The sequence below is a fragment of the Oncorhynchus gorbuscha genome, linkage group LG18 (genome assembly GCF_021184085.1).
Source record: "Oncorhynchus gorbuscha isolate QuinsamMale2020 ecotype Even-year linkage group LG18, OgorEven_v1.0, whole genome shotgun sequence".
NCBI lineage: Eukaryota > Metazoa > Chordata > Actinopteri > Salmoniformes > Salmonidae > Oncorhynchus > Oncorhynchus gorbuscha.
This window is the reverse complement of record NC_060190.1, coordinates 79800040-79871726: the sequence shown is the minus strand read 5'-3', so window position 1 is coordinate 79871726 and position 71687 is coordinate 79800040. Positions and strand designations below refer to the sequence as shown.

General features: G+C 45.2%; 2 protein-coding genes across 3 annotated transcripts in view; both read left to right on the top strand.

The window, feature by feature from the left end:
• LOC124003496 (inositol hexakisphosphate kinase 1-like) overlaps positions 1–18907 on the top strand; it is a 65517-nt gene extending 46610 nt beyond the window's left edge. Inside the window, 5 exon segments of the mRNA XM_046311783.1 lie at positions 386–567; positions 9125–9300; positions 18049–18412; positions 18517–18586; positions 18588–18907. Of these exon segments, the coding sequence (XP_046167739.1) occupies positions 386–567; positions 9125–9300; positions 18049–18412; positions 18517–18586; positions 18588–18738 (943 nt within the window). The 3' untranslated portion in view covers positions 18739–18907.
• A 20790-nt stretch (positions 18908–39697) lies between these two features.
• On the top strand, positions 39698–69563 carry LOC124003643 (LIM and cysteine-rich domains protein 1-like). 2 transcript variants are annotated; one of them, XM_046312131.1, is made up of 9 exons: positions 39698–39855; positions 47773–47858; positions 53211–53331; positions 53788–53913; positions 59693–59842; positions 60160–60322; positions 60359–60483; positions 66897–67112; positions 68931–69563. In XM_046312131.1, exons 1-9 carry the CDS (start codon positions 39829–39831, stop codon positions 69066–69068), a joined length of 1152 nt encoding a protein of 383 aa, XP_046168087.1. In that variant the 5' UTR covers positions 39698–39828; the 3' UTR covers positions 69069–69563. The 2 variants fall into 2 exon arrangements, with proteins under 2 accessions (XP_046168087.1, XP_046168086.1); XM_046312130.1 differs by having other exon boundaries at positions 60160–60483.
• The last annotated feature ends 2124 nt before the right edge of the window (positions 69564–71687 follow it).

Sequence of the window (71687 nt, the reverse complement as noted above, 5' to 3'; positions counted from 1 at the left end):
ATAGAATGTTTAGGCTGTTACAAATGTACTGATACAAGTGGATGCACGTGGCATTCCGTCGTCTTACTTCTGCCTTTTGTTCACACGCGTGTCTGCACTCTCATTGGCTAGAATGGTCCTACCTGATCTCGCCTTTTCCCGCCTGCCTTTCATCTTTGAGGACATATATTTCCATTGTTAGAGCGGTCTCTCGACTATCTTGTCAATATATTGTCCTCCCCGTCCAGTCTTCTGAAGAGTCCTCGTCCAGATCCACAGTGACTTGTTGTGGTGCTCTAGTTAACTTTTTAGTCAACCTGTTAGTTAACCTGTTAGTTAACCTGTTTGTTAACCTGTGCCCTCTCTCCGCTGTTAACCCTGTTGTCCCTGTGTCCTCTCCCTCTAGTCTCCAGGAGCTGAAGAGTCCTCGTCTAGAGCTCCAGATCTACAGTGATATTCCCTTCCAGATGCTGGATAACAACAGCGACCTGGGCTCAGAGAAGATCAGCCACAACCCCTGGAGCCTCCGCTGTCACAGGCAACAGCTCAGCCGCATGAGATCAGAGTCCAAGGACAGGAAGCTCTACAGTATCCCTTTTCTCAGGTTGTTTTACCAACACGATAAGACAGGAGTCAGGAGTACTGCTGGAAGCTCGGTAGAATCACATACAGTCCTAATGGGTGAATGTGGATACAGGATACACTATCATTCTAGGGATCACCATCGAACTTCATGATGAGGAGTCTTGAAACTGACTGACCGAGTCAACCAATGAGGGAAAACATCAGTCTTCCGTGTACACAACCAGATAAATCGAAAAGGCCAAAAGGTATATTAACAGAGGGGAAAGGTCAATCACCACCTTCCGGAGACACCTGAAACCCCACCTCTTTAAGGAATACCTAGGATAGGATAAGTAATCCTTCTCACCCCCCCCCCCCTTTAAGATTTAGATGCACTATTGTAAAGTGACTGTGGATGTCATAAGGTGAATGCACCAATTTGTAAGTCGCTGTGGATAAGAGCGTCTGCTAAATGACTTAAATGAAAATGTTAAATGGGAAAGAGTTGACCACGTTAAGTTATGAAACACTATCCGTGATGAGGGACTGTTTCCCCTCATTGATTTAGTTATTTCAGTTCTCCAGTCACACGTAACCTAACCCGATGTAGAGGGAAGGTGACCGGAGCAACATAAACACCATTACCCTCAGATAGACATCGGTCAAGGTTAGTGTCACAACACTGCCATCATAACATGCACAACATGAACAACAGAGACCCCCCGAATGCTCTGAGGCTCTGACCTGTGGGGGGAAAAAGAGGCAACGCTCCCGTCCCAAACGGAACCCTCCCTGTCTAGTGCACGACTTCAGATCTCTGGTCAAAAAAAAGTAGTGCCCTATATATATATATATATATTTATTTTTTTAACCTTTATTTAACTAGGCAAGTCAGTTAAGAACAAATTCTTATTTTCAATGACGGCCTGGGAACAGTGGGTTAACTGCCTGGTCAGGGGCAGAACGACAGATTTTGTACCTTGTCAGCTCAGGGATTTGAACTTGCAACCTTTCGGTTACGAGTCCAACGCTCTAACCACTAGGCTACGCTGCCGCTGTGTCGCCGACTCGTTTCAGGAGCCAAGGCGTATGTCGCACGTCATTACTTCCCTGGAAAGGCATTTCAACGTTAACATTTATCATCAAAATGTGTTTTTTGTCAGAAATGTCTTCTAGAACATGTTAAGTTTCATGTGCCTTAATAATGAACTCGTATTCCATCTGTAAAAAGTCAGCAACCTTCCCCGCTAGCCATGATTGGCTGAGATAATGAGTGGGCTGGACATGCAGAGAGATGAGTTTGGATTGGTCTGCCATGTATCATTGCTTCTGTCTATAACGTGAGCTGTTCAGTATGTGTTGACAGTCCTTGTCTAACCGCGCCATTTCTAAAAGATATAACGTTAGCCATCGAGAACTACATACGTTTTGCTACTTTTATCAACAACATTTACGCCCCGAATGTAGCAGGCGCTATCGACAAAAGATCAGTTGGAAAAACAGGTCCTGTCCTTTACTGTCAACGTAGTGCCAGGTTCTCCCCTTTACTGTCAAAGTAGTGCCAGGTTCTCCCCTTTACTGTCAAAGTAGTGCCAGGTTCTCCCCTTTACTGTCAAAGTAGTGCCATGTTCTCCCCTTTACTGTCAAAGTAGTGCCATGTTCTCCCCTTTACTGTCAAAGTAGTGCCATGTTCTCCCCTTTACTGTCAGTGCCATGTTCTCCCTTTACTGTCAAAGTAGTGCCATGTTCTCCCCTTTACTGTCAAAGTAGTGTCAGGTTCTGTCCTTTACTGTCAAAGTGTCAGGTTCTGTCCTTTACTGTCAACGTAGTGCCAGGTTCTCCCCCGACCGTATCAAGACAGACCACAGGAACCAAATATTATCAGAAGAAATGTTGTACTGCACATTCTCAGTGTTGGGAATGGAATGTGATGTCCTCGACTTGTGTCTGGTCTAAAGTAGTGCACAGTAGGGAATAGGGTGCCATTTTGGCCACAACCTTAGTCTCTGTCTCCAGTGGCCTAGGAGTGGGTGGTTGAGGCGTTTAGATCAAGTTCACTGTGTACCTGACAGTCTATCTCTACTGCATCCCAAATGGGACCCAATTTCCCAATGGTTCCTGGTCAAAAGTAGTGCACCCTATTCTCTATTGGTCCTGGTCTAAAGTAGTGCACCCTATTCCCTATTGGCCTTGGTCTAAAGTAGTGCACCCTATTCCCTATTGGCCCTGGTCAAAAGTAGTGCACCCTATTCCCTATTGGCCCTGGTCTAAAGTAGTGCACCCTATTCCCTATTGGCCCTGGTCTAAAGTAGTGTACCCTATTCCCTATTGGCCCTGGTCTAAAGTAGTGTACCCTATTCCCTATTGGCCCTGGTCTAATGTAGTGCACCCTATTCCCTATTGGCCCTGGTCTAAAGTAGTGTACTCTATTCCCTATTGGCCCTGGTCTAAAGTAGTGTACCCTATTCCCTATTGGCCCTGGTCTAAAGTAGTGCACCCTATTCCCTATTGGCCCTGGTCTAAAGTAGTGCACCCTATTCCCTATTGGCCCTGGTCTAAAGTAGTGTACCCTATTCCCTATTGGCCCTGGTCTAAAGTAGTGCACCCTATTCCCTATTGGCCCTGGTCTAAAGTAGTGTACCCTATTCCCTATTGGCCCTGGTCTAAAGTAGTGCACCCTATTCCCTATTGGCCCTGGTCTAAAGTAGTGCACTATGAGAGAGGGTGCCATTGCTGACTGTCTTTTTACTTTGTTTAAAGAAAGAAGAGGAGTGCACCGGATACATTCAGTAAACCTTTTTCTAATTTGTTTGAAATGCTTAATAGACATGAGCCCTCCCATGTTAAAGGAAAGTGCGTCCCTCAGTCTGACACCAGCTGCAACGGTAGAAACTACAGGGCAAGTAGCAACTACAGGGCAAGTAGAAACTACAGGGCAAGTAGCAACTACAGGGCAAGTAGAAACTACAGGGCAAGTAGAAACTATGGGGCAAGTAGAAACTACCCTAAGGGCAGATTGGCCACTGTGCTCACACATTCCTGCTCAGTGTTCTGCCCAGTGAGAGGAAAATTGGACATTTTACTGTGACTTGACTCCCACTTGGTTCAAAGCTAAGATTCTCAACTAATAATAATTAAATCTTCAATTGACATAATATAACTTAAAAGTATGCATTAATATACTTGGAAAAAAATAGAATGTAGACAAACAGTGCACTTCTCTAGCTTTCAAAATAATTACATTAAAATGGCTGCATTGTGTCTTCAAAACAGTGCCCCCTGTCAGTCATCTAGGGTTCATACACTCAATTAGTCTCACCATACCATCTGTTTTGTAGATCCAGCTGCATGGGCCAATCATAATGACCTATAGAATTACCCCTAAAGATATGACTGTTGTTCAAAGAATGCTGGAAGGTTCTGGACCAGTACAAATTGGATTGAACTAGCAGATCCGAAACCTTTTTTATAATTTGTTTGCACAGCTGTGATATAAGAGAAAATAAACAGCAGCTGGGAGGTGTTATAATGACTGTGTAGCATTACGACCGGGTGTTATAATGACTGTATAGCATTAAGATGGCTGGGTGTTATAATGACTGTATAGCATTAGATGGCTGGGTGTTATAATGACATAGCATTAAGATGGCTGGGTGTTATAATGACTGTATAGCATTAAGATGGCTGCATCGACTGTGGTTGTTTCTCAACCACACTGCACAGCCCTAAACCACCTGGACAAGAGGAATACCTATGTGAGAATGCTGTTCATCGACTACAGCTCGGCATTCAACACCATAGTACCCTCCAAGCTCGTCATCAAGCTCGAGACCCTGGGTCTCGACCCCGCCCTGTGCAACTGGGTACTGGACTTCCTGACGGGCCGCCCCAGGTGGTGAGGGTAGGCAACAACATCTCCTCCCGCTGATCCTCAACACGGGGCCCCACAAGGGTGCGTTCTGAGCCCTCTCCTGTACTCCCTGTTCATTCCACGACTGCGTGGCCACGCACGCTCCAACTCAATCATCAAGTTTGGACACACAACAGTGGTAGGCTTGATTACCAACAACACGAGGGTTCAGGGAGGAAGGGCTGGAGATTGTCAGGAAAATAATACACTTAAATCTTCAAAACTAAGGAGATGAATATAACTTCAGGAAACAGCAGAGGGCTATCCACATCGATGGAACAGTAGTGGAGAAAAAATACACATCACAGACAAACTGAATTGGTCCACTCACACTGACAGCTTTCAAAATAAGTACATTCAACCTCAGGAGGCTGAAAAAATTGGCTTGTCTTCAAAAGCACTCACAAACTTCTACAGATGCACAATCGAGAGCATCCTGGCGGGCTGTATCACCGCCTGGTACGGCAACTGCTCCGCCCTCAACCGTAAGGCTCTCCAGAGTTTAGTGAGGACTGCACAACGCATCACCGGGGGCAAACTACCTGCCCTCCAGGACACCTACACCACCCGTTGTTACAGGAAGGCCATAAAGATCATCAAGGACATCAACCACCCGAACCACTGCCTGTTCACCCCGCTATCATCCAGAATGCGAGGTGGACAGGTTCTGGGACCAGAGACAAAACAGCTTCTATCTCAAGGCCATCAGACTGTTAAATAGCCAGTTAACATTGAGTGGTTGCTGCAACACACTGTCATTGACAATGAAACTCCAGCCATTTTAATAATGGGAATTGATGGAAATGATTAAATATATCACTAGCCACTTTAAACAATGCTACCTTATATAATGTTACTTACCCTACATTATTCATCTCATATGCATATGTATATAATGACTCTACAACATCGATGCATCCTTATGTAACACATGTATCACTAGCCACTTTAACTATGCCACTTTGTTTACTTTGTCTACACACTCATCTCATATGTATATACTGTATACCATCTACTGATGCTGCTCTGTACCATCACTCATTCATATATCCTTATGTACATGTTGGTATCCCCTTACACTGTGTATAAGACAGTAGTTTTTTTTTGGAATTGTTAGTTAGATTACTTGTTGGTTATCACTGCATTGTTATAATGACATTTCGCTACACTCGCATTAACATCTGCTAACCATGTGTATGTGACAAATAAAATTTGATTTGATTTGGTATTAAGATGGCTGGGTGTTATAATGACTGTATAGCATTACGATGGCTGGGTGTTATAATGACTGTATAGCATTACGATGGCTGGGTGTTATAATGACTGTATAGCATTACGATGGCTGGGTGTTATAATGACTGTATAGCATTATGATGGCTGGGTGTTATCCACTGTGGCATTACGATGGCTAGGTGTTATAATGACTGTGTAGCATTACGATGGCTGGGTGTTATAATGACTGTATAGCATTACGATGGCTGGGTGTTATAATGACTGTATAGCATTACGATGGCTGGGTGTTATAATGACTGTATAGCATTAAGATGGCTGGGTGTTATAATGACTGTATAGCATTAAGATGGCTGGGTGTTATAATGACTGTATAGCATTAAGATGGCTGGGTGTTATAATGACTATATAGCATTAAGATGGCTGGGTGTTATAATGACTGTATAGCATTACGATGGCTGGGTGTTATAATGACTGTGTAGCATTACGATGGCTGGGTGTTATAATGACTGTATAGCATTACGATGGCTGGGTGTTATAATGACTGTATAGCATTACGATGGCTGGGTGTTATCCACTGTGGCATTAAGATGGCTGGGTGTTATAATGACTGTATAGCATTAAGATGGCTGGGTGTTATAATGACTGTATAGCATTACGATGGCTGGGTGTTATAAAGACTGTATAGCATTACGATGGCTGGGTGTTATAAAGACTGTATAGCATTACGATGGCTGGGTGTTATAATGACTGTATAGCATTACAATGGCTGGGTGTTATAATCACTGTGGTATTAAACAGGCTGGGTGTTATAATGACTGTATAGCATTACGATGGCTGGGTGTTACCCACTGTGGTATTAAACAGGCTGGGTGTTATAAAGACTGTATAGCATTACGATGGCCGGGTGTTATAATGACTGTATAGCATTACGATGGCTGGGTGTTATAATGACTGTATAGCATTACGATGGCTGGGTGTTATAATGACTGTATAGCATTACGATGGCTGGGTGTTATCCACTGTGGGATTACGATCCTCTACACATCTACAGTTTACGGACTTAGTTATTGGTCTTCAAAATCCGTTTTCAAAGTTCCAAGCAACTTGACACTCAGTGGGGCAGTGCTTGAGTTAGTTGTGTATAGATAGTCTGTAGATTTTTTAATTTTTTAATTTTACCTTTATTTAACTAGGCAAGTCAGTTAAGAACAAATTCTTATTTTCAATGACGGCCTAGGAACAGTGGGTTAACTGCCTGTTCAGGGACAGAACTACCCATCCCGGATCCGGGAGCGTTGTCATCAACTACAGTAATTATCATAACGCAACGGACAAAAAAACGGACAAAAAATATTTTCTAGAAAATATTCATATTCATGAAATCTAGTGAAACACAGTTTAGCTTTTTGTTAATCACCCTGTCATCTCAGATTTTTAAATTATGCTTTACAGCCAAAGCAAGACAAGCATTTGTGTAAGTTTATCGATAGCCTAGCATAGCATTATGCCTAGCTAACAGCAGGCAACCTGGTCACGAAAATCAGAAAAGCAATCAAATTAAACCGTTTACCTTTGATGAGCTTCGGATGTTTTCACTCACGAGACTACCAGTTAGATAGCAAATGTTCCTTTTTTCCCAAAATATTATTTTTGTAGGCGAAATAGCTCCGTTTGTTCTTCACTTTTGGCTGAGAAATCGACTGGAAATTGCGGTCATGAAAACGCCCAAAAATATTCCAAATTAGCTCCATAATATCGACAGAAACATGGCAAACGTTGTTTATAATCAATCCTCAAGGTGTTTTTCAAATATCTATTCGATAATATATCCACCGGGACAATTGGTTTTTCAGTAGGAGCGAAAGGAAAAATGGCTACCTCTGTCTATTACGCAATAATTACTCTGAGAGCCCTCAGCCGGAGACTTACGCAATGTAGGCGCTTACACTCATTCTTCAACATAAAGGTGTGAAACTACGTCAAAATGCTGTAGACACCTTAGGGAATACGTAGAAAAAGGAATCTGGTTGATAGTCCATTCACTACTCAATAGGGATGCATCGGAACGCAGGGTCACTTCCTGATTGGATTTTTCTCAGGCTTTCGCCTGTAATATCAGTTATGTTATACTCACAGACAATATTTTTACAGTTTTGGAAACTTTAGAGTGTTTTCTATCCTAAGCTGTCATTTATATGCATATTGTAGCATCTGGTCCTGACAAAATTGCCCGTTTTACTTTGGGAATGTTCTTTTTCCAAAAATGAAAATAGTGCCCCCTAGATTCAACAGGTTATTAAGAACAAATTCTTATTTTCAATGACAGCCGAGAAACAGTGGGTTTAATTGCCTGTTCAGGGGCAGAACGACAGATTTGTACCTTGCCAGCTCAGGGATTTGAACTTGCAACCTTCGGGTTACTAGTCCAACGCTCTAACCACTAGGCTACCTTGCTCGCCCCTACACTCTAACCACTAGGCTACCCTGCCTCCTCTACACTCTAACCACTAGGCTACCCTGCCTCCTCTACACTCTAACCACTAGGCTACCCTGCCTCCTCTACACTCTAACCACAGGCTAGCCTCTCTCTAACCCTGTCTACCCCTCCTCTACACTCTAACCACTAGGCTACCCTGCCGCCTCTACACTCTAACCACTTGTCTACCCTGCCTCCTCTACACTCTAACCACTAGGCTACCCTGCCGCCTCTACACTCTAACCACTAGTCTACCCTGCCTCCTCTACACTCTAACCACTTGTCTACCCTGCCTCCTCTACACTCTAACCACTAGGCTACCCTGCCGCCTCTACACTCTAACCACTAGTCTACCCTGCCTCCTCTACACTCTAACCACTAGGCTACCCTGCCGCCTCTGCCTAACCACTTGTCTACCCTGCCTACTCTAACCACTAGGCTACCCTGCCGCCTCTAACCACTAGGCTACCTGCCGCCTCTCTAACCACTAGGCTACCCTGCCGCCCTCTCTAACCACTAGGCTACCCTGCCGCCTCTACACTCTTAACCACTAGGCTACCCTGCCGCCTCTACACTCTTAACCACTAGGCTACCCTGCCGCCTCTACACTCTTAACCACTAGGCTACCCTGCCGCCTCTACACTCTTAACCACTAGGCTAGGCTGCCGCCCGGACTTACACTATTTCTACAAAGTGTTTGAGTCGGTAAGCTCTGAACCCAGGAAGATATACGCTCTAATAGACACACCGTCAGAACAAGAGGAAATGCCCTCTTGGACCGAGGGTGACACGGATTTGAAGTAGCAGTCAGAACTATCTCATAACGTTAGTCCAACTGAACCTCCACCACAGTCTTAGGACCTCTCCCCTGAATGAACGTTACTTTGACTGTTTAGCTAATTCCTTGTTCAGGAAGAGAGAGAGCGAGAGCGTTGTTCTCCTTGACCTCTGACCCCTCCTAGAGTTCCTGCTCCTGGAGAACGTGGTCCATCACTTCAGCTACCCGTGCATCCTGGACCTGAAGATGGGCACGCGGCAGCACGGGGATGATGCCTCGGAGGAGAAGGCAGCCAGGCAGATGAAGAAGTGTGAACAGAGCACCTCCGCCACGCTGGGGGTGCGAGTCTGTGGAATGCAGGTGAGGGCTGTCCTACTTCTTGTTTGTTTACCATTTCTTAATATTGATGTTTTTCCACTAAAGGCTTTTTAGACAGCTGACGCAAACACCCACATTTTCTTCAGGAAATTGTGACCTTCTGTTAAACTTTATTTCACATGGAAGTCTCATTGAGGTTAGGTCTTATGCAAGGGATACCAAGCCAAGAAGACATGTCAACGAACTCTCATGCTCCCTAATATTCAATGGATGCATTATGCTTAACATATGTACCATCAATTATATACATTAGGGCAAAAAAGTATTTAGTCAGCCACCAATTGTGCAAGTTCTCCCACTTAAAAAGATGAGGCCTGTAATTTTCATCATAGGTACACTTCAACTATGACTGACAAAATTAGAATAAAAATCCAGAAAATCACATTGTAGGATTTTTAATGAATTTTTTTGCAAATTAAGGTGGAAAATAAGTATTTGGTCAATAACAAAAGTTTATCTCAATACTTTGTTATATACCCATTGTTGGCAATGACAGAGGTCAAAAGGTCTTCACAAGGTTTTCACACACTGTTGCTGGTATTTTGGCCCATTCCTCCATGCAGATCTCCTCTAGAGAAGTGATGTTTTGGGGCTGTTGCTGGGCAACACGGACTTTCAACTCCCTCCAAAAATGTTCTATGGGGTTGAGACCTGGAGACTGGCTAGGCCACTCCAGGACCTTGAAATAATGCGAGTTGAGTTTTTACCAAAATGTTCGATTTTGTTTTCATCTGACCATATGACATTCTCCCAATCTTCTTCTGAATCATCCAAATGCTCTCTAGCAAACTTCAGACGGGCCTGGACATGTACTGGCTTAAGCAGGGGGACACGTCTGGCACTGCAGGATTTGATTCCCTGGTGGCGTAGTGTGTTACTGATGGTAGGCTTTGTTACTTTGGTCCCAGCTCTGTGCAGGTCATTCACTAGGTCCCCCCGTGTGGTTCTGGGATTTTTGCTCACCGTTCTTATGATCATTTTGAACCCACGGGGTGAGATCTTGCGTGGAGCCCCAGATCGAGGGAGATTATCAGTGGTTCCTACTAAGCCATAGATTCTGAGGTTCTCTCTAGACACAGTAGCTCCTACTACGCCATAGATTCTTTACTTGCGTCTCTATATTTCTCCTAACACCTAGGCTCAGACAAAAAACCCACGGCAGTAACCAGAGCCGGACAGAAGGGAGAATGGTGAATGTCCTATCAACTGGAATGGAATAGATGCTTTATTGTCCATTCGATTGGAATTGAAATGAATCTTTCACCTTTATTCCAACACTCCCAGACACACGTTTAGAAGCAACACATTAATTACAGAGGGACTGACTGTCTGTTTGCAATGTAGAGCCTAGAACAGCAGCATAGACAGGACAATGGCCACAGCATTTATCCTCCATCAAGCTTCAAAAGGCCTTCTCTCCTCCTCCATTTATACTGTGATAAATCAGATTGATGATTCACCAGTGTTCTCATGTCTTTGATGTCCTCTCTGTCTGTCTGTTTTAATGGTAGAGGTCGAACCTCTCTGTCTGTCTGTTTTAATGGTAGAGGTCTAACCTCTCTGTCTGTCTGTTTTAATGGTAGAGGTCTAACCTCTCTGTCTGTCTGTTTTAATGGTAGAGGTCGAACCTCTCTGTCTGTCTGTTTTAATGGTAGAGGTCTAACCTCTCTGTCTGTCTGTTTTAATGGTAGAGGTCTAACCTCTCTGTCTGTCTGTTTTAATGGTAGAGGTCTAACTCTCTGTCTGTCTGTTTTAATGGTAGAGGTCTAACCTCTCTGTCTGTCTGTTTTAATGGTAGAGGTCTAACCTCTCTGTCTGTCTGTTTTAATGGTAGAGGTCGAACCTCTCTGTCTGTCTGTTTTAATGGTAGAGGTCGAACCTCTCTGTCTGTCTGTTTTAATGGTAGAGGTCGAACCTCTCTGTCTGTCTGTTTTAATGGTAGAGGTCGAACCTCTCTGTCTGTCTGTTTTAATGGTAGAGGTCGAACCTCTCTGTCTGTCTGTTTTAATGGTAGAGGTCTAACCTCTCTGTCTGTCTGTTTTAATGGTAGAGGTCTAACCTCTCTGTCTGTCTGTTTTAATGGTAGAGGTCTAACCTCTCTGTCTGTCTGTTTTAATGGTAGAGGTCTAACCTCTCTGTCTGTCTGTTTTAATGGTAGAGGTCTAACCTCTCTGTCTGTTTTAATGGTTGAGGTCTAACCTCTCTGTCTGTCTGTTTTAATGGTAGAGGTCGAACCTCTCTGTCTGTCTGTTTTAATGGTAGAGGTCGAACCTCTCTGTCTGTCTGTTTTAATGGTAGAGGTCGAACCTCTCTGTCTGTCTGTTTTAATGGTAGAGGTCGAACCTCTCTGTCTGTCTGTTTTAATGGTAGAGGTCGAACCTCTCTGTCTGTCTGTTTTAATGGTAGAGGTCTAACCTCTCTGTCTGTCTGTTTTAATGGTAGAGGTCGAACCTCTCTGTCTGTCTGTTTTAATGGTAGAGGTCTAACCTCTGTCTGTCTGTTTTAATGGTAGAGTCTAACCTCTCTCTGTCTGTCTGTTTTAATGGTAGAGGTCTGTCTGTCTGTCTGTCTGTTTTAATGGTTTTATGGAGGTCTAACCTCTCTGTCTGTTTTAATGGTAGAGGTCTAACCTCTCTGTCTGTCTGTTTTAATGGTAGAGGTCGAACCTGTCTGTCTGTTTTAATGGTAGAGGTCTAACCTCTCTGTCTGTCTGTTTTAATGGTAGAGGTCTAACTCTCTGTCTGTCTGTTTTAATGGTTGAGGTCTGTTTTAATGGCAACTAATCTCTCTGTCTGTCTGTTTTAATGGTAGAGGTCTAACCTCTCTGTCTGTCTGTTTTAATGGTAGAGGTCTAACTCTCTGTCTGTCTGTTTTAATGGTAGAGGTCTAACTCTCTGTCTGTCTGTCTGTTTTAATGGTAGAGGTCTAACCTCTCTGTCTCTCTGTCTGTCTGTTTTAATGGTAGAGGTCTAACTCTCTGTCTGTTTTAATGGTAGAGGTCTGTCTGTTTTAATGTTTTAATGTCTAACCTCTCTGTCTGTCTGTTTTAAGAGGTCTAACCTCTCTGTCTGTCTGTTTTAATGGTAGAGGTCTAACCTCTCTGTCTGTCTGTTTTAATGGTAGAGGTCTAACCTCTCTGTCTGTCTGTTTTAATGGTAGAGGTCTAACCTCTCTGTCTGTCTGTTTTAATGGTAGAGGTCTAACCTCTCTGTCTGTCTGTTTTAATGGTAGAGGTCTAACTCTCTGTCTGTCTGTTTTAATGGTAGAGGTCTAACCTCTCTGTCTGTCTGTTTTAATGGTAGAGGTCTAACCTCTCTGTCTGTCTGTTTTAATGGTAGAGGTCTAACTCTGTCTGTCTGTCTGTCTGTTTTAATGGTAGAGGTCTAACCTCTCTGTCTGTCTGTTTTAATGGTAGAGGTCTAACTCTCTGTCTGTCTGTTTTAATGGTAGAGGTCTAACCTCTCTGTCTGTCTGTTTTAATGTATTTTATTTGTTTTTTTTGACCAGGTACCTCTCTGTCTAGTTTTAATGGAGAACACTCTGTTATTTAACCAGGTAACCTCTCTGGCCTGTTTTAAGTTGAGAACTCTGTCTGTTGTTTTAACCAGGTAGGTCTCTGTTTTAATGAGAACACTGTCTGTCTGTTTTAACCAGGTACCTCTGTCTGTCTGTTTTAATGGTTGAGAACTCTGTCTGTTGTTTTAACCAGGTAGAACCTCTGTCTGCTAAGTTGAGAACTCTGTCTGTTTTATTTAACCTGTCTGTAGGTTTTAAGTTGAGAACTCTGTCTTTGTTTTAACCAGGTAGGTCTGTAGTTTTAATGAGAACACCTGTTATTTAACCAGGTCAAACCTCTGGTCTGTTTTAATGGTTGAGAACACTCTGTCTGTCTGTTTTAACCAGGTAGGCTAGTTGAGAACACCTTTATTTAACCAGGTAGGCTAGTTGAGAACACCTTTATTTAACCAGGTAGGCTACCTCTGTTGAGAACACCTCTCTGTCTGTCTTTATAATTAAGCAGGTAGGTCTGTTGTTTTAAGAACACCTTTGTTTAACCAGGTAGGCTAACCTCTCTGTCTGTCTGTTTTAAGAACACTGTCTTTATTTAACCAGGTAGGTCTGTCTGTTTTAAGAACACTGTCTGTCTGTTTTAACCAGGTAGGAACCTCTCTGTCTGTTGAGAACACCTTTATGTTTTAACCAGGTAGGACCTCTCTGTCTGTTGTTTTAAGAACACCTTTGTTTTAACCAGGTAGGTCTGTTTTAAGTTGAGAACACTGTCTGTTGTTTTAATGGTAGGCTAGTTGAGAACACCTCTCTGTCTGTTATTTAACCAGGTAGGTCTAGTTGAGAACACCTTTGTTTTAACCAGGTAGGCTGTTTTAATGGTTGAGAACACTGTCTGTTATTTAACCAGGTACCTCTCTGTCTGTCTGTTTTTGAGAACACTGTCTTTATTTAACCTGTTTTAATGGTAGGCTAAGTTGAGAACACCTTTATTTAACCAGGTCGAAGGCTAGTTGTTTTAAGAACACCTGTTATTTAACCAGGTAGGTCTAGTTGAGAACACCTTTATTTAACCAGGTAGGTCTAGTCTGAGAACACCTTTTTTTTAACCAGGTAGGCTACCTCTCTGTCTGAGAACACTCTGTCTGTTTTAACCAGGTAGGCTGTCTGTTGAGAACACCTTTATTTAACCAGGTTAGGCTGTCTGTTTTAATGAGAACACTCTGTTGTCTGTTTTAACCAGGTAGGCCAGTTGAGAACACCTTTATTTAACCAGGTAGGGTCTGTCTGTTTTGAGAACACTCTGTTATTTAACCAGGTAGGCTACCTCTCTGTTGAGAACACTGTCTGTTTTAATGGTTTTAACTGTCAGGTAGAACCTCTCTGTCTGTTTCAATGGTTGAGAACACTCTGTTATTTAACCAGGTACCTCTCTGGTCTGTTTTAGTTGAGAACACCTGTTATTTAACCAGGTAGGTTTTAATGTATTTGAGAACACCTTTATTTAACCAGGTAGGCTAGTTGAGAACACCTTTATTTAACCAGGTAGGCTAGTTGAGAACACCTTTATTTAACCAGGTAGGCTAGTTGAGAACACCTTTATTTAACCAGGTAGGCCAGTTGAGAACACCTTTATTTAACCAGGTAGGCCAGTTGAGAACACCTTTATTTAACCAGGTAGGCCAGTTGAGAACACCTTTATTTAACCAGGTAGGACAGTTGAGAACACCTTTATTTAACCAGGTAGGCTAGTTGAGAACACCTTTATTTAACCAGGTAGGCTAGTTGAGAACACCTTTATTTAACCAGGTAGGCTAGTTGAGAACACCTTTATTTAACCAGGTAGGCTAGTTGAGAACACCTTTATTTAACCAGGTAGGCTAGTTGAGAACACCTTTATTTAACCAGGTAGGCTAGTTGAGAACACCTTTATTTAACCAGGTAGGCTAGTTGAGAACACCTTTATTTAACCAGGTAGGCTAGTTGAGAACACCTTTATTTAACCAGGTAGGCTAGTTGAGAACACCTTTATTTAACCAGGTAGGCCAGTTGAGAACACCTTTATTTAACCAGGTAGGCCAGTTGAGAACACCTTTATTTAACCAGGTAGGCCAGTTGAGAACACTTTTATTTAACCAGGTAGGCTAGTTGAGAACACCTTTATTTAACCAGGTAGGCTAGTTGAGAACAGCTTTATTTAACCAGGTAGGCTAGTTGAGAACACCTTTATTTAACCAGGTAGGCCAGTTGAGAACACCTTTATTTAACCAGGTAGGCTAGTTGAGAACACCTTTATTTAACCAGGTAGGCTAGTTGAGAACACCTTTATTTAACCAGGTAGGCTAGTTGAGAACACCTTTATTTAACCAGGTAGGCTAGTTGAGAACACCTTTATTTAACCAGGTAGGCTAGTTGAGAACACCTTTATTTAACCAGGTAGGCTAGTTGAGAACACCTTTATTTAACCAGGTAGGCTAGTTGAGAACACCTTTATTTAACCAGGTAGGCTAGTTGAGAACACCTTTATTTAACCAGGTAGGCTAGTTGAGAACACCTTTATTTAACCAGGTAGGCTAGTTGAGAACACCTTTATTTAACCAGGTAGACTAGTTGAGAACAAGTTCTCATTTACAAATGTGACCTGGCCAAGATAAAGCCAAGATAAAGCAAAGCAGTTTGACACAAACAACATCACAGAGTTGCACATGGAAACAAACAAAACATAGTCAATAATATAGTAGGAAAGAAAGTCTATGTACAGTGACATGCAAATTAGGTAAGATAAGGCAATAAATAGGCCATGGCGGAGAAGTAAATTACAAAATAGCAATTAAACACTGGAATGTTAGATGTGCAGAAGATGAATTTGCAAGTAGAGATACTGGCATGCAAAGGAGCAAGATGCATATTAAATACAGTATGGGGTTGAGGTAGTTGGATAGGCTGTTTACAGATGGGCTATGTACAGGTGCAGTGATCTGTGAGCTGCTCTGACAGCTGGTGCTTAAAGTTAGTGAGGGAGATATGAGTCTCCAGCTTCAGTCATTTATTTTTTTGCAGTTCGTTCCAGTCATTGGCAGAGAACTGGAAGGAAAGGTGGCCAAAGGAGGAATTGGCTATGGGTGTGACCAGTGAAATATACCTGCTGGAGTTCGTGCTACGGGTGGGTGTTGCTATGGTGACCAGTGAGCTGAGCTGAGGCGGGCTTTACCCAGCAGAAACTTGTAGATGACCTGGAGCCGGTGGGTTTGACGACGATTATGAAGCGAGGGCCAACCAACGAGAGCGTACAGGTCTCAGTGGTGGGTAGTATATGGGGCTTTGGTGACAAAATGGATGGCACTGTGATAGACTGCTTCCAATTTGTTGAGTACAGTGTTGGGGGCTATTTTGTAAATGACATCGATGAAGTCGAGGATCGGTAGGATGGTCAGTTTTACGAGGGTATGTTTGGCAGCGTGAGTGAAGGATGCTTTGTTGCGATATAGGAAGCCGATTCTAGATTTAATTTTGGATTGGAGATGCTTAATGTGAGTCTGGAAGTAGAGTTTACAGTCTAACCAGACACCGAGGTATTTGTAGTTGTCCACGTATTCTATGTCAGAACCGTCCAGAGTAGCAATGCTGGACAGGCGAGCAGGTGCAGGCAGTGATCGATTGAGTAGCATGCATTTAGTTTTACTAGCATTTAAGAGCAGTTGGAGGCCACGGAAGGAGAGTTGTATGGCATTGAAGCTCGTTTGGAGGTTGGTTAACACAGTGTCCAAAGAAGGGCCAGAAGTATACTGAATGGTGTCGTCTGCGTAAAGGTGGATCAGAGAATCACCAGCAGCGAGAGCGACATCATTGATGTATACAGAGAAGAGAGCCGGCCCGAGAATTGAACCCTGTGGCACACCCTATAGAGACTGCCAGAGGTCCGGACAACCTGCCCTCCGATTTGACACACCAAACTCTATCGGAGAAGTAGTTGGTGAACCAGGCGAGGCAGTATTTTGAGAAACCAAGGCTGTTGTGTCTGCTGATAAGAATGTGGTGATTGACAGAGTCGAAAGCCTTGGCCAGGTCGATGAATACGGCTGCACAGTAATGTCTCTTATCGATGGCGGTTATGATGTCGTTTAGAACCTTGAGCGTGGCTGAGGTACACCCATGACCAGCTCTGAAACCAGATTGCATAGTGGAGAAGGTAGGGTGGGTTTCGAAATGGTCAGTAATCTGTTTGTTAACTAGGCTTTCAAAGACCTTAGAAAGACAGGGTAGGATAGATATAGGTCTGTAGCAGTTTGGGTCTAGAGTGTCACCCCCTTTGAAGAGGGGGATGACCGCGGCAGCATTCCAATCTTTGGGAATCTCAGACGATACGAACGAGAGGTTGAACAGGCTAGTAATGGGGGTTGCAACAATTTCGGCAGATCATTTTAGAAAGAGAGGGTCCAGATTGTCTAGCCCGGCTGAATTGTAGGGGTCCAGATTTTGCAGCTCTTTCAGAACATCAGCTATCTGGATTTGGGTGAAGGAGAAATGGGGTTTGTCTTGGGCGAGTTGCTGTGGGGAGTGCAGGGCTGTTGACTGGGGTAGGAGTAGCCAGGTGGAAAGCATGGCCAGCTGTAGAAAAATGCTTATTGAAATTCTCAATTATAGTGAATTAACATGCAGGGCTTGACATTAACCTGTTTGTCCTTCAGACAAGGTGATTGAAAATGTTGTACAAAATAAAATGCATTTTTCCCATTCCATTATTACAGAGAATTAGACACATGATGCTACCCTCTGCCTATTAGCTACTTAGGTTATTCAATCCTGTCTCAAAATAAAACACGGTCTTTACCTGACTCGCTTTTCAATTAAACGTTTTGTGCTCTTGTAGGAGGCAATCACTCCCATTGCTGATTAGATTATCTATAACTGGGCTAGTAACTCACTAACTAGCAACGGATATGAACAAAATGTGCACACATGGCTACATGCAGCTCTTTGATCTCAAAACAAGTACAACTACTCATCTGATCACGACCACTCATGCTGTAAACACAGTCCAGTGCATCTACTCACGACCACTCATGCTGTAAACACGGTCCAGTTCAAAGTAAATGGCACAGATCCATTTTGACAATGGTCAATTTGCATATAGGCCTACTGCAGCTCTGATTGGTTAGCTACACTGTGTAGTGTATATGGGCCACATGTAATCTCTGTTCTTTCTGTGGTTCTATGGTCCAGGTGTACCAGATGGATACGGGCCACTATCTGTGCAGGAACAAGTACTACGGCCGCAGCCTGTCCATCGAGGGATTCCGCCACGCTCTCCACCAATACCTGCACAACGGGGCGTCGCTCAGGAAGGACCTGTTTGAACCCATGCTGTGTAAACTACGCAGCCTGAAGGCCGTTCTGGAGAAACAGACCACCTACCGCTTCTATTCCTCCTCCCTGCTCATCATCTATGAGGGGAAGGAGCCTGAGCTGGCCCACGTCTGGCAGAAAGCACCACGGCTTGTACCACAGCCAGCCGCTGAGATGCCCTCAGAGAAGGAGGAGGTGGTGCTGGTCAACCCAGGAGTAGGAACTGCTGTCCAGGGACCGGGTTTGGTATTGGGTCTCCAAACGGTCCAGAGACCGACCGAAGAACCCCTCCAGCTCCCCCAGGCTCTCCTACCACCACCACACTGCCCCCCCACCCCTCCACAGCCACAGCAGCCTCCCTCGGACCCTCACGGCCCCCATCGTCTTCCACCCCGCCCCTCCAGCCCCAGCATCAGTGTGGACGTCCGCATGATAGACTTTGCCCACAGCACCTTCAAAGGTTTCCGTGACGACCAGACGGTGCACGACGGGCCGGACCGAGGCTACGTGTTTGGATTGGAGAGCCTCATCAAGATCCTGGAGGGCATAAGGGAGGAGAACCTGTAGCGGTAGCACCTGGGACTGACACATAGGATGTGTCTCAAATGGTATCCCCCATTCCCTTTATAGTGCACTACTTTAGACCAGGGCCCACAGGTCTCTTTGGCCAGGACCCACAGGGCTCTTTGACCAGGGCCCACAGGGCTCTTTGACCAGGGCCCACTTGGCTCTTTGACCAGGGCCCACTTGGCTCTTTGACCAGGGCCCACTTGGCTCTTTGACCAGGGCCCACAGGGCTCTTTGACCAGGGCCCACAGCGCTCTTTGACCAGGGCCCACAGGGCTCTTTGACCAGGGCCCACAGGGCTCTTTGACCAGGGCCCACAGGGCTCTTTGACCAGGGCCCACAGGGCTCTTTGACCAGGGCCCACAGGGCTCTTTGACCAGGGCCCACAGTAGTGCACTATGTAGGGAATATGGTACCATTTGGGACGTATCGATGGCCATCTTTCAGGAGAAGAGAACCTGTAGCTGTAACCTGACACATCTTCAGATCTCTCCACCCTCCTCATCCTCCTCCTCTCCCTAAGTGCTACTACCCTGTCCTTCATGATTATATCTGGAGAAAGAAAGAAAAGCTCAAAATTAATATGAAACGAGAAGAACCTGAGTGATGGAGTGGAAGGCTACTGTCTTGACTGTAAAGGTTAAAGGTCATGACCGTAAAGGTTAAAGGTCATGACATTAGGCTGTTAAGGTCACTCTGACTGTTGTGCTCCTTCTAGGGTTGACTCATGAGAAACGTACAGGGAGCATCTACAGTCCTGTTATATCCTCTCTGCTAGGGTTGACTCGTGAGAAACGTACAGGGAGCATCTACAGTCCTGTTATATCCTCTCTGCTAGGGTTGACTCATGAGAAACATACAGGGAGCATCTACAGTCCTGTTATATCCTCTCTGCTAGGGTTGACTCATGAGAAACATACAGGGAGCATCTACAGTCCTGTTATATCCTCTCTGCTAGGGTTGACTCATGAGAAACGTACAGGGAGCATCTACAGTCCTGTTATATCCTCTCTGCTAGGGTTGACTCATGAGAAACATACAGGGAGCATCTACAGTCCTGTTATATCCTCTCTGCTAGGGTTGACTCATGAGAAACATACAGGGAGCATCTACAGTCCTGTTATGTCCTCTCCTCCCGGACAGAGATGGCTGCCATTCCTCTGAAGGAAAACAGAGGGGCAATGTCTGTTTGCCTTGTGGGTTTGTCGCCGCTATGTGGCCAGCTGAAGTATTGCAGGGTTTGGTTTGAAAGTAAAGCTGCCACTGCTCAGGGCAAGTCCAGGTCTTTGTCTTTGTCTCAAATGTCAACCTATTCTCTTTATAGTGCACTACTTTGGACCAGGGCCCATAGGGAAACCCATAAGGCTTTGGTCTAAAGTAGTGCACTATATATTGTGAATATTGCCATTTTAGCCTGTCTGCGGTGTGGGACTGGTACATGGAAGAGGGATCCGTCTATCTGTGTGTGTTGAGGGTTGGTGGGGACAGTGTGTGGGTGGGTTGGGTTAGGGTGAGGTCTTGGGGACTTAGGAATACTGCTATAAGGGACTTAGCTATCAGGGCTTCAAAAGAAGAGCAGCTTTCTTCCAGGCTGCTGTGAGTGATGAGGGTTGGTGGGGACAGTGTGTGGGTGGGTTGGTTAGGGTGAGGTCTTTCTTCCAGACTGCTGTGAGTGATGAGGGTTGGTGGGGACAGTGTGTGGGTGGGTTGGTTAGGGTGAGGTCTTTCTTCCAGACTGCTGTGAGTGATGAGGGTTGGTGGGGACAGTGTGTGGGTGGGTTGGGGATGAGGTCTTTCTTCCAGACTGCTGTGAGTGATGAGGGTTGGTGGGGACAGTGTGTGGGTGGGTTGGTTGTGAGTCTTTCTTCCAGACTGCTGTGAGTGATGAGGGTTGGTGGGGACAGTGTGTGGGTGGGTTGGTTAGGATGAGGTCTTTCTTCCAGACTGCTGTGAGTGATGAGGGTTGGTGGGGACAGGGTGTGAGTGATGAGGGTTGGTGGGGACAGTGTGTGAGTGATGAGGGTTGGTGGGGACAGTGTGTGAGTGATGAGAGCTTTACTGTAAAAACAAAGAGGTGAGCTAAACGGGAAATACTCTGCCTCTTGATTACAATAAGTAGAAAAATAAATACAACCCACGTGTGTGGCTGAAATAGCACCCTATTCCCTATCTAGTGCACTACTTTTCACCAGAGCCCTATGGAACCTGCTAATAAGTAGTGACCTACATGGGGAATAGTGTGCTATTAAGGGACGCGACCTTCAGGCTGAAATACCACACATCTCTCTGTCTGTCTGTCCGTCCGTCCGTCCGTCCGTCCGACTCTGTTTGTCTGTCTGTCTGTCCGTCCGTCCGTCTGTCTATCTGTCCGTCCGTCTGTCATCTAATTTGGAAACCGATCCGTTATATATTGTTGCTTTTTATACTCCTCTCTTATTCAGTTCCAAAAACCGACCGTTTCATTTAAAGTTGTAGAGTGTTATTATTTAAATATATTTAGTTCCTGATCTTGGTCAGTCCCTCCCTCTACCAGTGTCTGGTATTTAGGCCGGTCCCAGCCCAGGTATGTCTGGGCCATGTCTCATTCGGACTCCCGTCAGTCATCCTTACAACTTTCTCTGATTTTATGATCTTGAAAATATCAAATATCGCTTTCCTTTAAAAAAAAAAAATGCACTGTAGAAGGTGAATTGAAAGCATCAAAGCATGATTATTATTATTATTATTTTTTTTTTGTTACTTATTTTCTTCTGGCGGCGTTTAAGTCACGTTAAGGGGCGAACAACTCGCCAGACCTGGATTCAAACCATTTCAGATACTTTAAGCAGGGCTTGATTGAGCTTGCATGGCAAAATGAAACAAATAGAATAGTCACAAAACTGCAAATCCTCCTGCCCGTGATCTGGAACAACAGGCACACTGAAGTCAACACTCAAAGCATTTAAAAGATTTTGAGAAACGTACAGGGAGCATCTACAGTCCTGTTATATCCTCTCTGCTAGGGTTGACTCATGAGAAACGTACAGGGAGCATCTACAGTCCTGTTATATCCTCTCTGCTAGGGTTGACTCATGGGAAACGTACAGGGAGCATCTACAGTCCTGTTATATCCTCTCTGCTAGGGTTGACTCATGAGAAACGTACAGGGAGCATCTACAGTCCTGTTATATCCTCTCTGCTAGGGTTGACTCATGAGAAACATACAGGGACCATCTACAGTCTTGTTATATATTTGAACCCCGGTCTCCTACTCTCTCACCACCGATACACAGTGAACCCTTGGTCCTCCATTTTAACACATGTAGCAGAAAGTTAGTAAGAGATTGTCCACTCTTCCTCCACCACTCTCTTCCTCTTCTGTGTCCTCCCTTTGTCCCCTAGCCTACTCACCGTGGAGTGAGAGGCAGTCATTTGGGTTAGGATGTTTCTCTGTGTAGATTGGTTGTAGAATGTTGCACTGTAGCCATAAATCATAACGGTTCATGTGGATAATTTTATCCCCCCTCCTCTGCTGTTAGAGATGAGAGCTTTTACTGTAAAACAAAAGAAGAGCAGCTTGCTCTGGCAGGATGCAGGTCTGGTTTTTTTTCTTCAGTTGAATATCACTGATAGGTGCGTGTACACTTTCTGGTAGTGTTCCCCTGTAAAGAACAGGAAGGACCTCACACTGTTGATTCTCCACACGTTTCAATCCGACTCAGCCCAGCAACGACGTTTTTAAGGACGTGCGTATGACCACACAACCTTTCTAACGAATACAAATAAATGTTCCCAAAATTCCCAGGTTTTTCTCGAGAAACCCCAGTTGGAAGGTTCCCAGAATCATGGATGGCGTAAAGCAGGAAATCCGGAATCCTTCTATCAATAGTTCTGGAAAAACCTATGGGTTTTGGGGGGGGGAAGTTACCAGAACTTTGCGACCCTACTCTGACTAAAAGCACTACTGTGCTATAATATTTTATCTTTAAGTATATCTATGCTCTAATTCTACACAAGCACATGAACTGACTTTTTAGATGTGGCCAGAATTATAAAACCACTTATTACTACTGCAGTCAGATTAGCTCAACATAGCAAAACTGTTGAATGACTGACTTAAGGTTTAGAGATGTATCTACTACATTATATTCGGTTCTAGAACCAATTCTATTCGGTTCTAGAACCAATTCTATTCGGTTCTATTTGTGTTTCCATTTGTGCTCCCTTGTTTCTGGATATTGGCATTTATGGAGAAAATAGTTTCCAGTATCACTCTCCTCCACAACTATTTAAAAAAGCCAAGTCACTCTCCTCCACAACTATTTAAAAAAGCCAAGTCACTCTCCTCCACAACTATTTAAAAAAGCCAAGTCACTCTCCTCCACAACTATTTAAAAAAGTCAAGTCACTCTCCTCCACAACTGTTATTTAAAAAGTTGTGTTGTCGTCTGCTGACACCGAGAGTTCCAAACTCATTCTTATTTATTGAATACATCGTTTTCCTTTATACTCTTATTAATATGGAAAAAAATATGATAATGGCATTTCCACCTAGTTGGTGAAGGAAGACCTTTCTATCAGTCTACTTGGCAGGGCTTAGTAATGTGTTATTGTCCAGAAATATATTGTTCTAGACATGTATTACCATCTTCTCACAAACCAAAACTGAAAACGTGTTCATCTGTTTGAACCTTTTTAAAAAAGGGGGCATTTGCCTAAAATGAAGTTTCCTAAAGGAAAATGTGTTTTAGTTTGAGGCCAAACAAACCACCAGAGACAAGACCTGCATCCCAAATGGCACCCTATTCCCTGTAGTGTACTACTTTAGACCAGAGCCCTATGGCACCCTATTCCCTATAGTGTACTACTTTAGACCAGAGCCCTATGGCACCCTATTCCCTATAGTGTACTACTTTAGACCAGAGCCCTATGGCACCCTATTCCCTATAGTGTACTACTTTAGACCAGAGCCCTATGGCACCCTATTCCCTATAGTGTACTACTTTAGACCAGAGCCCTATTCCCTGTAGTGTACTACTATAGACCAGAGCCCTATTCCCTGTAGTGTACTACTTTAGACCAGAGCCCTATTCCCTGTAGTGTACTACTTTAGACCAGAGCCCTATTCCCTGTAGTGTACTACTATAGACCAGAGCCCTATTCCCTGTAGTGTACTACTTTAGACCAGAGCCCTATTCCCTATAGTGTACTACTTTAGACCAGAGCCCTATTCCCTATAGTGTACTACTTTAGACCAGAGCCCTATTCCCTGTAGTGTACTACTTTAGACCAGAGCCCTATTCCCTATAGTGTACTACTTTAGACCAGAGCCCTATTCCCTGTAGTGTACTACTTTAGACCAGAGCCCTATTCCCTGTAGTGTACTACTTTAGACCAGAGCCCTATTCCCTGTAGTGTACTACTTTTATTTTTATTCATATTTATTTAACTAGGTAAGTAAATTAAGAACAAATTCTTATTTACATTGAAAAACCAAAACCGGACGACGCTGAGCCAATTGTGTGCCGCCCTTTGTGACTCCCAATCGCGGCCGGTTGTGATACAGCCTGGAATCGAACCAGGGTCTGTAGTGACACCTCTAGCACTGATATGCAGTACCACTCGGGAGCCCAATGGTCCCTGGTCAAAAGTAGTGCACTATATAGGGAATAGGGCTCTGGTCTAAAGTAGTGCACTATATAGGGAATAGGGCTCTGGTCTAAAGTAGTGCACTATATAGGGAATAGGGCTCTGGTCTAAAGTAGTGCACTATGTAGGGAATAGGGTGCCATTTTGAACAAAGATAATGGAATATACTAATCAAAATGTTACAGAAGATGAAAAGGAAGTCAATAAAGGGATCTGGAAGAAGAAGAAGTGGGAATTCTTCCTCTGTGGTTGATGTTATCAGTGTTTCCATAGATCTGAGAAATTACTTGTAGAAGAAAAAAATATATATATATATATTACCCGAGAGTATCTTTTTCCTTTTGTTGTTGTTGCATGGATGGATATTTTTTTAAGAATTATAATATGACATCTTTATGACAACTTTGAATGTGAGCTATAAAACATTTATTTAAGAAAGAAATGTTTCTGTGTCTGGTTTTTTTCCGTCTCTTATTTTGTATTTCATTCTTACTGTCTAAAAACAACTGCAACATGTTTCAACTGCTAGGCTTCTTCGTGCTGCTAGAGTCTTCTTCGTGCTGCTAGAGGCTTCTTTGTGCTGCTAGAGTCTTCTTCGTGCTGCTAGAGTCTTCTTCGTGCTGCTAGAGTCTTCTTCGTGCTGCTAGAGTCTTCTTCGGGCTGCTAGAGTCTTCTTCGGGCTGCTAGAGTCTTCTTCGTGCTGCTAGAGTCTTCTTCGTGCTGCTAGAGTCTTCTTCGGGCTGCTAGAGTCTTCTTCGGGCTGCTAGAGGCTTCTTCGTGCTGCTAGAGTCTTCTTCGTGCTGCTAGAGTCTTCTTCGTGCTGCTAGAGTCTTCTTCGGGCTGCTAGAGTCTTCTTCGGGCTGCTAGAGTCTTCTTCATGCTGCTAGAGTCTTCTTCGTGCTGCTAGAGTCTTCTTCGTGCTGCTAGAGTCTTCTTCGTGCTGCTAGAGTCTTCTTCGTGCTGCTAGAGTCTTCTTCGTGCTGCTAGAGTCTTCTTCGTGCTGCTAGAGTCTTCTTCGGGCTGCTAGAGTCTTCTTCGGGCTGCTAGAGGCTTTACTTCCTGACTGAGATGTTGCTTCAATATATCCACATAATTTTCCCTCCTCATGAAGCCATCTATTTTGTGAAGTGCACCAGTCCATCCTGCAGCAAAGCACCCCCACAACATGATGCTGCCACTCCCGTGCTTCACGGTTGGGATGGTGTTCTTCGGCTTGCAATCATCCTCCTTTTTCCTCCAAACATAATAATGGTCATTATGGCCAAACAGTTCTATTTTGTTTCATCAGACCAGAGGATATTTCTCCAAAAAGTACCATCTTTGTCCCCCATGTGCAGTTGCAAACCATAGTCTGGCTTTTTTATGGCGGTTTTGGAGCAGTGGCTTCTTCCTTGCTGAGCGGCCTTTCAGGTTATGTTGATATAGGACTCGTTTTACTGTGGATATTGATACTTTTGTACCTGTTTCCTCCAGCATCTTCACAAGGTCCTTTGCTGTTGTTCTGGGATTGATTTGCACTTTTCGCACCAAAGTACGTTCATCTCTAGGAGACAGAACGCTTCTCCTTCCTGAGCGTTATGACATCTGCGTGGTCCCATGGTGTTTATACTTGCGTACTATTATTTGTACAGATGTGGTACCTTCAGGTGTTTGGAAATTGCTCCCAAGGATGAACCAGACTTGTGGAGGTCTGCAGTTTGTTTCTGAGGTCTTGGCTGATATCTTTTGATTTTCCCATGATGTCAAGCAAAGAGGCACTGAGTTTGAAGGTAGGCCTTGAAATACATCCACAGGTACACCTCCAATTGACTCAAATTATGTCAGTTAGCCTATCAGAAGCTTCTCAAGCCATGACATCATTTTCTGGAATTTTCCAAGCTGTTTAAAGGCATAGTCAACTTAGTGAATGTAAACTTCTGACCAACTGGAATTGTGATACAGTGAATTATAAGTGAAATAATCTGTAAACAATTTTGGGAAAATGACTTGCATCATGCACAAAGTAGATGTCCTAACCGACTTGCCAAAACTATAGTTTGTTAACAAGAAATGTGTGGAGTGGTTGAAAAACGAGTTTTAATGACTCCAACTTAAGTGTATGTAAACTTCCGACCCTCATATTAAATATGCCACAGGCTAATCTGATCCTTCTAGAAGTATCCTGATTAAGCAATAATGCATGAGGCCATTCATGAAATGTCATTCTTTCACCAAAACATATAGTCTAGGAGGTATTAGGAAAGGTAGAGTCAGAGTGACCATGCGGGGTTTTGTTTTGATTTATTCTCGATAGACCAGAAGAAGAAAGGCATTATCAAGATCTGAATCTGAGAACTTCGATAAAAGCAAAGCACCAATGAAAGGTGTTATATCTGGAGTCTTGTTGGACATTGTGACCATGTGACCAATCAGATTCCAGTAGTGGTTGGAGTAAACACCAATGAAAGGTGTTATATCTGGAGTCTTGTTGGACATTGTGACCATGTGACCAATCAGATTCCAGTAGTGGTTGGAGTAAACACCAATGAAAGGTGTTATATCTGGAGTCTTGTTGGACATTGTGACCATGTGACCAATCAGATTCCAGTAGTGGTTGGAGTAAACACCAATGAAAGGTGTTATATCTGGAGTCTTGTTGGACATTGTGACCATGTGACCAAGCAGATTCCAGTAGTGGTTGGAGTAAACACCAATGAAAGGTGTTATATCTGGAGTCTTGTTGGACATTGTGACCATGTGACCAAGCAGATTCCAGTAGTGGTTGGAGTAAACACCAATGAAAGGTGTTATATCTGGAGTCTTGTTGGACATTGTGACCATGTGACCAAGCAGATTCCAGTAGTGGTTGGAGCACCAATGAAAACCTTGTCAGCTCAGGGTTTCTGATCCACCTTTCAGTTACTGGCCCAACTCTCTACCCACGTTTACCCACTATTCTATTCACAATTCTTCAAGCTCTTATAAATTGGTTGTTGATCATTGCTCGACAACCTTATTCAGGTCTTGCCATTAATTTTCAAGTAGATTTATGTCAAAACTGTAACTCGGCCACTCAGAAACATTCACTGTCTTCTTGATAAGCAACTCCAGTGTAGATTTGGCCTTGTGTTTTAGGTTACTGTCCTTTTAGGTTACTGTCTTGTGTTTTAGGTTACTGTCCTTTTAGGTTACTGTCTTGTGTTTTAGGTTACTGTCCTTTTAGGTTACTGTCTTGTGTTTTAGGTTACTGTCCTTTTAGGTTACTGTCCTTTTACGGTTACTGTCTTGTGTTTTAGGTTACTGTCCTTTTAGGTTACTGTCCTTTTACGGTTACTGTCTTGTGTTTTAGGTTACTGTCCTTTTAGGTTACTGTCTTGTGTTTTAGGTTACTGTCCTTTTAGGTTACTGTCTTGTGTTTTAGGTTACTGTCTTGTGTTTTAGGTTACTGTCCTTTTAGGTTACTGTCCTTTTAGGTTACTGTCCTTTTAGGTTACTGTCTTGTGTTTTAGGTTACTGTCCTTTTAGGTTACTGTCTTGTGTTTTAGGTTACTGTCCTTTTAGGTTACTGTCTTGTGTTTTAGGTTACTGTCCTTTTAGGTTACTGTCTTGTGTTTTAGGTTACTGTCCTTTTAGGTTACTGTCTTGTGTTTTAGGTTACTGTCCTTTTACGGTTACTGTCTTGTGTTTTAGGTTACTGTCCTTTTAGGTTACTGTCTTGTGTTTTAGGTTACTGTCCTGCTGAAAGGTGGATTTATCTCCCAGTGCCTGGTGAAAAGCAGACTGACCCAGGTTTACCTCGAGGATTTTGCCTTTGCTTAGTTCCATTCCGTTTATTTTTTTTCCCGGAAAACCTCAAACACAATTTTTAGAACGATATTACAGTATTTCAGTTTGTAATTTGGGAACGTTTTTGTTTGTTGCTGCTCTAAATTACTATGAGTCATAATACCCATTAAACGTAGCGGTCAAATCATTTTTCCACAATAGATGTTATAGTGGATTTAGAAACACTGCAGAATGAGGGCTGTGTTTCGTGTTCCCTGGTGTGAGTGTAACAGTATAATTTTAAACCGTCCCCTCGCCAATACCCGGGCGCGAACCAGGGACCTTCTGCACACATCAACAACAGTCACCCACGAAGCGTCGTTACCCATCGCTCCACAAAAGCCGCGGCCCTTGCAGAGCAAGGGGAACTACTACTTCAAGGTCTCAGAGCAAGTGACGTAACCGATTGAAACGCTATTTAGCGCACACCACAGCTAAGCTGGCCGTTTCACATCCGTTACATGAGGTTTTGATAACCGTCTCTCTCGGACAAGGTGACTTCATGACGACCACAAATATTATTTTTTTTAAATAAAGAAATGCTTATGTGGCTGTCATACAAAACTACAAATGCTTCGTCACCATGACGATCTGGACGAGAATCTGCTGAATCGAGGCAAAGGTAAAAAAAAAAAATCTCTAGATTTAATTTGAATTTTATTAGTAATAAATGAATTGGCTGAATTTGTTAAATGTACCTTTCTGTGAACTGTCTTACATGCATTTACATTAACACAGTACACTCTTATCTAGCTAACTAGCTCATGGTTAGCTACAGTAGCTTGTTAGAAAAATTAGCTAGCCTGGCTATATGGCTACATCAGCCATATCAACTCAGCTAATAAAGAAACGTCCTCTCACTGTCAACTGTTTATTTTCAGCAAACTTAACATGTGTAAATATTTTATGAACATAAGATAAAACAACTGAGACATAAACTGAACCACAGTTCCACAGACATGAACAAGTTCCACAGAAATGGAATAATTTTTCCCTGAACAAAGGGGGGGGAGTTTAAAATCAAAAGTAACAGTCAGTATCTGGTGTATCCACTAGGCATTAAGTACTGCAGTGCATCTCCTCCTCATGGACTGCACCAGGTTTGCCAGTTCTGGCTGTGAGATGTTACTCCACTCTTCCACCAACGCACCTGCAAGTTCCCGGACATTTCTGGGGGGAATGGCCCTAGCCCTCATCCTCCGATCCAACAAGTCCCAGACTTGCTCAATGGGATTGAGATCCGGGCTCTTCGGTGGCCATGGCAGAATACTGACACTCCTGTCCTGCAGGAAATCCCGCACAGAACGAGCAGTATGGCTGGCGGCATTGTCATGCTGGAGGGTCATGTCAGGATGAGCCTGCAGGAAATGTACCACATGAGGGAGGAGGATGTCTTCCCTGTAACGCACAGTGTTGAGATTGCCTGCAATGACAACAAGCTCAGTCCGATGATGCTGTGACACACCTCCCCAGACCATGACGGACCCTCCACCTCCAAATCGATCCCGCTCCAGAGTACAGGCCTCGGTGTAACGCTCATTCCTTCGACGATAAACACAAATCCGACCATCACCCATGGTGAGACAAAACCGCGACTCATCAGTGAAGAGCACTTTTTGCCAATCCTGTCTGGTCCAGTGATGGTGGGTTTGTGCTCATAGGCGACATTGTTGCCGGTGATGTCTGGTGAGGACCTGCCTTACAACAGGTCTACCAGCCCTCAGTTCAGCCTCTCTCAGTTTATTACGGACCGTCTGAGTACTGATGGAGGGATTGTGTGTTCCTGGTGTAACTCGGGCAGTTGTTGTTGCCATCCTGTACCTGTCCCGCAGGTGTGATGTTCGGATGTACCGATCCTGTGCAGGTGTTACACGGGGTCTGCCAAATTGCAAACGTTATTTGCACATAGTCTATACCAGAACCAATGGGGAGGACAGCCTCACCTCTCAACTAGGGGTGGTATTTCCTCTATATTGCTGTGCTCTGGTTGGCTTGGTGATATTTCCTCTATATTGCTGTGCTCTGGTTGGCTTGGTGGTATTTCCTCTATATTGCTGTCCTCTGGTTGGCTTGGTGATATTTCCTCTATATTGCTGTGCTCTGGTTGGCTTGGTGATATTTCCTCTATATTGCTGTGCTCTGGTTGGCTTGGTGGTATTTCCTCTATATTGCTGTCCTCTGGTTGGCTTGGTGGTACATCCTCTGGTTGGCTTGGTGATATTTCCTCTATATTGCTGTGCTCTGGTTGGCTTGGTGGTATTTCCTCTATATTGCTGTCCTCTGGTTGGCTTGGTGGTATTTCCTCTATATTGCTGTCCTCTGGTTGGCTTGGTGGTACATCCTCTGGTTGGCTTGCTGGAACATCCTCCATATTGCTGTCCTCTGGTTGGCTTGCTGGTACATCCTCCATATTGCTGACTCCTTATCCTTCCTTTCAGATCTACACAAGTGTGGAAGGATTAGAGGCTAGGGGTTGTTTCTGAATATGCACTAGTAGACAGGTGGTAGAAGGTTTCAGGCCCATACACACTGTGACCACACATTTACACATACGTCCCACAAGGGGGCGCCTCAGGACCAGCAGAAGAACAGGACTTCACACGCAGTAGGAATCCAGAGCATCAGCTTTGCCTTTTAGATCAAAATGAATACGATTCTATGGACAGGACCTGATCCTAGATCAGGTTTATGAAAACATGCCCTGTTTTAACCCAATTTTATATGGACAGGACCTGATCCTAGATCAGGTTTATGAAAAGATGCCCTGTTTTAACCTGATTTTATATGGACAGGACCTGATCCTAGATCAGGTTTATGAAAACATGCCCTGTTCTAACCTGTCATTGCTCAATTCGTTGGGGCATTGGACTCTACAAGGTGTCGAAAGCGTTCCACAGGGATGCTGGCCCATGTCGACTCCAATGCTTCCCACAGTTGTGTCCAGTTGGCTGGATGTCCTTTGGGTGGTGGACCGTTCTTCTGGAAACACACAGGAAACTGTTGAGTGTCCCGTTCAAAGGCACTTAAATCTTTGGTCTTCTGAATGGCAGATGTATACAATCCACGTCTCAATTGTCTCAAGGCTTAAAAATGCTTCTTTAACCCGTCTCCTCCCCTTTATCTACACTGATTGAAGTGGATTTAACAGGTGACATCAATAAGGGATCATAGCTTTCACCTGGATTCACCTGTTCAGTCAATGACATGGAAATAGCAGGTGTTCTTAATGTTTTGTCTCACTATACATACAGCATGTGAGCCAGGTCTGATTGATCTATAACTGAATATCTAGCCAAATAAAACTGAAAATATTATATATGTCTGTGTGTCATCTCTGAAAGCGCTTTCTGTCCCTCATTGTTCTTGAAATCATTCTGAAAATATTTCCTGTAATGTCCATTATGTGACCCCGGGTCAGGGAGAAACCAGGTCGGGAGCAACGGGACCCCCGGGTCGGGGATTAACGAGACCCCCGGGTCGGGGAGTAACCAGGTCGGGGAGTAACGGACCCCCGGGTCGGGGAGTAACGGGACCCCCGGGTCGGGGAGTAACGGGACCCCCCGCGTCGGGGAGTAACCAGGTCGGGGAGTAACGGGATCCCCGGGTCGGGGAGTAACGGGACCCCCGGGTCGGGAGTAACGGGACCCCCGGGTCGGGGAGTAACCAGGTCGGGGAGTAACGGGACCCCCCGGGTCGGGAGTAACGGGACCCCGGGTCGGGAGTAACGGGACCCCCGGGTCGGGAGTAACGGGACCCCGGGTCGGGGAGTAACCAGGTCGGGGAGTAACGGGACCCCCCGGCTCGGGGAGTAACCAGGTCGGGGAGTAACGGGAACCCCCGGGTCGGGGAGTAACGGGACCCCCCGGGTCGGGGAGTAACGGGACCCCTGGGTCGGGGAGTAACGGGACCCCCCGGGTCGGGGAGTAACCAGGTCGGGGAGTAACGGGACCCCCTGGGTCGGGGAGTAACCAGGCCCGGGTCGGGGAGTAACGGGACCCCCCGGGTCGGGGAATAACCAGGTCGGGGGTCGGGATAACCAGGTCGGGGAGTAACGGGACCCCCCGGGTCGGGGAGTAACGGGACCCCCGGGTCGGGGAGTAACCAGGTCGGGGAGTAACGGGACCCCCGGGTCGGGGAGTAAAGTTTACTCCAAACGTCAAGCCAAATCATCAAATGCACCTCATCTCAAACACTTTAAATATATTCTATCAATATATGTATTGAATGTATTTCCCATATCTACAGAATGTGACCCAGTGTGTATGTCTTCTCTCTCATGTGTGTGTATGTCTTTCTCTCAGGTGTGTGTGTGTCTTCTCTCTCTGGTGTGTGTGTGTCTTCTCTCTCAGGTGTGTGTATGTCTTCTCTCTCTGGTGTGTGTGTGTCTTCTCTCTCTGGTGTGTGTGTGTCTTCTCTCTCAGGTGTGTGTATGTCTTCTCTCTCTGGTGTGTGTATGTCTTCTCTCTCTGGTGTGTGTATGTCTTCTCTCTCTGGTGTGTGTGTGTCTTCTCTCTCTGGTGTGTGTATGTCTTCTCTCAGGTGTGTGTATGTCTTCTCTCTCTGGTGTGTGTGTGTCTTCTCTCTCTGGTGTGTGTGTGTCTTCTCTCTCAGGTGTGTGTATGTCTTCTCTCTGGGTGTGTATGTCTTTCTCTCTGTGTCTGTCTCTCTCAGGTGTGTGTATGTCTTCTCTCTCAGGTGTGTGTATGTCTTCTCTCTCTGGTGTGTGTGTGTGTGTCTTCTCTCTCAGGTGTGTGTGTGTCTTCTCTCTCAGGTGTGTGTGTGTCTTCTCTCTCTGGTGTGTGTGTGTGTCTTCTCTCTCTGGTGTGTGTATGTCTTCTCTCTCAGGTGTGTGTGTCTTCTCTCTCTGGTGTGTGTGTGTGTGTGTGTCTACTCTCTCAGGTGTGTGTGTGTGTGTGTGTGTCTTCTCTCTCTGGTGTGTGTGTGTCTTCTCTCTCTGGTGTATGTCTTCTCTCTCTGGTGTGTGTGTCTTCTCTCTCAGGTCTGTGTGTGTGTTTGTGTGTGTGTGTGTGTGTGTGTGTGTACTCTCTCAGGTGTGTGTGTGTGTCTACTCTCTCAGGTGTGTGTGTGTGTGTGTCTACTCTCTCAGGTGTGTGTGTGTGTGTGTCTACTCTCTCAGGTGTGTGTGTGTGTGTGTGTCTACTCTCTCAGGTGTGTGTGTGTGTGTGTGTCTTCTCTCTCAGGTGTGTGCATGTCTTCTCTCTCTGGTGTGTGTGTGTGTGTGTCTTCTCTCTCTGGTGTGTGTGTGTCTTCTCTCTCTGGTGTGTGTGTGTCTTCTCTCTCTGGTGTGTGTATGTCTTCTCTCTCAGGTGTGTGTATGTCTTCTCTCTCTGGTGTGTGTATGTCTTCTCTCTCTGGTGTGTGTGTGTGTGTGTCTTCTCTCTCTGGTGTGTGTATGTCTTCTCTCTCAGGTGTGTGTATGTCTTCTCTCTGGTGTGTGTGTGTGTCTTCTCTCTCTGGTGTGTGTATGTCTTCTCTCTCAGGTGTGTGTGTGTCTTCTCTCTCAGGTGTGTGTGTGTCTTCTCTCTCAGGTGTGTGTATGTCTTCTCTCTCTGGTGTGTGTGTGTGTCTTCTCTCTCTGGTGTGTGTATGTCTTCTCTCTCAGGTGTGTGTGTGTCTTCTCTCTCAGGTGTGTGTATGTCTTCTCTCTCAGGTGTGTGTATGTCTTCTCTCTCTGGTGTGTGTGTGTGTGTGTGTCTTCTCTCTCAGGTGTGTGTGTGTCTTCTCTCTCAGGTGTGTGTGTGTCTTCTCTCTCTGGTGTGTGTGTGTCTTCTCTCTCAGGTGTGTGTGTGTCTTCTCTCTCAGGTGTGTGTATGTCTTCTCTCTCTGGTGTGTGTGTGTGTCTTCTCTCTCTGGTGTGTGTGTGTGTGTGTGTCTTCTCTCTCAGGTGTGTGTGTGTCTTCTCTCTCAGGTGTGTGTATGTCTTCTCTCTCAGGTGTGTGTGTGTCTTCTCTCTCTGGTGTGTGTGTGTCTTCTCTCTCAGGTGTGTGTGTCTTCTCTCTCAGGTGTGTGTATGTTTCAGGTGTGTGTATGTCTTCTCTCTCTGGTGTGTGTGTGTGTGTGTCTTCTCTCTCAGGTGTGTGTGTGTCTCTCTCTCAGGTGTGTGTGTGTCTTCTCTCTCTGGTGTGTGTGTGTCTTCTCTCTCAGGTGTGTGTGTGTCTTCTCTCTCAGGTGTGTGTATGTCTTCTCTCTCTGGTGTGTGTGTGTGTCTTCTCTCTCTGGTGTGTGTGTGTGTGTCTTCTCTCTCAGGTGTGTGTGTGTCTTCTCTCTCAGGTGTGTGTATGTCTTCTCTCTCTGGTGATTGTGTGTGTGTGTGTCTTCTCTCTCAGGTGTGTATGGGTGTGTGTGGTTTCTCTCTGGGTGTGATGTTCAGGTCTGTGTGTGTGTGTGTGTGTTTGTGTGTGTGATGTGTGTCTACCTCTCAGGTGTGTGTGTGTGTCTACTCAGGTGTGTGTGTGTGTGTGTGTGTGTCTTCTTCAGGTGTGTGTGTGTGTGTCTACTCTCTCAGGTGTGTGTGTGTCTTCTCAGGTGTGTGCATGTCTTCTCTCTCTGGTGTGTGTGTGTGTGTGTCTTCTCTCTCTGTGTGTGTGTGTGTGTGTCTTCTCATCTGGTGTGTGTATGTCTTCTCTCTCAGGTGTGTGTATGTCTTTCTCTCAGGTGTGTGTATGTCTTCTCTCTCAGGTGTGTGTATGTCTTCTCTCTCTGGTGTGTGTATGTCTTCTCTCTCTGGTGTGTGTATGTCTTCTCTCTCTGGTGTGTGTATGTCTTCTCTCTCTGGTGTGTGTATGTCTTTTCAAGTGTGTGTGTGTGCAATTTGCCTTGTGTGTTTTACTGTTTTTAAATGTTTTTGTGTGTGTGTTTGTGTGTGTGTGTCTTCTCTCTCAGGTGTGTGTGTGTCTTCTCTCTCAGGTGTGTGTGTGTCTTCTCTCTCTGGTGTGTGTATGTCTTCTCTCTCTGGTGTGTGTATGTCTTCTCTCTCAGGTCTGTGTGTGTGTGTGTTTGTGTGTGTGTGTGTGTGTGTGTGTCTACTCAGGTGTGTGTGTCTACTCTCTCAGGTGTGTGTGTGTGTGTCTACTCTCTCAGGTGTGTGTGTGTGTGTGTGTGTGTCTACTCTCTCAGGTGTGTGTGTGTGGGTGTCTTCTCTCTCAGGTGTGTGTGTGTGTGTCTTCTCTCTCAGGTGTGCGTGTGTCTTCTCTCTCAGGTGTGTATGGAGAATGTGACGGTCCTGGGGGAGGATGTTATCGTGAACGATGAGCTCTATCTCAACGGTGCCAACGTGCTTCTTCACAAAGTCAATCACCGACCGATGTCTGAACCTCATCGCATCATCATGTAGTTGTACATGTCACTTGTTAAATCCACTTCAATCAGTGTAGATGAAGAGGAGACGGGTTTAAAGGAGGATTTTCAAGCCTTGAGGCAATTTGCCTTGGAGTTTTTACTGTTTTTAAATGTTTTTGGTGTCTTTATTGTCCGCTTCAAATGGCACCCTATCCCCTATGCAGTGTACTACTGTCGGGCCCTGGTCAAAAGTAGTGTACTATATAGGGAATATGGTGCTGTTTAGGATGAGATCTTTATGCTCTGATGCCAACCTCTTGTTCTGTTGCCAGTGGCTTTTCTCTATTGCTTCGGACCATCACTGGTCGAAACAATGTTTAGATCGGATGGGTTCTGTGGAAGACTGTTTAGATCGGATGGGTTCTGTGGAAGACTGTTTAGATCGGATGGGTTCTGTTGAAGACTGTTTAGATCGGATGGGTTCTGTGGAAGACTGTTTAGATCGGATGGGTTCTGTGGAAGACTGTTTAGATCGGATGGGTTCTGTGGAAGACTGTTTAGATCGGATGGGTTCTGTGGAAGACTGTTTAGATCGGATGGGTTCTGTGGAAGACTGTTTAGATCGGATGGGTTCTGTGGAAGACTGTTTAGATCGGATGGGTTCTGTGGAAGACTGTTTAGATCGGATGGGTTCTGTGGAAGACTGTTTAGATCGGATGGGTTCTGTTGAAGACTGTTTAGATAGGATGGGTTCTGTGGTAGACTGTTTAGATAGGATGGGTTCTGTGGAAGACTGTTTAGATCGGATGGGTTCTGTTGAAGACTGTTTAGATCGGATGGGTCTGTGGAAGACTGTTTAGATCGGATGGGTTCTGTGGAAGACTCGGATGGGGCCACAGTGTCTCCTGACCCCTCCTGACTCCTCCTGTCTCAGCCTCCAGTATTTATGCTGCAGTAGTTTATGTGTCGGGGGGCTAGGGTCAGTTTGTTATATCTGGAGTACTTCTCCTGTCCTATTCAGTGTCCTGTGTGAATCTAAGTGTGCATTCTCTCCTTCTCTGTTTCTTTCTCTCTCTCGGAGGACCTGAGCCCTAGGACCATGCCCCAGGACTACCTGACATGATGACTCCTTGCTGTCCCCAGTCCACCTGGCCATGCTGCTGCTCCAGTTTCAACTGGCCTGGGCCCTAGGACCATGTCCCAGGACTACCTGACATGATGACTCCTTGCTGTCCCCAGTCCACCTGGCCATGCTGCTGCTCCAGTTTCAACTGTTCTGCCTTACTATTATTCAACCATGCTGGTCATTTATGAACATTTGAACTTCTTGGCCACGTTCTGTTATAATCTCCACCCGGCACAGCCAGAAGAGGACTGGCCACCCCACATATGCTCTCTCTAATTATCTCTTTCTTTCTCTCTCTCGGAGGACCTGAGCCCTAGGATCGTGCCCCAGGACTACCTGACATGATGGCTCCTTGCTGTCCCCAGTCCACCTGACTGTGCTGCTGCTCCAGTTTCAACTGTTCTTCCTTATTATTATTCGACCATGCTGGTCATTTATGAACATTTGAACATCTTGGCCATGTTCTGTTATAATCTCCACCCGGCACAGCCAGAAGAGGACTGGCTACCCCACATAGCCTGGTTCCTCTCTAGGTTTCTTCCTAGGTTTTGGCCTTTTTAGGGAGTTTTTCCTAGCCACCGTGCTTTTACACCTGCATTGTTTGCTGTTTGGGGTTTTAGGCTGGGTTTCTGTACAGCACTTTGAGATATCAGCTGATGTACGAAGGGCTATATAAATACATTTGATTTGATTTGATTTAGATCGGATGGGTTCTGTGGAAGACTGTTTAGATCGGATGGGTTCTGTGGAAGACTGTTTAGATCGGATGGGTTACGTGGAAGACTGTTTAGATAGGATGGGTTCTGTGGAAGACTGTTTAGATTGGATGGGTTCTGTGGAAGACTGTTTAGATCGGATGGGTTCTGTGGAAGACTGTTTAGATCGGATGGGTTCTGTGGAAGACTGTTTAGATCGGATGGGTTCTGTTGAAGACTGTTTAGATCGGATGGGTTCTGTGGAAGACTGTTTAGATCGGATGGGTTCTGTGGAAGACTGTTTAGATCGGATGGGTTCTGTGGAAGACTGTTTAGATCGGATGGGTTCTGTGGAAGACTGTTTAGATCGGATGGGTTCTGTGGAAGACTGTTTAGATCGGATGGGTTCTGTGGAAGACTGTTTAGATCGGATGGGTTCTGTTGAAGACTGTTTAGATCGGATGGGTTCTGTGGAAGACTGTTTAGATCGGATGGGTTCTGTGGAAGACTGTTTAGATCGGATGGGTTCTGTGGAAGACTGTTTAGATCGGATGGGTTCTGTGGAAGACTGTTTAGATAGGATGGGTTCTGTTGAAGACTGTTTAGATCGGATGGGTTCTGTTAAAGACTGTTTAGATCGGATGGGTTCTGTTAAAGACTGTTTAGATCGGACGGGTTCTGTGGAAGACTGTTTAGATCGGATGGGTTCTGTGGAAGACTGTTTAGATCGGATGGGTTCTGTGGAAGACTGTTTAGATAGGATGGGTTCTGTTGAAGACTGTTTAGATCGGATGGGTTCTGTGGAAGACTGTTTAGATAGGATGGGTTCTGTGGAAGACTGTTTAGATCGGATGGGTTCTGTTGAGCTGGTGTTTTAATCCAACAGTGTTTGAAACCTTCACTTACCAGCCATTCTTCATTTCCTGATCCAAAACATCTTTAAAAAGTCCTTCCTCAATTTCCTCTCATCCTGTCTCACATTTTTTGAGAAAAAGCTGAGCAGAAGATGTGAGAGCTAAATCAAAGGGAAATGTCATCCCGTCTCCTCAACATCTTTTCAGAAGCCAATAGTGTTATGTTTGTCTCTTTATAGATGTACCACCACCCCCAGGAGAACTAGAGTTATGTGAGGTTGAGGGGTTAGCACAGGTTGAGATTGTAAAATAAAGGTGAGGGATTTTCGTGAAGAGTTCAATGTACAGTATCCCATGTATAACTGGAGATTGAGACAATCGCCATGACGCCAAAGCAAAGCAGTGGACCTTTCAATCAATCACCGTATTGATGATACCGCTGACGTGGCAATGTCCAATCGAAGTGAACACTTTGTTGTTCAATTTTGGTTAAAGTTTTCTACACAATGCAACTTTTTCATGACTTTGTTGTGATATGATCTATATCAATAATATCATAAGCATTGGTCTCAAACGTATCGCTCAAACATTTTAAATCAATAAAATAAAATCTGCCGTACCTTCTTTGAGGCCGTGTCTTATCTCTGGAAAGTTCTCTGGATGAATGGGTCATCCTGTACGACAATATACTGGTAGTAGAACAAAACAATTGTATGGCAACGTGGGGCTCAGTCACAGATGTTTGAAAAAACACAACGTTGGAATGAGGTTATAATAATGTATAATTACTAGAAGAGTTTGTGTGCAACGTGGGGCTCAGTCACAGATGTTTGAAAAAACACAACGTTGGAATGAGGTTATAATGTATCATTACTAGAGTTTGTGTGCATGACTGTCTCGACCGGGCAACCTGTAATTTAACTTCAGTGTGTGTGTGTGTGTGTGTGTGTGTGTGTGTGTGTGTGTGTGTGTGTGTGTGTGTGTGTGTGTGTGTGTGTGTGTGTGTGTGTGTGTGTGTGTGTGTGTGTGTGTGTGTGTGTGTTGGTGTGGCCCAACTATCTAAACTGCTGAACATTGGTTTGGGTCTGTATTCCTGTTCACCCACTTCTATCCTAAAGGCAAAAATAAAGCTGTTTGGTTTAAACACACAGGAAACATCTCCCTAACAGCAAGAGATCACAACTATTAAGGTGTCCCAATCAAGCACCCTAGTCTCTACGTTAGGATCCTATGGGCTGTGGTCAAAGTAGTGCATTGTGTAGGGGGGGGCAGGGTGCCCCTTGGGACGGGTACTATGTGACTAGCGCATTCCTGGGGCCTGATATTGCATCCTCACTCACCAGTGAGGTCATGTCTCTATCTGTTCCAGACAATGGGTGTTCCCAATTTGTAGGAAAGAGAGAGGGGGGGGGAAAGAGGGAAAAAAAGTGGGAGGAGGGGAAAATACCACTGGAATTCTATTGGTTGTGGGGTGTTTTACTTTGCTGTGATTGGGTTGGCACCAGTGTTCCAGGGAATCCCAGTGGCCAGTCATTGAAGCCTTCTTTGTGAGACTGGTGTGCAGCAGAAAAGCGTAGTGGTGCAGTGGAGTTCATTCACCACAGAGATCAGAGCTATTCAACACACCTTCAGATAGGCTCCATTTGTATTTGGACCTGTATCCCAGCCCTACAACTTCAGAACTATGGATTTGACCTCTGGAGTAGAGAAGGTGAGTGAAACACACTTGTAAATGTTTTCGTCATCAACAACAACAACAGCAAATAAGTGTTTAGAAAAAAAATAATGATAATTGTAGCAGCAACCACAGAATCTATGAATAATCTTCCATTATTTCCTGTTGCGTTTTCCACTGCTGTTCTGTACTAGTCTGTTTGTGTGGAATGGTGGTTATAGGGTTTCTTATAGGAATGCAAAAATCCTCCAAAACCTTTAAAAAAATAAAAATAAACATCAGTTCATCTCCCTATACACAGCGCATTTGGAAATTAGTCAGACCCCTTCCCCACATTTTGTTACGTTACAGCCTTCTATTTCTTTCCCCCTCATCAGTCTATACACACTACCCCCATAATGACAAAGCGAAAACACAGAAATATATTTTTTTATTTATTCAGACCCGTTGCTATGAGACTTGAAATTGAGCTCAGGTGTGTCCTGTTGCCATTGATCATCCTTGAGATGTTTCTACAACTTGATTGGATGAGATGTTTCTACAACTTGATTGGATGAGATGTTTCTACAACTTGATTGGATGAGATGTTTCTACAACTTGATTGGATGAGATGTTTCTACAACTTGATTGGATGAGATGTTTCTACAACTTGATTGGATGAGATGTTTCTACAACTTGATTGGATGAGATGTTTCTACAACTTGATTGGAGTCCACCTGTGGTACATTATATTGCTTGGACATGATTTGGTAAGGTGTAGACACCTGTCTATATAAGGTCCCACAGCATGTCAGAGCAAAGACCACGGTGAAGCATGGTGGTGGCAGCAGCATTATGTTGTGGGGATGTTTTTCAGTGTCAGGGACTGGGAGACTAGTCAGAATGGAGGGAAAGATGAAAGGAGTAAAGTCAAGAGAGATCCTTGATGAAAACCTGCTCCAGAGGGCTCAGGACCTCAGACTAGGGTGAAGGTTCACCTTCCAACAGGACAACGACCCTAAGCACACAGCCAAGACAACGCAGGAGTGTCTTCAATACAAGTCTCTGAATGTCCAGCCAGAGCCCGGACTTACACCCCATGGAACATGTCTGGAGAGACCTGAAAATAGCTGTGGAGCGACGCTCCCCATCCAACCTGACAGAGCTTTAGAGGATCTGCAGAGAAGAATGGCAGACACTCCCCAAATCCTCAAATACAGGTGTGCCAAGCTTGTAGCGTCATACCCAAGAAGAGTTGAGGCTGTAATCACTGCCAAAGTAGTGAGTAAAGGGTCTGAATACTGATAATTCCGTTATTTTATTAATTTGCAAAACTGTATGAACTTGTCTTTTCTTCTGTCATTAATGGATGTTGTGTGTAGATTGAGGGGGAGATACACAATTTAAGTTACAGCCTTATTCTAAAAGCGGATTAAATAGTAAGTCATGGGGGTCTGAATACTTTCCGTGCATTTTGTTTTGACCAGACCTCTATGGGTCATTTCAGACACAGCTTATCTTTAATGGAAAGCTAAAAGAAAGTACTTTTTGACTGGCCGCGGGATGCATGTGTTGAATGGTGACATCATAGTCTGATATCGGCACAGCGGGAGTGGACACATGAATACTGTACACACGATAACATATACACTATATACACATGGATTTAGTACTGTAGATATGTGGTGGAGTAGGGGCCTGAGGTCACACAGTGTGTTGTGAAATCTGTGAATGTATTGTAATGTTTTTTAAAATGGTATAAACTGCCTTAATTTACCTGGACCCAAAAGGAAGAGCAATGGGGATCTCGTAATAAATACATTATATTGAAAGCAGTGTCCTCTAACAAAGACTTTCCACTGGCTGCGGTGTTGAAAAGTCTGTCCTCTGACATTCACCTGTCTATGTTGAGCTGCTTTAGACCGTTTGAAATACCAAAACTAAGCCACGACCTTTTCTATTTCATCTCTGAAATAGCTTGACTGTCCCTTAGGATTTATCCTGAATTCACACATTGTTGTGCTGCAGATGATGCCATTCAAAAAAAGACCTCTCCCTCCCTGTCGGAGGTGCCCTACTGTTGACTAGAGCCCTATGGGTCCTGGGTAAAGAAGTAGTGTGCTAGATAGGGAATAGGGTGCCTTTTTTTGGGATGGCGTCTAGGTCTAGTCTGTCTCTGTCACAGCTATTCCTCCTGTCACACTAGACTAAGACGGAACACGTCATTTCAACAGGACAGGCCCGTTAAAATACTTGTCCACATTTCTAAAACAACCCCAACCGTGTTCTTGTACTTGTCCCACAATGTTGTCATATTGACGAGTGACCCATTTGAACAAACTCTGGCAACGGTTCTGAACCCCACGCTGAACTCCTCGACTCCACAATAGGGAAGGAACGGTTCATGAAAGACCCTCAGTGTTTCAGAAACAAAGTATTCCACAGTCCAATCAATAAACTGAGTTTTTGCCGAACAGGAAGCTAGAATAAATACAATGTTACTACAAAAGAACAGTGTGGTATTTTATTCATCTACAATCGTCTCTCTATAGTTGATTGGATGTGTCAGCGTGTACTTATTGGACACTAGAGAGGCCCTTGAGCTGACCCACTTCAGTTTAGATGTGGCCTCCTCCATCCAAGTCTTTCCTATGAGTTATTAGGCCCCTCAGTCCCCCCCCCCCGGCTCTGGCTGAGTTCCTAACTTCATACTTAACGTGTTTAGAATGACAGAGCTGTTACAACATGACAGCCCTTGTCCTTTACAACGAAACATAGATCCTCCACATTTGCTTTGCTCACTCTTCCCGTCTGACTAAAGCAACATTGGTTTTAAGGCAGCACACCATTTTTCTTATTTTCACACCCTAATGTGGTTGCAATGAAAGTCTATTTAGTTTATTATTCTTTTTCATAGCAACACTATTTATGGACAAATATGTAGCTAGCATATCTCACTATTTAGGCAGCAAAATCTTGCTAGCATATCTCACTTGTTATGTATTTATACTCCAAGCATAAAGACTAACTGGGTTATTGTGGCTCTATAAATCACACTTTTTTTCTGGTTAGAGAGAACCTGCTGTGTGTGTGTTTGAGATCGTCTAAGTTGTGTGTGCGCCACCTCCTGAACAACATTGTCATTCAGACAGTTGTTTACTTTGGCGGTCTCATTAGTGCATAACAGACTCCGAAGTGGCTGCCTCACCCTGCCTGCGTTGACACCTATTTACCCTGACCGACGGCCATCAGAGCTGTGGATTAGAAAAGGGATTTGATACCATGGTTTCCCTCCTAGTATGTTTTGTTGCTCTCCTCTCTCTAATGCTTAACCTTTTCAACAGACACCTTTCAGAACAGAAGCACTGCTTGGGGTTGGCACCCCTATGATCTCTGGCCAAAAGTAGTGCCCTATATAGGGATTAGGGTGCCATTTTGGACGGGCCCTCTGTCCTGTGTGTCCTTCGAGGTCTCTGTCGTGTCTCTGTATTCCTGTGACGGACAGCGTGATCGATGATGGTGCTTTGTACATAAAGCAGAGCTTTGGCAGTCCACTCTAACATCATGGATTATAAATAGCCCGGGAGGCGAGGGAGGGGTCAGGCGCACGATGCTCTACTCATTGGTCCCTCTTCAGAAAAGTGTCTCCGAGTCGGAGTGCTGATCTTGGATGAGGTTTTTTTTGCCTTTTAGATCTCAATGAATAAGAATACAGTGGCTAGTGAAAGTTTTCCTATTTTGTTGCCTTACAACCTGAAATTTAAAAAATGTTTTAAAAATGGGGGGGGTTGTATCATTTGATTTACTCAACATGCCTACCACTTTGAAGATGCTAAATCTTTTTCTTGTGAAACAAACTAGAAAATAAGACAAAACAGAACTTGAACATGGATAACTACTCACCCTCCCATGGTCAGTACTTTGTAAAGTCACCTTTTGCAGCAATTACAGCTGCAAGTCTCTTGGGGTATGTCTCTATAAGCTTGGCACATCTAGCCACTGGGATTTTTTTCCCCATTCTTCAAAGCAAAACTGCTCCAGCTCCTTCAAGTTGGATGGGTTCCGCTGGTGTACAGCAATCTTTAAGTCGTACCACAGATTCTCAATTGGATTGAGGTCTGGGCTTTGACTAGGCCATTCCAAGACATTTAAATGTTTCTTTTTCATTGCCTGGTCTGTGAGTTTTGGTGGGAGGCTCTCTCTTGGCAGGTTTGTTGTGGTGCCATATTCTTTACATTTTTTATAAAGGAATTAATGGAGCTCTGTGGGATGTTCAAAAGTTTTTCAGATGTGATTTTATAACTCAACCCCCGATCTGTACTTCTCCACAACTTTGTCCCTGACCTGTTTGGAGAGCTCCTTGGTCTTCATGGTGCCGCTTGCTTTGTGGTGTTGCAGACTCTGGGGCCTTTCAGAACAGGTGTGTTTTTATATTTCTATATATTACTGAGATCATGTAACACTTAGGTTGCACACAGGTGGACTTTATTTAACTAAATATGTGACTTCTGAAGGGAATTGGTTGCACCAGATCTTATTTAGGGGCTTCATAGCAAAGGGGATGGGCTTCATGGAAAATGGGATGGGCTTCATGGAAAAGGGGATGGGCTTCATGGAAAAGGGGATGGGCTTCATGGAAAAGGGGATGGGCTTCATAGCAAAGGGGGTGGGCTTCATGGAAAGGGGGAGGGGCTTCGTAGCAAAGGGGATGGGCTTCATGGAAAAGGGGTGGGGCTTCATAGCAAAGGGGGAGAAAACATACACACCACTTCATTTTTATTTTTTATTTTATTTTAATTGTCGGGTTCTCTGATTTTTGAATTATTTCATTTGTTTCACTCCACTAATTTGGACCAATGACATGAAATCCATTCAAATTACAGGCTGTAAGGGGAAAAATGCCAAGGTGGGTGAATACTCTTGCAAGGCAATGTATATATTGGGGGGGGGTGTGATTCTAGATCAGTACGCTTTGTGAATAAGGGCCATAGTCTCTCAGAACAAGGGAACCCCCCCCCCCTACCCATCAGGCTTTGTCCAACAGAGAGACTAAAACAACCTGGCTCAGGTCCCAAGTTAAAATAAACATCTTCAAGTCTATTCTAAGCGGTTCATTCATGAGCTTGTTGTTTAGAGTTGAAGCATTTAAGGAAGAGTTGGCTTATTGTCCGACCACACTACAGAATTATACTGGAGGATCACGTGTTCAGACACGCGGTGTGTAAGCAATAAGGGGAGCTGCTGCAGGAGACACAGGACAGGGCTGCTTTATCAACGGGATCGTCCCTGTACAAACTGCACACAGATTCACACACACACAGATTCACACACACACAGATTCTCACACACACACACACACACAACACACACACACACAGACACACACACACACACACACACACACACACACACACACACACACAGACACACACAGATGCACACACACACACACAGATTAACACACACACAGTTTGCTGGAAGCTTTCTTTTTTTCCTCAATGCTTTCAGGTTACTATTGGATATAATTGTGTCAACAGTCATGATTTTTTATTTTTTTCCCAGTCTCAATGACATCATTCTATTCGAGCGTTTCAGCGCAGTGTATCTGTAATCCGTGACATCACTAATGTTTTAGGAGTCTAAAATTGTGGCTGTAAAATATATATATATATATTTTTTAAACTTTTTTTGTGTGTTTACTACATGATCCCATCTGTGTTATTTCATAGTGTTGATGTCTTCACTATTATTCTGTGTGTGTACGGCCCTGTGAGTGTGTTCTATATGATCTGCCAATGCTATTAAACAACACGTGTGCCCCATGTATACTGATGATTCAACCGTAAACATGGGGAGAGGTCTGTCCGTAATAAAGAGATGCTCTGCATTCCACAAAGCAAGTTCCTGCAGTCTTCTAGTTTTATCTTGATAATTGTCAGGTTGTGTGTCGCAAGGAAAGACCTAGTGACACTACAGCTGGCCCAGAACAGAGCGGCACGTTTTGGCTCTTCATTGTAAACAGAGGGCTGTACATCAAGGAAATGTGGAGTATTTTTACAGAGCCATGAATGCATGGAACTCCCATCTTTATATAAAAATTTAATAAATATTACACCTGGTTTAATAAAAACAGATGAAGCAAAACTTCTCCTCCATGTGACCTGTGTGTGTGTGTGTGTGTGTGTGTGTGTGTGTGTGTATACTGACATGAGGCTGATAGATGCACACACACACACACACACACACACACACACACACACACACACACTACATGTTACTGTTTTTAATCATATGTCAAGTATTTTTGTATATATTATATTTTTGTGTATATTTTGTGACCCCAGTAAGACGAGCTGTTGACCTTTTTATTTTTATTCTTTATTTAACCAGGTAGGCTAGTTGAGAACACCTTTATTTAACCAGGTAGGCTAGTTGAGAACACCTTTATTTAACCAGGTAGGCTAGTTGAGAACACCTTTATTTAACCAGGTAGGCTAGTTGAGAACACCTTTATTTAACCAGGTAGGCTAGTTGAGAACACCTTTATTTAACCAGGTAGGCTAGTTGAGAACACCTTTATTTAACCAGGTAGGCTAGTTGAGAACACCTTTATTTAACCAGGTAGGCTAGTTGAGAACACCTTTATTTAACCAGGTAGGCCAGTTGAGAACACCTTTATTTAACCAGGTAGGCTAGTTGAGAACACCTTTATTTAACCAGGTAGGCTAGTTGAGAACACCTTTATTTAACCAGGTAGGCTAGTTGAGAACACCTTTATTTAACCAGGTAGGCCAGTTGAGAACACCTTTATTTAACCAGGTAGGCCAGTTGAGAACACCTTTATTTAACCAGGTAGGCTAGTTGAGAACACCTTTATTTAACCAGGTAGGCTAGTTGAGAACACCTTTATTTAACCAGGTAGGCTAGTTGAGAACACCTTTATTTAACCAGGTAGGCTAGTTGAGAACACCTTTATTTAACCAGGTAGGCTAGTTGAGAACACCTTTATTTAACCAGGTAGGCTAGTTGAGAACACCTTTATTTAACCAGGTAGGCTAGTTGAGAACACCTTTATTTAACCAGGTAGGCTAGTTGAGAACACCTTTATTTAACCAGGTAGGCTAGTTGAGAACACCTTTATTTAACCAGGTAGGCTAGTTGAGAACACCTTTATTTAACCAGGTAGGCTAGTTGAGAACACCTTTATTTAACCAGGTAGGCTAGTTGAGAACACCTTTATTTAACCAGGTAGGCTAGTTGAGAACACCTTTATTTAACCAGGTAGGCTAGGTGAGAACACCTTTATTTAACCAGGTAGGCCAGTTGAGAACACCTTTATTTAACCAGGTAGGCCAGTTGAGAACACCTTTATTTAACCAGGTAGGCCAGTTGAGAACACCTTTATTTAACCAGGTAGGCCAGTTGAGAACACCTTTATTTAACCAGGTAGGCCAGTTGAGAACACCTTTATTTAACCAGGTAGGCCAGTTGAGAACACCTTTATTTAACCAGGTAGGCCAGTTGAGAACACCTTTATTTAACCAGGTAGGCCAGTTGAGAACACCTTTATTTAACCAGGTAGGCCAGTTGAGAACACCTTTATTTAACCAGGTAGGCCAGTTGAGAACACCTTTATTTAACCAGGTAGGCCAGTTGAGAACACCTTTATTTAACCAGGTAGGCCAGTTGAGAACAAGTTCTCATTTACAACTGCGACCTGGACCAAGATAAAGCAAAGCAGTGGGACACAAACAACAACACGGAGTTACACACGGAATAAACAAACCTACAGTCAAGGCTAATGAGGATCCTAATAAATCGCCTCACACAGGGGTGTTTATGAGTTGAGGCTATGAAGCTTTCAAAGGGCTCTGAGGCTCGAGTCTGTGTCCACTGAGTGTTTCCCTCCCTGGATTACTTGTCTGATCATTTGTCCCCCTTCTCTCTGTCTGTCTCCTCTCTCTCTCTCCCCAGATGTGGTCAGCGGCTGTAGTAGGGAAGGGTGCAACGTGTCTGTCATGTAAAGGGATCTGTTCTGGATTCCTCCCCCATTCCTGGAGGTAATTTATCCCCAGCGTTAACACAAGCAGTGGTGTAAAGCAGAATCCTACGTTTTCCTAGTTCCCTTTAGTTCTCCCCTGACGGTTCTGGAATGTTTTGCTCCATTTGCCTCGACTGCCTCGCTGCAGCCAATGGTCATAATGGAGTGTTTTTGTTTCAAGTTATTTATATATATATATATATATAGTGGAAGATGACTGGTCCTGAAATATTGGCCTTTTACCAAATGGCACCCTTTCCTTAGACTACTTCTGACCAGAGCCCCCCCAAGGGAGGTGGTGCAAATGGTGGTGCAAACTGTGGTGCCCCCCCACCCCAAGGGGCCGGGCAAACTGTGGTGCCCCCCACCCCAAGGGGCCGGGCAAACTGTGGTGCCCCCCACCCCAAGGGGCCGGGCAAACTGTGGTGCCCCCCCACCCCAAGGGGCCGGGCAAACTGTGGTGCCCCCCACCCCAAGGGGCCGGGCAAACTGTGGTGCCCCCCACCCCAAGGGGCCGGGCAAACTGTGGTGCCCCCCCACCCCAAGGGGCCGGGCAAACTGGGGTGCCCCCCTCAAGGGGCCGGGCAAACTGGGGTGCCCCCTCAAGGGGCCGGGCAAACTGGAGGCCCCCCCACCCCAAGGGGCCGGGCAAACTGGGGTGCCCCCCCACCCCAAGGGGCCGGGCAAACTGGGGTGCCCCCACCCCAAGGGGCCGGGCAAACTGGGGTGCCCCCACCCCAAGGGGCCGGGCTAACTGGGGTGCCCCCACCCCAAGGGGCCGGGCAAACTGGGGTGCCCCCCACCCCAAGGGGCCGGGCTAACTGGGGTGCCCCCCACCCCAAGGGGCCGGGCTAACTGGGGTGCCCCCCACCCCAAGGGGCCGGGCAAACTGGGGTGCCCCCCACCCCAAGGGGCCGGGCTAACTGGGGTGCCCCCCACCCCAAGGGGCCGGGCAAACTGGGGTGCCCCCCACCCCAAGGGGCCGGGCAAACTGGGGTGCCCCCACCCCAAGGGGCCGGGCAAACTGGGGTGCCCCCCACCCCAAGGGGCCGGGCAAACTGGGGTGCCCCCCACCCCAAGGGGCCGGGCAAACTGGGGTGCCCCCCACCCCAAGGGGCCGGGCAAACTGGGGTGCCCCCCCACCCCAAGGGGCCGGGCAAACTGGGGTGCCCCCCCACCCCAAGGGGCCGGGCAAACTGGGGTGCATTATATAGGCAACGGGGCTATTTGGCACTCAGCCACTGACTAATCGATGACATACACACCGTTCTAAAACTGACCAGAATCCACTGCTCCCATTCAACTCTTCCTAAGAAGTATTTTATGTGTTTCTTCTTTTTTTTAGCTTTGGGACTAAAAGTACTTTTGATAGTTGTTCAGCTGAACCAAGCAAAAATATATTTTGTTTTATTGCTGTGGATATGGAGAGGTAGATCTTTTAGTTGGAAAACTTGAAGGATGAGTCCAGAATGCTTCTAATATCCCATAACTCTTTGCATGAATAAGGAAAATTCTAGACAGGAATCAGTTTATTTTCCAAAGCTTGTGAATATGACTCGTTCTAACCTATGTCTCCAACCTAGGCCGGGGTATTGAAATCCTACCCTATGTTCCCGGAGCACTGCTGGTTTTCTGTTCAACTTGATGATAAATTGCACCCACCTGGTGTCCCAGGTCTAAATCAGTCCCTGATTAGAGAGGAATCACCCACCTGGTGTCCCAGGTCTAAATCAGTCCCTGATTAGAGAGGAATCACCCACCTGGTGTCCCAGGTCTAAATCAGTCCCTGATTAGAGAGGAATCACCCACCTGGTGTCCCAGGTCTAAATCAGTCCCTGATTAGAGGGGAATCACCCACCTGGTGTCCCAGGTCTAAATCAGTCCCTGATTAGAGAGGAATCACCCACCTGGTGTCCCAGGTCTAAATCAGTCCCTGATTAGAGAGGAATCACCCACCTGGTGTCCCAGGTCTAAATCAGTCCCTGATTAGAGGGGAATCACCCACCTGGTGTCCCAGGTCTAAATCAGTCCCTGATTAGAGGGGAATCACCCACCTGGTGTCCCAGGTCTAAATCAGTCCCTGATTAGAGGGGAATCACCCACCTGGTGTCCCAGGTCTAAATCAGTCCCTGATTAGAGGGGAATCACCCACCTGGTGTCCCAGGTCTAAATCAGTCCCTGATTAGAGAGGAATCACCCACCTGGTATCCCAGGTCTAAATCAGTCCCTGATTAGAGGAATCACCCACCTGGTGTCCCAGGTCTAAATCAGTCCCTGATTAGAGGGGAATCACCCACCTGGTGTCCCAGGTCTAAATCAGTCCCTGATTAGAGAGGAATCAAAGGTCTAAATCAGTCCCTGATTAGAGAGGAATCACCCACCTGGTGTCCCAGGTCTAAATCAGTCCCTGATTAGAGAGGAATCGCCCACCTGGTGTCCCAGGTCTAAATCAGTCCCTGATTAGAGAGGAATCACCCACCTGGTGTCCCAGGTCTAAACCAGACCCTCATTAGAGGGGACTCACCCACCTGGTGTCCCAGGTCTAAACCAGACCCTCATTAGAGGGGACTCACCCACCTGGTGTCCCAGGTCTAAATCAGTCCCTGATTAGAGAGGAATCACCCACCTGGTGTCCCAGGTCTAAACCAGACCCTCATTAGAGGGGACTCACCCACCTGGTGTCCCAGGTCTAAACCAGACCCTCATTAGAGGGGACTCACCCACCTGGTGTCCCAGGTCTAAATCAGTCCCTGATTAGAGAGGAATCACCCACCTGGTGTCCCAGGTCTAAACCAGACCCTCATTAGAGGGGACTCACCCACCTGGTGTCCCAGGTCTAAATCAGTCCCTGATTAGAGAGGAATCACCCACCTGGTGTCCCAGGTCTAAATCAGTCCCTGATTAGAGAGGAATCACCCACCTGGTGTCCCAGGTCTAAATCAGTCCCTGATTAGAGAGGAATCACCCACCTGGTGTCCCAGGTCTAAATCAGTCCCTGATTAGAGAGGAATCACCCACCTGGTGTCCCAGGTCTAAATCAGTCCCTGATTAGAGGAATCACCCACCTGGTGTCCCAGGTCTAAATCAGTCCCTGATTAGAGGGGAATCACCCACCTGGTGTCCCAGGTCTAAATCAGTCCCTGATTAGAGAGGAATCACCCACCTGGTGTCCCAGGTCTAAATCAGTCCCTGATTAGAGGAATCACCCACCTGGTGTCCCAGGTCTAAATCAGTCCCTGATTAGAGGGGAATCACCCACCTGGTGTCCCAGGTCTAAATCAGTCCCTGATTAGAGAGGAATCACCCACCTGGTGTCCCAGGTCTAAATCAGTCCCTGATTAGAGGGGAATCACCCACCTGGTGTCCCAGGTCTAAATCAGTCCCTGATTAGAGAGGAATCACCCACCTGGTGTCCCAGGTCTAAATCAGTCCCTGATTAGAGGAATCACCCACCTGGTGTCCCAGGTCTAAATCAGTCCCTGATTAGAGGGGAATCACCCACCTGGTGTCCCAGGTCTAAATCAGTCCCTGATTAGAGAGGAATCACCCACCTGGTGTCCCAGGTCTAAATTCCCTGATTAGAGAGGAATCACCCACCTGGTGTCCCAGGTCTAAATCAGTCCTGCCCACCTGGTGTCAGTCCCTGATTAGAGAGGAATCACCCACCTGGTGTCCCAGGTCTAAACCAGACCCTCGTAGAGGGGACTCACCCACCTGGTGTCCCAGGTCTAAACCAGACCCTCATTAGAGGGGACTCACCCACCTGGTGTCCCAGGTCTAAATCAGTCCCTGATTAGAGAGGAATCACCCACCTGGTGTCCCAGGTCTAAACCAGACCCTCTAGAGGGGACTCACCCACCTGGTGTCCCAGGTCTAAATCAGTCCCTGATTAGAGAGGAATCACCCACCTGGTGTCCCAGGTCTAAATCAGGCCCTGATTAGAGAGGAATCACCCACCTGGTGTCCCAGGTCTAAATCAGTCCCTGATTAGAGAGGAATCACCCACCTGGTGTCCCAGGTCTAAATCAGTCCCTGATTAGAGAGGAATCACCCACCTGGTGTCCCAGGTCTAAATCAGTCCCTGATTAGAGAGGAATCACCCACCTGGTGTCCCAGGTCTAAATCAGTCCCTGATTAGAGAGGAATCACCCACCTGGTGTCCCAGGTCTAAATCAGTCCCTGATTAGAGAGGAATCACCCACCTGGTGTCCCAGGTCTAAATCAGTCCCTGATTAGAGGAACAATCAGAACCGAGCAACACACCCATCCATCACAAAGAGTGGAAATGTTTTGTACAAGAATGTATGTTAGCTATTTTGTATCATCACCTGTCCTGCCCTGTTCTATTCTACTCTGCCGTGTTCTGTTCTATTCTACTCTGTCCTGCCCTGTTCTATTCTACTCTGCCGTGTTCTGTTCTATTCTACTCTGCCGTGTTCTGTTCTATTCTACTCTGCCGTGTTCTGTTCTATTCTACTCTGCCGTGTTCTGTTCTATTCTACTCTGCCGTGTTCTGTTCTATTCTACTCTGTCCTGCCCTGTTCTATTCTACTCTGTCCTGCCCTGTTCTATTCTACTCTGTCCTGCCCTGTTCTATTCTACTCTGTCCTGCCCTGTTCTATTCTACTCTGCCGTGTTCTGTTCTATTCTACTCTGTTCTATTCTACTCTGCCGTGTTCTGTTCTATTCTACTCTGTTCTATTCTACTCTGCCGTGTTCTGTTCTATTCTACTCTGTTCTATTCTACTCTGCCGTGTTCTGTTCTATTCTACTCTGTTCTATTCTACTCTGCCGTGTTCTGTTCTGTTCTACTCTGTTCTATTCTACTCTGCCGTGTTCTGTTCTGTTCTACTCTGTTCTATTCTACTCTGCCGTGTTCTGTTCTATTCTACTCTGTTCTATTCTACTCTGTTCTATTCTACTCTGTTCTATTCTACTCTGCCGTGTTCTGTTCTATTCTACTCTGCCGTGTTCTGTTCTATTCTACTCTGTTCTATTCTACTCTGTTCTATTCTACTCTGCCGTGTTCTGTTCTGTTCTACTCTGTTCTATTCTACTCTGCCGTGTTCTGTTCTATTCTACTCTGCCGTGTTCTGTTCTATTCTACTCTGTTCTATTCTACTCTGTTCTATTCTACTCTGCCGTGTTCTGTTCTGTTCTACTCTGTTCTATTCTACTCTGCCGTGTTCTGTTCTGTTCTACTCTGTTCTATTCTACTCTGCAGTGTTCTGTTCTATTCTACTCTGCCGTGTTCTGTTCTATTCTACTCTGCCGTGTTCTGTTCAGCCCCCCCCATCAGGAAAGCATGCAGGGTGTCCAGACCCTGGAGGATGGACTTGACCTTTTCATGTGACCTATTCTCTGCCTCCAGAAAAGCCTGTACCCAGTGTGGCTGCGGTGTGGAAGACCACGGTCACCGTTCAGACCTGGAGGACGATCACAAGATGGGTCGTCTCCTCTCCAACTCCAAATATGTCCACCTGACAGCCAAGGTGGTCCTTTTGATTTGATGCTTTTGAACATTTTCAAATCCAGTGGATTCACTGGTGGATACACTGGTGGATACACTGGTGGATTCACTACATTTCATATCTTCAAGGAGATGAAGTTGTTCTGCATCTCTGGTAAAAGATGTCAATGGGACTCCATCAAATAAATCAATGTTATATTATTGGATAGAATAGAGCAGGTCTGGGCAATTCCAGTCCTCGTGGGGAGGGGGGGGGGTTAGTATCACCCCCCCATCCCTAGCAAACACACCTGATTTTTAAACTATTTTCATTTTTAACTAAGGAACACGATTAGTTGGTTATTGGAGTTCGGTGTGTTGGCGTGGAACCCAGCTACAACAGGATTTTGAAACAAACATGCTATGATGTGAGCCATCAGTTTAGAACCTCTGACCACCCGAAGGCCTTAAATATATTTCCATTTCCGTTGTGTAACAGGTGAAGGGCATCCGAGTGTACAAACGTAACCGTATGGTCATCACCAACCCTGTGGTGTCCAGGAAGGACCCCACCTTCAACACCATCACCTACGACTGGGCACCGCCAGGACTCACACAGAAACTGGTGAGGAGGGAGACCACTTTCCCTGTTGGATTTAGTTAGTAAATCTGATTGGTATCACCCCCCCCCCCCCAAACACACCTGATTTTTAAACTATTTGGATATTTGACTAAAGAACACGATTATTTGCTTATTGGAGTTCGATGTTAACGCCATCACCTACGACTGGGCACCGCCAGGACTCACACAGAAACTGGTGAGGGGGAAGGAAAGAAGGGAGGGAGGGAGGGAGGGGAAGGAAAGAAGGGAGGGAGGGAGGGAGGGAGGGGAAGGAAAGAAGGGAGGGAGGGAGGGAGGGGAAGGAAAGAAGGGAGGGAGGGAGGGAGGGAGGGGAAGGAAAGAAGGGAGGGAGGGGAGGAAGGAAGGAAGGAAGGAAGGAAGGAGGGAGGGAGGAAGGAGGGGGAGGGAGGGAGGGAGGGAGGGAGGGAGGGGAGGAGGAAGGAAGGAAGGAAGAAGGAAGGAGGGGAAGGAAGGAAGGAAGGAAGGAAGGAAGGAAGGAAGGAAGGAAGGAAGGGGGAGAGAGGGCGGGAGAGAGACCACTACCTGTTGGATTGCGTTAGTAAAAGTGCGTAGTTATACTGCATTGAATTTAAATTCCATGGTGGAGGACAGAAGCCATTCTGGCGCTCGGAAAGGAAAGAGGAAACTGAAGCCAGAGCAGCTGAAATTAAATCATAATTTCACGTCCCCCTGAGAGGGGGGGGTCACCCTGACACAGTGGGCACACTTCCTGCATGTCAGCCGACGGAAGAACCACAAGGTTTATTTCCAGACCTTATGTCTTTCTGTCCTGCTAACACTCTCCTCTCTGCTCTGACATGAGGCCTCAAGGGTCCCTGTGGACAAAAGTCCTGGTCGGACCTGGTCCAGCTCCCATTTTTAAAGAGCTCCATTAAAGATATGCTCACTTCCAGAATAGGTCCTGACTGTAACAGCAGTGAGCCTCAGCCAGAGGCAGCATTGAGGTGTGATGTCGTAGAGGTCAACACGGTTCCAGGCTTGGCATTTCCCACCTTTAGTCAGTCAGAGCTGATGGTCCGTCCACAGCCACCATCACCACAGAGCCGTACGTTTAGAGTTCGGCTCTTTTTAGATTAGTTTTCTTCTTATTCTAGATATTTAGTTACGTAGCATGTTTGTTTTCTTCTTATTCTAGAAATTCAGGTACATAGCATGTTTGTTTTCTTCTTATTCTAGATATTCGGGTACATAGCATGTTTGTTTCTATTCTAGATATTCAGGTACATAGCATGTTTGTTTCTATTCTAGATATTCAGGTACATAGCATGTTTGTTTCTATTCCAGATATTCAGGTACATAGCATGTTTGTTTCTATTCTAGATATTCAGGTACATAGCATGTTTGTTTCTATTCTAGATATTCAGGTACATAGCATGTTTGTTTCTATTCTAGATATTCAGGTACATAGCATGTTTGTTTCTATTCTAGATATTTGGGTACATAGCATGTTTGTTTCTATTCTAGATATTCGGGTATGTAACATGTTTGTTTCTATTCTAGATATTCGGGTACGTAGCATGTTTGTTTCTATTCTATTCTATTCTGTTATATACACAATAAATTCAAGTATTTGATCAGTTACGTTGGCTGATGTTGATCAACATTTCTCTAGCTAACTAACGGAGAATTTAATCTAGCTAGCAAGATGCCTAACAATTCTCACCTCAAACTTTCCAAATGCCAGTTGTTTTTCGGTTACAGCTCATGAAGTATGATTCATCCCCTTCTCACCCCGGTCTCCGTGGTCAGGCATCTCACCTACCTCTCCGTTATCGTTCAGGGGACACGTTGCTGTAATTGACAAGCTGTCTATCCAGAGCGAGCCCTGATGCTGTAACTAGCACATCGGTTGTCTCTTCTCTCTTCAGTCTGATTGGCTGAGCCTTGGATACAGCCAGTAGTGATCCAAACGCATCACTCGTTCGCGTACAGCCAAAGCCCCCCCCCCTCCTTCTCATGGGATCTACGCGAATGACCAAGATCACCTATTTTTTTTATTTTTTGAATGGCGAATGTCCCCGAAAGGTGACTAGTTCGCTTCCCTGACAGATACCCTTACAAAAACTACTTAAGTTAAAAACATACTTTGAAGTACTACGTCAGTACTTTATACCACTGGGGAAGCTAACATGGCTGCTATAGAATGTTGTAGTGTCATGTTAATGTAGAAACCTTAATGTCTCAACTGTAGAATGGGCTCTGCATCACCAAGTCTGACCTACACAACAGAAAACATCGGATTGAGAGTTTCATTTCATCTGTAATATGATCTCCGTGTAGTCTTTGCTATGCATTTGTTTTCCTGACACTGTACAGCTGATGTATATTTCTGTTAGTGGTACAGTGGATATTAGTGGTCTCTCTATAAGAATACCTCAGTTGTATTATACAGCGAGGAACAGGATCCAGCCTGCCTGCTAAAGCCTGCGCGTGTGTGTGTGTGTGTGTGGGCCTCTCTCCTGCCTGTCTCCCTCATGCTCTTAAAGCCATGGCCGGCCTTCCAGGAATCCTTCATCAGGACAAACTAATGACAGGCATGAGTGATGAGCTTTACCCCAGGATTGTAGAGTGGTGGACTGGTGAGTGGTGAGCTTTACCCCAGGATTGTAGAGTGGTGGAATGGTGAGTGGTGAGCTTTACCCCAGGATTGTAGAGTGGTGGACTGGTGAGTGGTGAGCTTTACCCCAGGATTGTAGAGTGGTGGAATGGTGAGTGGTGAGCTTTACCCCAGGATTGTAGAGTGGTGGAATGGTGAGTGGTGAGCTTTACCCCAGGATTGTAGAGTGGTGGACTGGTGAGTGGTGAGCTTTACCCCAGGATTGTAGAGTGGTGGACTGGTGAGTGGTGAGCTTTACCCCAGGATTGTAGAGTGGTGGACTGGTGAGTGGTGAGCTTTACCCCAGTGGTGGAATGGTGAGTGGTGAGCTTTACCCCAGGATTGTAGAGTGGTGGACTGGTGAGTGGTGAGCTTTACCCCAGGATTGTAGAGTGGTGGAATGGTGAGTGGTGAGCTTTACCCCAGGATTGTAGAGTGGTGGAATGGTGAGTGGTGAGCTTTACCCCAGGATTGTAGAGTGGTGGACTGGTGAGTGGTGAGCTTTACCCCAGGATTGTAGAGTGGTGGACTGGTGAGTGGTGAGCTTTACCCCAGGATTGTAGAGTGGTGGACTGGTGAGTGGTGAGCTTTACCCCAGGATTGTAGAGTGGTGGAATGGTGAGTGGTGAGCTTTACCCCAGGATTGTAGAGTGGTGGAATGGTGAGTGGTGAGCTTTACCCCAGGATTGTAGAGTGGTGGAATGGTGAGTGGTGAGCTTTACCCCAGGATTGTAGAGTGGTGGAATGGTGAGTGGTGAGCTTTACCCCAGGATTGTAGAGTGGTGGAATGGTGAGTGGTGAGCTTTACCCCAGGATTGTAGAGTGGTGGAATGGTGAGTGGTGAGCTTTACCCCAGGATTGTAGAGTGTGAGGCAGACAGAGTGGTGAGCAGAGCTTACCCATTAAAGAGCGCTGTAGCCCACCCTATCCATCCTAGATGTGCTTACAAAGAAAACCTCAGTCACATTGGGTTTTCTGACAGACGTTTACTATTTACAGAGGCTGTTAGGAATGTGTTTGACATCTGTTATTAGGGGAGAGATGAAGGATGATTGGCTGTTTTGAGAGACTAGCTAGATACGTTTTTGTTAGCGATGGAGAGAAGAGGAATAGACTGGTGTGCCAGGACACAGAGTGCTGACAGAAGAGAAGCAGGGTTGTCCTAGGTCACAGCTGTGGCTTGGTAGCACCAATAGTCGTGGTGGTTGGCTTGATTAGGGAAGTGGGGATGGAAGGCTCTGCTAGCGAGGCAACATTGTGTTGACAGCAGCCTGAAGCCTGAAGGGGAGAGTGATGGTCCCCCACCTCTCTCACAGCACTGTGAGGGTTAGTTGATTGGCCAGCACTGTGGAACCGCTTTGGAATGTGTGTGTGTGTGCGTGCCCCCCCCGCCCAATAAATAAAAATGTCTGCCAAGAGGTTTTATTTGTCTCAACGCTAGTTAAACTTCTTAAAGTGGTGGTGTTAAACATCACCATAAAGGCTGCTCTGTTAATAACAACGAGTCAGTGTTGCAGCGTGGGTAATGCGGTCTGCTGCGGTGTGGGTTTGTATGGGGCAGCACAGGGAGATGGGCCTCGGAGAACTACAGTATGAATGGACCTCTCTGTGCTCTGTTCCCTAACAGGGACCCTGTCGATTAGAGCAGTGGTTCCCAACCAGGGGTAATGGGGACCCCTGGGGGCACTTGGTCTAGCCACAAGGGGTAAAATGCACACAGGGGGGGGGGGGGGTAGTAGTAATCTAGGCAGATCAAAATTCAGTTGAGAGCGAAATTCAGTTGGAGGTACAGTAACTGATTTTAAAGGCTAGGAACCACTGAACTAGAGGTTGTGTTTCTCCACTACCGGGAATGGGGGAACACGCCACGGTTGTCTCCATATGGCCCTGGTCTAAAGTCGTTCACCACGTAGGGAATAGGGTGCTGTTTAGGTGCCGCCGTAGGGTGTAGCGCAGTTTATTTATTTTTTTTAAAGGCTTTTCTCATGTTAAAGGAACTAATCTCAGGTCCCAAAGCCACTTTTATAGCTGCTGCTGACTACAGTCCTTATTTTTAATAAACAGAACCAATCAAAGATGAAACTGTACCGTTTAGCTGAAGCAAAATACTCAAGTATTTTACCCAGCTCCTAAAAGTAACAAACATACTTGTCTGGACATGTTAGATTTGGGGCTATTGTTGCCGGTGCAACTCAAAATTAGAAAGGTGTTTCAACTAATGTTTGGCATGCTTAGTGTATATCTTGTAAAGCGACGGAAGGGGGGGGGGGGATTTGTTCATTTGAATTTCATGATTTTGTTTTATTATTTAAACGTGGAACGTGAATTGCGTCATTCAAGTCAGGAGTGTGAATTAATGGAGCCCCTCAGAGCGAGTTGATATGAGCGAGGGGGTGGTTTAGGATTTACGGCCTCTCTCCTTAATCCCTCTTTCTGTCCTCTCTCCGTCCCTACCTGTGTCTCTCTCTTCTTACTCCCTCCTCTGTCCCTACCTGTCTCTCTCTTCTTACTCTCTCTGTCCCTACTTCTGTCTCTCTCTTCTTACTCCCTCCCTCTGTCCCTACTTCTGTCTCTCTTCTTACTCCCTCCCGTCTGTACCTGTGTCTCTCTCTTTTTACTCCCTCTCTGTCCCTCTCTCTCTTCTTACTCCCCTCTCCTCCCTCTGTCCCTACTTCTGTCTCTCTCTTCTTACTCCCTCTCTCTGTCCCTACTTCTGTCTCTCTCTTCTTACTCCCTCTCTCTGTCCCTACTTCTGTCTCTCTCTTCTTACTCCCTCTCTCTGTCCCTACCTGTGTCTCTCTCTTCTTACTCCCTCTCTCCGTCCCTACCTGTGTCTCTCTCTTCTTACTCCCTCTCTCCGTCCCTACCTGTGTCTCTCTCTTCTTACTCCCTCTCTCTGTCCCTACCTGTGTCTCTCTCTTCTTACTCCGTCCCTACCTGTGTCTCTCTCTTCTTACTCCCTCTCTCTCTCTCTCTCTCTCGCTCTCTCTCGCTCTCTCTCGCTCTCGCTCTTGCTCTCTCTCGCTCTCGCTCTTGCTCTCTCTCGCTCTCTCTCGCTCTCTCTCGCTCTCGCTCTCGCTCTCTCTCGCTCTCTCGCTCTCTCTCGCTCTCTCTCTCTCTCTCTCTCTCTCTCGCTCTCTCGCTCTCGCTCTCTCTCCTTTCCAGGCCATGCTGTATATGGAGTTGCTCCCAGAAGAAAAGCGTCCTGTAGCAGGGACTGAGGGAGCAATGTACCGGCGCAGGCAGCTGATGAGACAGCTGCCTGTCTACGATCAGGACCCCTCCCAGTGCCACGGGCCACTACCAGAGGATCAGGTTAGATTTTGATTTGATTCACTATTTGTTGATTTGTCCACATGTTTGATAGTGTGCTCCATCTCTTCAGTCAGGTTCTTAGTTTCAAACACACCTGTAACAGACACGATTTGATATGAAGAACCTTTTAAAGAGCGCAGACCCATTATTTATTTTAATCATTTGACATGAATTGTTATTTAATTAATAAATATTATTATTAAGCTTCACTAGCAGTAATGAACATTATATTCATTAAATCATAGTTGAGGATGGAATATACACACCTCATAGACGGAACACTTATGTCCCATCGTTGGTCTTGATCCTTCCACCAGTTGCAGGCCATGTCTGTCTTCATGAAGCGCTACAAAGAGGAGGCTCTAGGAGTAGGGGAGGTGGCGCTGCCTGGGGAGGGAGGCGCTAACCCTCCGCCCGTCGTCAAAGGACAGAAGCAGAAGGACAGAACTGGGAATGGGCAGGTCACCAATGTCCAGCCAGGCCCTGTTGATACTCCTACCACCAATGTCCAGCCAGGCCCTGTTGATACTCCTACCACCAATGTCCAGCCAGACCCTGTTGATACTCCTACCACCAATGTCCAGCCAGACCCTGTTGATACTCCTACCACCAATGGGACTGACTGCTGTAAAAGTGAATATGTAAGTCTCATTGTCCAGCCAGACCCTGTTTATACTCCTACCACCAATGGGACTGACTGCTGTAAAAGTGAATGTGTCATTGTAATATGCAAGTCATCATTGTAACTACAATATTTACAGGAAGGTTTGCTTTAGCTTGCCTGACGTGTCAGATGGGCGGGCTTTGCAGTTTTTGGGAGTAACTATTCGATTGGTTCCATTAAGCCAGGCATGCTCAATCAAGCACAGATTAAGTATTTGAAATGATTTGTAATAGTACTTGAACCCAGGTCTGTTTTGACCCGTCTCTCACCTATATCCTCAGGCTCTGCCTGCTCTGAAGAGGTGGACTCTACTCCAACCCTTTCAATCCTTAGGCTACTTTAAGCTTCTCCTTTCATTACTCCATTCCTTACTTTTCTCTATCAGCACCCCTGGACTTTGAAGGAGAGATGTTTTCCTACAAGAATAATTGTGATTTTTAAAATATTGTTTTAAATTAATTCACAGAAAATGAATATCTTTGTTTTGACATTGATATTACAAATGCTTAGTTCTCTTCACTTTTTAATTATGTTGAACCATAAAGTTGACATATATAGGAGTTAAGATTAGATTGGTTGCTGTGGGTGAAAATCCAACACTTGAAGGAAGAGGACATTAGAAACATATGTATACAGTTGAAGTCGGAAGTTTACATACACCTTAGCCAAATACATTTTAATCCTAGTAAAAAATCCCTGTTTTAGGTCAGGTAGGAACACTACTTTATTTTAAGAATGTGAAATGTCAGAAGAGTGATGGAGAGTGATTTATTTCTTTCATCACATTCCCAGTGGGTTAGAAGTTTACATACACTCAATTAGTATTTGTTAGCATTGCCTTTAAATTGTGTAACTTGGGTCAAATGTTTCTGGTAGCCTTCCATAAACTTCTCGCAATAAGTTGGGTGAATTTTGTCCCATTCGTCCTGACAGCTGGTGTAACTGAGTCAGGTTTGTAGGCCTCCTTGCTCGCACACGCGTTTTCAGTTCTGCCAACATCTTCTATGGGATTGAGGTCAGGGCTTTGTCATGGCCACTCCAATACCTTGACTTGTTGTCCTTAAGCCATTTTGCCACAACTTTGGAAGTATGCTTGGGGTCATTGTCCATTTGGAACACCCATTTGCGACCAAGCTTTAATTTCCTGACTGATGTCTTGAGATGTTGCTTCAATATTGCTTCAATATATCCACATCATTTTCCAACCTTATGATGCCATCTATGTTGTGAAGTGCACCAGTCCCTCCTGCAGCAAAGTACCCCCACAACATGATGCTGCCACCCCCGTGCTTCACGGTTGGGATGGTGTTCTTCAGATTGCAAGCCCTCCCCCTTTTTCCTCCAAACATAATGATGGTCATTCTGGCCAAACGGTTCCATTTTTGTTTCATCAGACCACAGGATTTCTCAAACTACGATCTTTGTCTCCATATGTAGTTGCAAACCGTAGTCTGTTTTTTCTTCTGGAAGTTTGAGCAGTGGTTTCTTCCTTGCTGAGCGGCCTTTCAGGTTATGTTGATATAGGACTCATTTTATTGTGGATGTAGATACTTTTGTACCTGTTTCCTCCAGCATCTTCACAAAGTCCTTTGCTGCTGTTCTGGGATTGATTTGCACTTTTCGCACCAAAGTACGTTCATCTCTAGGAGACAGAACGCTTCTCCTTCCTGAGCGTTATGACATCTGCGTGGTCCCATGGTGTTTATACTTGCGTACTATTGTTTGTACAGATGTGGTACCTTCAGGTGTTTGGAAATTGCTCCCAAGGATGAACCAGACTTGTGGAGGTCTACATTTTTTTTCTGAGGTCTTGGCTGATTTCTTTTGATTTTCCCATGATGTCAAGCCTTGAAATACATCCACAGGTACACCTCCATTTGACTCACATGATGTAAATTAGCCAATCAGAAACTTCTAAAGCCATGACATCATTTTAGGAAAGGTGTTTAAAGGCACAGTCAACTTAGTGTATGTAAACTTCTGACCCACTGGAATTGTGATACAGTGAAATAATCTGTGTGTAAACAATTGTTGGAAAAATGACTTGTGTCATTCTCAAAGTAGATGTCCTCACCGAATTGCCAAAACTATAGATTTTGTAGGACAGATATATTTATTAGTCACATGCGCCAAATAGAACCGGTGAAGACCTTATAGTGAAATGCTTTCTTACAAGCCAATAACCACCAATGCAGTTAAAAAAATATGAATAAGAAATAAAAAGTAGTTAAAGAGCAGCAGTAAAATCACGAGGCTATATACAGGATATATATACATAGGATACAGGGAGTACCAGTACAGAGTCAATGTGGAGGCTATATACAGGATATATATACATAGGATACAGGGAGTACCAGTACAGAGTCAATGTGGAGGCTATATACAGGATATATATACATAGGATACAGGGAGTACCAGTACAGAGTCAATGTGGAGGCTATATACAGGATATATATACATAGGATACAGGGAGGTACCAGTACAGAGTCAATGTGGAGGCTATATACAGGATATATATACATAGGATACAGGGAGGTACCAGTACAGAGTCAATGTGGAGGCTATATACAGGATATATATACATAGGATACAGGGAGGTACCAGTACAGAGTCAATGTGGAGGCTATATACAGGATATATATACATAGGATACAGGGAGGTACCAGTACAGAGTCAATGTGGAGGCTATATACAGGATATATATACATAGGATACAGGGAGAGTACCAGTACAGAGTCAATGTGGAGGCTATATACAGGATATATATACATAGGATACAGGGAGGTACCAGTACAGAGTCAATGTGGAGGCTATATACAGGGTATTACAGTACAGAGTCAATGTGGAGGCTATATACAGGATATATATACATAGGATACAGGGAGTACCAGTACAGAGTCAATGTGGAGGCTATATACAGGGTATTACGGTACAGAGTCAATGTGGAGGCTATATACAGGGTATTACGGTACAGAGTCAATGTGGAGGCTATATACAGGATATATATACATAGGATACAGGGAGGTACCAGTACAGAGTCAATGTGGAGGCTATATACAGGATATATATACATAGGATACAGGGAGGTACCAGTACAGAGTCAATGTGGAGGCTATATACAGGATATATATACATAGGATACAGGGAGGTACCAGTACAGAGTCAATGTGGAGGCTATATACAGGATATATATACATAGGATACAGGGAGGTACCAGTACAGAGTCAATGTGGAGGCTATATACAGGATATATATACATAGGATACAGGGAGGTACCAGTACAGAGTCAATGTGGAGGCTATATACAGGTATATACAGACATAGGATACAGGGAGGTACCAGTACAGAGTCAATGTGGAGGATATATATACATAGGGTATTACAGTACAGAGTCAATGTGGAGGCTATATACAGGATATATATACATAGGATACAGGGAGGTACCAGTACAGAGTCAATGTGGAGGCTATATACAGGGTATTACGGTACAGAGTCAATGTGGAGGCTATATACAGGGTGTTACGGTACAGAGTCAATGTGGAGACTATATACAGGGTATTACGGTACAGAGTCAATGTGGAGGCTATATACAGGGTATTACGGTACAGAGTCAATGTGGAGGCTATATACAGGGTATTACGGTACAGAGTCAATGTGGAGGCTATATATATATATATATTGCTCAAAAAAATAAAGGACACAAATATTACTAGAAAATATTCCTATTCATGAAATCACAAGTGAAATAAAATAAAGGCAACACTTAAACAACACAATGTAACTCCAAGTCAATCACACTTCTGTAAAATCAAACTGTCCACTTAGGAAGCAACACTGACAATGAATTTCACATGCTGTTGTGCAAATGGAATAGACAACAGATGGCAAATTATAGGCATTTAGCAAGACACCCCAATAAAGGAGTGGTTCTGCAGGTGGCAACCACAGACCACTTCTTAGTTCCTATGCTTCCTGGCTGATGGTTTGGTCACTTTTGAATGCTGGCAGTGCTTTCACTCTAGTGGTAGCATGAGACTGAGTCTACAACCCACACAAGTGGCTCAGGTAGTGCAGCTCATCCAGGATGGCACATCAATGCGAGCTGTGGCAAGAAGATTTGCTGTTTCTGTCAGCATAGTGTCCAGAGCATGGAGGCGCTACCAGGAGACAGGCCAGTACATCAGGAGACGTGGAGGAGGCCGTAGGAGGGCAACAACCCAGCAGCAGGACCGCTACCTCCGCCTTTGTGCAAGGAGGAGCAGGAGGAGCACTGCCAGAGCCCTGCAAAATGACCCCCAACAGGCCACAAATGTGCATGTGTCTGCTCAAACGGTCAGAAACAGACTCTATGAGGGCCCGACGTCCACAGATGGGGGTTGTGCTTACAGCCCAACACCGTGCAGGATGTGGCCCTGGGTTCCTCCTAATGCTAGACCTCATTTGGCTGGAGTGTCAGCAGTTCCTGCAAGAGGAAGGCATTGATGCTATGGACTGGCCCGCCCGTTCCCCAGACCTGAATCCAATTGAGCACATCTGGGACATGTCTCGCTCCATCCACCAACGCAGACTGAGTTGCACCACTGTCCAGGAGTTGGCTCATCAGAAGCATGCCCAGGCGTTGTAGGGAGGTCATACACACTACTGAGCCTCATTTTGACTTGTTTTAAGGACATTACATCAAAGTTGGATCAGCCTGTAGTGTGGTTTTCCACTTTAATTTTGAGTGTGATTCCAAATCCAGACCTCCATGGGTTGATAAATTTGATTTCCATTGATAATTTTTGTGTGATTTTGTTGTCAGCACATTCAAATATGTAAAGAAAAAAGTATTTAATAAGAATATTTAATTCATTTATTCAGATCTAGGATGTTATTTTAGTGTTCCCTTTATTTTTTTGAGCAATGTATAACAAAACATAGAAATACAAAAACATAGAAAATAGAACATAGAATGCCCACCCAAATCACACCGTGACCAAACCAAAATAGAGACATAAAAAGGCTCTCTCAGGTCAGGGCATGACAAGTGCACCAGGGTGGGATTTGGAACTAATTTAATGTCTACCAATATGTTCTAGAGCTCATTCATTCAGATCTAGGATGGGATTTTAGTGTTCCCTTTATTTTTGGGGATATATATATATATATATATCCCCATCCATATCTTGTCAATTATTTCGGTTAATTTTGTATTGTGAACAATCATTTTGGTAACAGGCATATACAGCACACATAGCAAATGTATGCAAGTAGTTGACATCTGAGACAGTCATGAGACACGCTGTCTTCTAGCGTTGCTGTCAGATGAAAACATCTGATCTCCAAAACAGTGACGATTGGGGAAAAAGGATTCTTGAACCCGTAAGAAGGAAGCGATGAATGGGTTGTCTTCACACACTGAGGTCCACATGGTTCCCTTTATAGTACACTACTTTTGACCAGGGCCCACGGGGCTCTTTGACCAGGGCCCACGGGGCTCTTTGACCAGGGCCCACGGGGCTCTTTGACCAGGGCCCACGGGGCTCTTTGACCAGGGCCCACGGGGCACTTTGACCAGGGCCCACGGGGCTCTTTGACCAGGGCCCACGGGGCTCTTTGACCAACGCACATTTTGGGACATAACCTTGTAAGTGCCTGTAGGGCCCTTGTCTTTTCACCCTAGTCAGTGCCTTTGTGGATGGTGATAAAACCAAGGATGTATGACTCAGTGAGGCAGTCTGTGTTCAGCTGCTAGGAAAGGACATGTTTATGCCCTGTTAAAATATAAACTGAATAAACCCTGCTGGCTACAAATGCCTTTCAAATGGGGGAGTAGGAGTTCTGTCTTTGTCTTTGTCTCCATCTGTCTGCTTCTCTCTCTGTCTGTTAGGGTCTGTCTCTGCATATCTCTCTCTCTGTATCTCTCTCTCTGTCAACTCAAGTCCAAGGACAACCCTTTAGCTTCAGATGTTAGTCTCACTACAAAGTGACTGTATGTTGACATTGCTGATTGACAACTGATTGTCATTGTGGCTCCATCGAGAACGCTATATAAAACTTCCATATAGTACGCAGGCCATCATTACGAGAGAGGACGACAGCAAACAGACAGCAGTATGAAAACGACTTTAAAGGCTGCCTAAACATCTGCCTTTGATTGCTTGTATCATAACATGGATTGCACCATGTTTCGGGCTTGGCCTTAGTGCTGTGGTGATGTGGGCTTTGAGAGAGGACGATGCACGATCATCATGTTGTGTGGATGGGACAGTATACTGGCTAGTGGGTTACCCCCCCCCCCTCCCCCAATTCCTGTGGTGTCAGTTTGCTCAATGGAGTTGTTTTTGTCTCTCCCTGTTCCCTCTTATTCCACCCCCCCCCCCATTCTCCCTCGACTCTCCCCTCCTACAGCATTGCAGTGGTTGCGGGGAGCTCGCCCCCCTGGACAGTCCTGTGGTGTATGCAGAGTGGGCGGGCTACGACAAGCAGTGGCACCCGACCTGCTTCGTGTGTTCAGAGTGTGGAGAGGCTCTGGTGGATCTAGTGTACTACTGGAGGGAGGGAGAGCTGCTCTGTGGAAGACACTACTGCCAGAGGACCAGGCCACGCTGTTCGGGATGTGATGAGGTGAGGGGAAATAGGAATGGCCCAACGGGAAAATGGTCTTTGAGACACAGAACTGCTATATACAAAATAGACACTGTACGGTCGTGGCCAAAAGTTTTGAAGATGACACAAATGTTTTTTTCACAAAGTTTGCTGCTTCAGTGTCTTTAGATATTTTTGTCAGATGTTACTATGGAATACTGAAGTATAATTACAAGCATTTCATAAGTGTCGAAGGTTTTTATTGACTATTACATGAAGTTGATGCAAAGAGTCAATATTTGCAATGTTGACCCTTCTTTTTCAAGACCTCAGCATGCCAGGGCAAATTGCAGTCAGTTAACTTCTGGGCCACATCCTGACTGATGGCAGCCCATTCTTGAATTTGTGGGGTTCTTGTTTGTTCACCCACCTTGAGGATTGACCAAGTTATCAATGGGATTAAGGTCTGGGGAGTTTCCTGGCCATGGAACCAAAATATTGATGTTTTGTTCCCCGAGCCACTTAGTTATCACTTTGCCTTATGGCAAGGTGCTCCATCATGCTGGAAAAGGCATTGTTCATCACCAAACTGTTCCTGGATGGTTGGGAGAAGTTGCTCTTGGAGGATGTGTTGGTACCATTCTTTATTCATGGCTGTGTTCTTAGGTAAAATTGTGAGTGAGCCCACTCCCTTGGCTGAGAAGCAACCCCACACATGAATGGTCTCAGGATGCTTTACTGTTGGCATGACACAGGACTGATGGTAACGCTCACGTTGTCTTCTCCGGACAAGCTTGTTTCTGGATGCCCCAAACAATCAGAAAGGGGATTCATCAGAGAAAATGACTTTACCCCAGTCCTCAGCAGTTCAATCCCTGTACCTTTTGCAGAATATCATTCTGCCCCTGATGTTTTTCCTGGATAGAAGTGGCTTCTTTGCTGCCCTTCTTGACACCAGGCCATCCTCCAAAAGTCTTTGCCTCACTGTGCGTGCAGATGCACTCACACCTGCCTGCTGCCATTTCTGAGCAGCTCTGTAATGGTGGTGCCCCTAAATAAACCATTTATCTGATCATCAAGAACTTCAAGGAGAGCGGTTCAATTGTTGTGAAGAAGGCTTCAGGGCGCCCAAAAAAGTCCAGCAAGCACCAGGACCGGCTCCTAAAGTTGATTCAGCTGCGTGATCAGTGCAATCTTACTGGCAGCAATATCCTTGCCTGTGAAGCCCTTTTTGTGCAAAGCATCCAAGCACCACCCTCCTTTTGAAGCTTCCAGTCTGTTATTTGAACTCAATCAGCTTGACAGAGTGATCTCCAGCCTTGTCCTCATCAACACTCACACCTGTGTTAACGAGAGAACTATTGACATGTCAGCTGGTCCATTTGTGGCAGGGCTGAAATGCAGTGGAAATGTTTCTTGAGGGTTCAGTTCAGTTGCATGGCGAAGAGGGACTTTGCAATTAATTGCAATTCATCTGATCACTCTTCATAACATTCTGAAGTATATGCAAATTGCCATCATTCAAACTGAGGCAGCAGACTTTAAATGTATATTTGTGTCATTCTCAACGTTTGGACACGACTGTACATTACACACTAGACAAAATACATCAATTGAATGAGGGATCCCAGTGCTATTCATTCTGATTCTATGGGAGACGACCGCAGAAACTGCATCTCTGCAGTCCAGAAACTGCATCTCTGCAGTCCAGAAACTGCATCTCTGCAGTCCAGAAACTGCATCTCTGCAGTCCAGAAACTGCATCTCTGCAGTCTTTTGATCTGTTTTTTTGGTTCCCTAGAGAAACAGGTCATCCAATAAAGAACCCTTGTGTATCTTTTCTCCTCTGGTTTGCAGCTGATCTTCTGTGAGGACTACAAGAAGGGGGCAGATGGCCGGGCGTGGCACCAGGACCACTACTGCTGCTGGCGGTGTGGACAGAGTCTGGACAGCCCCTGTTCCTGTCCCCAAACACCAAGCCCCAAGCCTGTTTAGGCCCTCCACCACCCAGCCGTAACCAAGACCGCTTCTGACAGTTCCTGTACCCAAACACCAAGACCAGTTTGACAGGCCCATGCTCTTTACACCAAACACCAAGACCAGTTTGACAGGCCCATGCTCTTTACACCAAACACCAAGACCAGTTTGACAGGCCCATGCTCTTTACACCAAACACCAAGACCAGTTTGACAGGCCCATGCTCTTTACACCAAGACCAGTTTGACAGGCCCATGCTCTTTACACCAAGACCAGTTTGACAGGCCCATGCTCTTTACACCAAGACCAGTTTGACAGGCCCATGCTTTACCCATCCACCAGCAAACCCATTACACCAAGGCTGGCCATCTTCTAGAGATAAAATCACATAATATGTATATGATAATGATGTCACTGAGCTAACCCTTCTCTCAGGGACCTACACTACCCCTGCAGGATTTCCATTATTTTCCTTTTAAACCTTTAATAAAGTACTCAGTGATTGGTTGTGAACTAAGGGCTCTTCCTTAGAGGCTGAAACGCATACATGACTAGTCATGGGTGCCATGTTAGAATGCAGTAACCAGCTTATTTTGGCTAAGTATCAGGTAGTCAATAGGAAGGGCTGTCTCGGGAGGTTCACCACTATACATTATCTAGAAATGCACTATATATACAAATGTATGTGGACACCCCATTCAAATGAATGGATTCTGCTATTTCAGCCACACCTGTTGCTGACAGGTGTATAAGCACACAGCCATGCAATCTCCATAGACAAACATTGGCAGTAGAATCACCTTACTGAAGAGCTCAGTGACTTTCAATGTGGCAATGTCATAAGATGCCACCTTTCTAACAAGTCAGTTTGTGAAGTTTCTGCCCTGCTAAAGCAGGTCAATTGTAAGTGCTGTTATTGTGAAGTGGAAATGTCTAGGAGCAAAAACGGCTCAACCGCGAAGTGGTAGGCCACACAAGCTCACAGAACAGGACCTCTGAAAACCGTCTGTCCTCGGTTGCTACACTCACTACCGAGTTCCAAACTGCCTCTTGTAGCAACGTCAGCATAATAACTCTTCGTTGGGAGCTTCATGAAATGGGTTTCCATGGCCGAGCAGCCGCACACAAGCATCACCATGAGCAATGCCAAGGGACGTCTGGAGTGGTGTAAAGCTCACTGCCGTTGGACCCTGGAGCAATGGAAATGTGTTCTCTGGAGTGATGAATCACACTTCACCATCTGGCAGTCAGACGGACAAATCTGGGTTTGGCGGAAGTCAGGAGAACGCTACCTGCCCGACTGCATAGTGCCAACTGTGTAGTTTAGGGCTGTTTTTCATGGTTCGAGCTTGGCCCCTTAGTTCCAGTGAAGGGAAATCTAAACGCTACAGCATACAATGACATTCTAGATTCTGTTCTTCCAACTTTGTGGCAACAGTTTGAGGAAGGTCCTTTCCCGTTTCAGCATGACAATGCCCAGTACACAAAGCAAGGTCCATACAGAAATGGTTTGTTGAGATTGTGAGGAAGAACTTGACTGGCCTGCACAGAGCCCTGACCTCAACCCCATCAATCCCCATTGGGGTGAATTGGAACAAGCCAGGTCTAATCGCCCTACATCAGTAGCCAACCTCACTAATGCTCTTATGGCTGAATGGAAGCAAGTCTCCACAGCAATGATCCAACATCTAGTGGAAAGCCTTCCCAGAAGAGTGGAGGCTGTTATAGCAGCAATGTTCCAACATCTAGTGGAAAGCCTTCCCAGAAGAGTGGAGGCTGTTATAGCAGCAATGTTCCAACATCTAGTGGAAAGCCTTCCCAGAAGAGTGGAGGCTGGTATAGCAGCAATGATCCATCATCTAGTGGAAAGCCTTCCCAGAAGTGTGGAGGTTATTATGGCAGCAATGTTCCAACATCTAGTGGAAAGCCTTCCCAGAAGAGTGGAGGCTGTTATATCAGCAATGATCCATCATCTAGTGGAAAGCCTTCCCAGAAGAGTGGAGGTTATTATAGCAGCAATGTTTTAACATCTAGAGGAAAGCCTTCCCAGAAGAGTGGAGGCTGTTATAGCAGCAAATGGGGGGGGGACCAACTCCATATTAATGCTCATGATTTTGGAATGAGATGTTGGACGAGCAGGTGTCCACATACTTCTGGTAGTGTTTCCTTGTTATGGTGTGTGCTCTTCTCAGTGCGCCTCCGTCTATTGCACTCTAGTACTTTATGCACCGACTCAATGATAATCATCAACAGTCTCCACCTCTCTCATATTGCAGCAGGGTGGAAAATGTACCCAATTTTCATACTTGAGTAGAAGTGAAGATGCCTTCATAGAAAATGACTCAAGTAAACGTGAAAGTCATTCAATAAAATACTACTTGAATAAAAGGTATTTGGGTTTTAAAGTATCACAAGTAAATGTAATTCATAAAATATACTTAAGTATCAAAAGTATAAATCATTTCAAATTCCTTGTATAAAGCAGACCAGATGTTTTCTTGTTTAATTACAGAGCCAGGGGCAAACTCCAACATGCAGACATAATTTACAAAGGAAGCATGTGTGTTTAGTGAGTCCATCAGATCAGAGGCAGTAGGGATGACCAGGGATGTTCTCTGTTTAGTGAGTCCTCCAGAT

Coding starts and splice junctions, on each gene's coding strand:
- LOC124003643 (XM_046312130.1), top strand. CDS start 39,829: ATGGATTTGACCTCTGGAGTAGAGAAG. Junction 39,856..47,772: donor TGACCTCTGGAGTAGAGAAG/GTGAGTGAAACA, acceptor CTCTCTCCCCAG/ATGTGGTCAGCGGCTGTAGT. Junction 67,113..68,930: donor GCTGTTCGGGATGTGATGAG/GTGAGGGGAAAT, acceptor TCTGGTTTGCAG/CTGATCTTCTGTGAGGACTA.